The 72,089-nt window shown below is 45.9% G+C and overlaps 1 pseudogene across 1 annotated transcript; it reads left to right on the plus strand.

The window, feature by feature from the left end:
• Positions 1-9,711: 9,711 nt before the first annotated feature.
• On the plus strand, positions 9,712-51,919 carry LOC144826938 (killer cell lectin-like receptor subfamily F member 1; annotated as a pseudogene). The gene is made up of 6 exons (XR_013609977.1): positions 9,712-9,775; positions 14,249-14,344; positions 17,014-17,157; positions 21,180-21,331; positions 25,356-25,467; positions 51,713-51,919. The product of XR_013609977.1 is annotated as a killer cell lectin-like receptor subfamily F member 1 (transcript).
• Positions 51,920-72,089: the final 20,170 nt, after the last annotated feature.

Consider the following 72,089-nt stretch of genomic DNA (forward strand, 5'->3'; position numbering starts at 1 on the left):
GGAGACAGTGGTTAACCAGAGGGTGGCAGTGGTGAACCAGAGGTGCCCTGATGAACCAGAGGGTGGCAGTTGTGAACCAGAGGGTGGCAGTGCTGAACCAGAGGGTGGCAGTGGTGAACCAGAGGGTGGCAGGGGTGACCCAGAGGGTGGCAGGGGTGAATCAGAGGGTGACAGTGGTGAAGCAGAGGGTGGCAGTGCTGAACCAGAGGGTGGCAGTGGTGAACTAGAGGGTGGCAGGGGTGAACCAGAGGGTTGCAGGGGTGAACCAGAGGGTGGCAGTGGGGAACCAGAGGGTGGCATGGGTGAACCAGAGTGTGGCAGTGGTGAACCAGAGAATGGCAGTGGTAAACCAGAGGGTGGCAGTGCTGAACCAGAGGGTGACAGTGGTTAACCAGAGGGTGGCAGTGGTGAACCAGAGGTGCTGTGATGAACCAGAAGGTGGCAGTCGTGAACCAGAGGGTGGCAGTGGTGAACCAGAGGGTGACAGTGCTGAACCAGAGGGTGCTGTGATGAACCAGAGGGTGGCAGTGGTGAACCAGAGGGTGGCAGGGGTGAACCAGAGGGTGGCAGTGGTGAACCAGAGGGTGGCAGTGCTGAACCTTAGGGTGACAGTGGTTAACCAGAGGGTGGCAGTGGTGAACCAGAGGTGCTGTGATGAACCAGAGGGTGGCAGTCGTGAACCAGAGGGTGGCAGTGGTGAACCAGAGGGTGACAGTGTTGAACCAGAGGGTGGCAGGGTTGAACCAGAGAGTGGCAGTGCTGAACCAGAGGGTGGCAGTGGTGAACCAGAGGGTGGCAGTGGTGAACCAGGGGGTGGCAGGGGTGAACCAGAGGGTGGCAGGGGTGAACCAGAGGGTGGCAGTGGTGAACCAGAGAGTGGCAGTGATGAACCAGAGGGTGGCTGTGGTGAACCAGAGGGTGCTGTGCCCATACACGACTGCATGGGTAACTTTGCCATGCAAGCGGCCCGCGAACACGCAAAAAGCCCCGCGAATACGCAAAAAACCCTGCGAACATGCAAAAAACCCCGCGAACGCCCAAAAAACCCAAAAATCCGCAAATTCGCACGAATTCGCAGATTATGCGGATTGCGAATTCGTTTTCGCACGAATTCGCGTAACGCGAATTCGCAAATTTCGCCCATACCTAGACACTCTTACTGAGTAGCCGTGAGCTCTACATCTCCAGTTCATTCATTAAAGCACACTCTGGTAATCAGTCCTGAGGACTTGTTACATGCACACTCTGGTATTCAGTCCTTGGTGCCTGTTACTTAGTAATGTAAACTCTGGTATTCAGTGCTCAGTGCCTGTTACTTAGTGATGGACACTCTGATATTCAATCCTCAGGGCCTGTTACTTAGTAATGTATGTTCTGTTATTCAGTCCTCAGGGCCAGTTACTTAGTAATGTACACTCTGGTATTCAGTCCTCAGGGCCTGTTACTTAGTAATGTACACTCTGGTAGTCAGTCTTCAGGGCCTGTTACTTAGTAATGTACAATCTGGTATTCGGTCCTCAGTGCCTGTTAGGTAATGATGTGCACTCTGGCATTTAGTCCTCAGGGCCTGTTACTTAATGATGTACACTCTGGCATTCAGTCCTCTGAGCATGTTACTTAGTAATGTACGCTCTGGTATTCAGTCCTCAGGGCCTGTTACTTAGTAAAACACACTCTGGTATTCAGTACTCAGTGCCTGCTACTTAATGATGTACACTCTGGCATTCAGTCTTCAGGGCCTGTTACTTAGTAATGTACACTCTGGTATTCAGTCCTCGGGGCCTGTTACCTAGTAATGTACACTCTGGTATTCAGTCGTCAGTGCCTGTTACTTAATGATGTACACTCTGGCATTCAGTCCTCAGTGCCTATTACTTAGTGATGTACTCGCTGGTATTCAATCCTCAGGGCCTGTTACTTAGTAATGTACACTCAGGTATTCAGTCCTTAGGGCCTGGTATTTAGTAATATACATTTTGGTATTCAGTCTTCAGGGCCTGTTACTTAGTAATGTACGATCTGGTATTCAGTCCTCGGTGCCTGTTACTTAATGATATACACTCTGGCATTCAGTTCTCAGGGCATGTTACTTAGTAATGTATGCTCTGGTATTCAGTCCTCAGGGCTTGTTACCTAGTAATGTACACTCTGGTAATCAGTCCTCAGCGCCTGTTACCTAATGATGTACACTCTGGCATTCAGTCCTCAGGGCCTGTTACTTAGTAATGTACGTTCTGGTATTCAGTAATGTACACTTTGGTATTCTGTCCTCAGGGCCTTTTACTTAGTAATGTACACTATGGTAATCAAGTCTTCAGGGCATGTTACTTAGTAATGTACAATCTGGTATTAAGTCCTCAGTGCCTGTTACATAATGATGTACTCTCTGTCGTTCAGTCTTCAGGGCCTGTTACTTAGTAATGTAAGCTGTGGTATTCAGTCCTCAGGGCTTGGTACTTAGTAATGCACAATCTGGTATTTAGTTCTCATTACCTGTTACATAATGATGTTCACTCTGTCGTTCAGTCTTCAGGGCCTGTTACTTAGTAATGTATGCTCTGGTATTCAGTCCTCAGGGCCTGGTACATATTAATGTACACTCTGGTATTCAGTCTTCAGGCATGTTACTTAGTAATGTACAATCTGGTATTCAGTTCTCAGTACCTGTTACTTAATGATGTACACTCTGGCATTTAGTCCTCAGGGCCTGGTACTTAGTAATGTACGCTCTGGTATTCAGTCCTCAGGGCCTGTTACTTAGTAATGTACACTCTGGTATTCAGTCCTCAGGGCCTGTTACTTAGTAATGTACACTCTGGTATTCAGTCTTCAGGGTCTGTTACTTAGTAATGTACGATCTGGTATTCAATCCTCGGTGCCTGTTACTTAATGATGTACACTCTGGCATTCAGTCCTCTGAGCATGTTACTTAGTAATGTACACTCTGGTATTCAGTCCTCAGGGCCTGTTACTTAGTAAAACACACTCTGGTATTCTGTCCTCAGTGCCTGATGCTTAATGATGTACACTCTGGCATTCAGTTCTCAGGGCCTGTTACTTAGTAATGTACACTCTGGTATTCAGTCCTCAGTGCCTGTTACTTAATGATGTACACTCTGACATTCAGTCCTCAGTGCCCATTACTTAGTAAAGTACTCGCTGGTATTCAATCCTCAGGGCCTGTGACTTAGTAATGTACACTCTGGTATTTAGTTCTCAGGGGGCTGTCACTTAGTGATATACACTCTGGTAATCAGTCCTTAGGGCCCGTTACTCAGTAATGTGCTCTCTAATACTCAGACCTCAGAGTCTAGTACTTAATAATGTTCACCGTGGGCTGAACTGCTGCTGTAACACTGTGTGAGGCGTCGTCATTTGGTTTCCTCTTCCTTTTCATTTGTGGTTGTGTTGTGGCTAAAGACAGACTGACAGTGTCATGTTAGACACTTGTGAAATGCTCGTCGCTTGTTGAATTTTTATACTGTCTCACAAGCAAAAGTTTCAATAGTTTGTTCCCGAGGGTTTATTTCCACTGGTTGCTGCTGTGGTTTACATTTTTATTATACTTTATTGTAAGTTTGGGCTGAATCTTTAATTGTTTGGGTACTTTTCTTTTCCACTTCAGATTTCTCCCAATCCCTCTCTCGTAGTGTATCATTGGGTCTCACTTTTACTCTCTCTGTTCCTCTATCTACATTCATACCTTTGCATACCTTTGTCTTTCTCTGGCTCCCTTTGAAACTAAGGGCTAGATGTAGGTAATCTTATTTTACCGAATCCTAAATACCGAATTTTACCGATTCGGTATTTAGGAATCGGTAAATATGATGTAGGTGATAAATCAGTAAAATTTACTGATTCGGTAATATTTCTTATTACCGATTCGGTAATATTTCCTATTACCGATTCGGTAATAAGAAATACCTTCCCATTCATTCCTATGGGCCTGGAGGCCCATAGGAGTGAATGGAAAGCCATTCACTATTACCGATTCGGTATTTACCGAATCGGTAATAGCTGGAGCATATTCAAAGGTGGCAGGGTGTCACATTGACACCCTGTTGCACCCTTCAATCGTGCATGTGTGCACATGTGGCACACATACATGCCCTAAGGGCATGCATGTCAGCCATATGGCACCTTGAAAAAAGCAAACTATTGCTTTTTTAAAGGTATTCGGTATTTACCACCAACTCGTAGTAGGTGGTAAATAACGAATCCTTAACGCAAATATGCACTCACTTGAGTGCTACCTACATAGGTTTTAAGGATTTGGTAATTTAAGGTTTCCTTAAAATAAGGAATCGGTATTTTACCGAATCCTTAAAATAAGAAATCAGTATATTACCGAATCCTTAAAACCAGCCTCCTAGATTAGAAAGGGCTAAATACCGGTCGGTAACGGGAAAATCACAGATTTTCGGCCATTACCGACCGGTATTTAGCTACCTACATCTGGCCCTAAGTCTCTATTCCAAGATGACTCACAATGGCACTTTTTTTTTTTTTTTTTTAAATATGTTTTTATTGCAGAAATACAGACAAAACATCGGGAAAATCAACCATCAGCCCCTCCCCATACAAGGTACCACATGCTTCCTGAGTTGTACACAGCCCATCAGCCCACATCCCGGAGGCTGGGCGGCGCAAGTTCAATGTGCAGCAAGGTCTCCTAGTATGTTACATAGGGATATCCGGTCAACAATATAATCCTGTTTCCACATTTTATGTCCCCTCAACAACAACTCCCCCCCCCCCTAGAAACCCCCTGGAGGGCTCGTTCCTACCATACGAGCAACACTCAAGCTCACTGGGTCTACAGAGCATGATCCCGCCTGTACATCAGCGTGACAACCCACCCGGTTCTCACTCTCCGTCACCTGCATTCCAACTCTAACGGGCAGTCTACGAACTCCTCTGTTCCCCCCCTCCCCCTAACTGCTGCTGATGTGGGTGGTGATGATGTGTGTTGGACAGAGTGGTACGTCATTAATAACGATTAAATGTTCGTGCTTCTAGTCTCCTGGAACTCAGTCTCCGAAAGTCTCTCGTCTATATCGTTCGTCAGATAATCACACAAGGCTTGCACAATCGTCTCCCAAGCCCTAGCTGCCTCTATGCCCTTCTCATTCCCCAATTTGGTGGCCTGCCGCATCCTCAGTACACTCTCGCATCTTGACCACTTCAGCAACTCATTCGTCCATCTCCCCACCCCCGGGCCTTCCTTGGATTTCCAGCGCCACGTGATCTCCCTCTGTGCCAACATAAGCCCCAAATCAATGAACTTGCTCGTGACTTTCGTTTTCGCTGTGTGGGGAAACCATAGTAACAGGCACGTCGCCATGTCAAATTCCACTTCCCTATCCGTTACCGCGTTCAGAAGGGCGCCCACCTCGGTCCAATACGTAGCCAGCTTCGGGCAACCCCACAGCATGTGGTCCAGTTCAACCTCCAATGCTAAGCACCTCGGGCATGCCGCGTCTTGCACTTGAAAGTGCCGGCGGAGCTTCCCCGGGGTCAGATATGCTCTGTGCAAAAGGAAGAAATGGATTTGTTGGAACCTAGCATTCCTGCTGCCCTTCCATCTCCGTGTCAGAATGCGGCCCCACTCTGCATCCGGGATAGACTTGCCTGTACTGTCCTCCCATTTGGTTTTCAGTACTGTGAGCGGTTCCAGCCCGTCGTCAAGCATCCTCGAGTGGAGACAAGTCACCGCCTTGATTGTACCCGCGGCCATCATCACGTACTGACAGGCCTTGGTCGTAACCGGCTCCATCAGTCCCACCTTCCAGTATTTCTGCATTGCAGCAGAGATCGCCGCATGCAAGAGATAATCCCCGCCCGGGAGGCCAAATTGCTCCTGAAGCACCGCAAACGGGGCCATCACTCCCTCCACAAACAGATCACCCACAACATGCAGTATGACTCACAATGGCACTTGTCATGCTCTCTCCATGTCTTTGTATTACTCTGTCACCCAGTCTCTCTGTCACTCTCTCTCGTTCTCTTTTCTCTTTTTTTTAAGTCTTCTTTATGCTCTCACTGCAGCTATTCCTTGCTCTATATCTGATTCAGTATCTGTCTTTCTCTTCCTTTTTCTCTCACTCTGCCTCCACTTGTCTTACCCCCTCCGCCCCTCACTCTGTCTCTCCCCCTTTCCATGAAAGGTCAGTTTCACAGACAATGATACTGTACAGTACAGTGCATCTGCACTCACAGTAAGGAGCAGAAACAGGTGTCACCAGCAGACCTACCTTTACTGTACAGATGATGAACTGTCTCTCCAAGTTTCACTCTAAATCTTTCTCTGTATGAATCCCGCTGTCTTACACTGCCTCTGTCTTTCAGTTTCTGTCAATCTCAGTCTTACACTCTGTTTTTGTCGTTCTCACCCTAAGCCTGAATGTCTCACTTTTTCTTTATGTACACTTTCTCTCTTGCTCTCTCACCTTACGTCTGTCATTCACTCCCTCTGACTCACTGTCTGTCTCTCTCCTTCTGCCTTTCTCACTAACGTTTCTTCTCCTTCTCTTTAGCATATTCCACAATATCCCTGCTCCTCTATCATCTCCTGCTGTACCTTGACACCATGACAAATTGACCCAACAGGGTTTTTGTGGAGCCCTTGGTAAACGGGCTACTCAGCCATTCCACAGCACATGACTGCTGCTTCTTCTGTCTCTTTCCACCTGGGCAGCAATGGCCCGTCCGTGGTGTAGTGTCCTTGTTAATATTTACTGTTTAATGCCGGCACCACCCACAAACAGCTCAGGAAACTACAATATGTCCAAACGCTGCAGCCAGGCTGGTCGTCAACATCCTCCGCCAGAGCCACATAACATAGCTCCAATGGCTCCCAATCAACAAGAGAATCACCTTCAGGCTACAAGGCTCTCCACGACACAGGAGCAGAATATCTGAACCCCCGCCTCGCATTCCACATACTTGCCAGACAACTCCGCTCCACCCAACTTGCCCTCATCTCAGATCCACAAGACCAGAAAAGGAAGAGGATACTTCTCCTACCTTGCTGTCAAGACCTGGAACATCCTGGCCCCCCACCTCAGGCAATCTGCCTCTTTGACCCAATTCAGGAAGGACCTCAAGCCTGGCTCTTCAACTGATTCTCCACACCCAGATGGATCAGCAACCCCCTGGCACCTTGAGAAACTCACAGGTGAGTAGACACGCTATACAAACTCCTGTTTGATTGAATATTGTCCTTCAAATCTCAAAATCTCTATTATAGTCATTCTGACTGAGAGGGTTAATTGCAAGTGTAGGTATGTCTAGGGGTCTCTTAGCGCTAGGACGGGAATAAGTACAGAATAACCTGCTGTGAAAGAGGATCCAGCTAACAGATTTAATGTGATTTGAGCTCCTAGAAGATGTTTAATAGAGTAGGCTTACACTCCCATGGCTGACAAGCCGAAGGCTAGCTGTTTACTAGTTAACCTCATCGATGCGGTGCATTTTCCCGCTGTGTGCTGGAAAATGCAAAAAAACGCGTTACATGACGAGCTCAGCTCGTCATCAGCATACGAGCGCCGTAGCTGATGACGAGCTGAGCTCGTCATCAGCATCGAAGGGGTTAAGGGGTGATAATTGAAAGAGCCCCACTACCAACATTGGGACACTTGAAACAAGGGACAATTGCAGCAGGGATTATGCCAGTGGAGTCTTGGCCAAAAACCAAGGGGGCAAAATACACGTCCTGGTCTAAATGGATCCAAATCCTAAACTCAATGCAGCTTCAAAATCCTCCCCATGGGCCCCTAGATGACAAAAGCTGCTTCCATCGGATACTCAAGGTAGAATCCCTACTCCTGCCCCTTGAGCCCGCAGATCCTGAGGAATAGGAGGCCAGATCTTCCTCAATCATCTCATTCAGTGGAAACAAGAAGGACCTACCCCATTAACCCCCCCCCCCCCCATAGACAACTGAACATCTGATGTGGAGAGAGAGAAGGGTGGGATGTGGAGAGGAGGGTGAGATGTGGAGAGAGGGGCAGATGAGCTGTGGAGAGAGAAGAGGGTGAGATGTTGAGAGAATGGAGGTTGAGATGTGGAGAGAGTGGAGGTTGAGATGTAAAGAGAGAGGAGGGTGAGATGTAAAGAGAAAGGAGGGTGAGATATAGAGAGGAGGCTGATATGTAGAGTAGAGGGTGAGATGCGGTGAGGAGGGTGAAATGTGTAGAGAGGAGGGTGAGATTTGGAGATGAGGGTGAGATGTAAATGTAAATGTAGATTGTGCTTATATAGCGCACGGCTACCCGCAGTGGGTGTCCCGGCGCTTGCTTAGGGAACCCGTCCTGATATTCCCCTGTGAGATAGCAGGGTATCCACAAGGTGAAAGCCAGGCATCCCGCCGCGAGGGGCCGTTGTGGAGATTAAGCAAGCTATTGCCCAGAGTCGCAGAGTGTGAACTCGTGAGTCGAGGAGGCACCGGGGCGAGAATTATCGAGTCCGTGGAATTTTTAGTCCAAGACCCACCGAGGCGGGGAATTGAACCCTGGTCCAGGACCGATCTCAGCTTCCGGGTCTGCCGCCTCTAACCCCTGAGCCACACTTCTCCACATGCAGAGATGCAGAGAGGAGGGTCAGATGTGGAGATGAGTTTGAGATGTGGAGAGAGAGGAGGGTGGGTTGTGGAGAGAGAGGACGGTTAGATGTGGAGAGAAAGGAGGCTGAGATGTAGAGTAGAGGGTGAGATCTGGAGAGGAAGGTGAGATGTGTAGAGAGGGTGTGATGTAGAGAGGAGGGTGAGATGTAGAGAAAGAGGGCGAGATGTAGAGAGAGATGACGGTGAGATGTAGAGAGGAGGTGAGATGTGGAGAGAGAAGAGGGCGAGATGTAGAGAGAGATGACGGTGAGATGTAGAGAGGAGGTGAGATGTGGAGAGAGAAGAGGGCGAGATGTAGAGAGAGATGACGGTGAGATGTAGAGAGGAGGTGAGATGTGGAGAGAGAGGAGGGTGAGATGTAGAGAGGAGGTGAGATGTGGAGAGAGAGGAGGGTGAGATGTAGAGAGGTGAGTGAGATGTGGAGAGGAGGGTGAGATGTAGAGAGGTGAGTGAGATGTGGAGAGGAGGGTGACATGTAGAGGGAAAGAAGGGTGATGCAGAGAGAGAGGAGGGTGAGATGTGGAGATGAGGTTGAGATGCAGAGAGAGAGGAGGGTGAGATGTGGAGAGAGAGGAGGGTGAGATGTGGAGATGAGGTTGAGATGCAGAGAGAGAGGAGGGTGAGATGGGAAGAGAGTGGGATGTGGAGTGGAATCCTGGAGCTGGGCGTGCAGAGGGTCAGTGTAACCCTTAATGGCTTTGATGCTCTCATACATCAGTTGGGTTTTATGTTAAAAAGGGGAGTTTAAAGGTGACTGGGGGGTCATAGGGCATCAGTACCATGGTGTTATCCTCTACACATTGTAAATGTGAATCCCTTTGCTGATTATAGGGTCTGCATTACATAACTCAGCTGCTTGTGTTTCTGAGCCTTAGATGCTCATACAGGACATTTCAACCCCCGCCTCTCGCTTCTGGTCACTGTCGATGCTTGAAAGGAGAAGATGTTTGTGGTCACCTTTGGTCTGGCCACGTGGCTTCCTCTTCCTGTGCATGCGCAGCCCTCTGCAGACACTGAACCTGCTGAAGCAGCACAAGGGCCTGGTTTAATGACAGGCTCCCACCTGTGGGTCCAGCCAGGATTCACCAATGGAAGGCGAGGATAGATACACAGCGCTGCACTTCACGCGCAGGAAGACTCCTGGGGACAAAGGTAAGCAGTCACCAAGATACTGGAGGAGCCTGAGACACCGCAAGCTATTCGAATCATTAAAAGATGTTTGTCTCCGTGCTTTTTCAAGAAAAGATTCAGGGCTAGTTGTTCAATTTCCAGTGTGCTTGGGAGTTTCCTGAAAGTCAAGTGAGTATTCACTCAGGACATGGGTGTTCCCAAGCTAACACCTATGGTTTTTGATGCACAGCCCTAGCGACCAACATTGGTAGACAGAGCTTTATGCCAAATAATGACACCTCCTCAAGGCAGGGCAAAGTTGAAGAAATTGTTTATTTCTCCAAAGCTTTCTGCCTTTGTGTGCTCAGTGCTTAAATAGAGCTGGTGGTTGCAGGCGAGTCCCAAAGGGGAAAAAGGACTAACTTTTCATCACCAGAATTTGACTCAGAAGATTACAGGGAAAGGTAAAAAAGGTAGAAAGAAGGAGAATGGGAAAAAGAAAGAAAAAAAATTATTACAAAAGGAAGAAAGCAGGGATAAAGAAACTGCATATGTGAGATAAAGGGGCAGGAAGAGGATGGTGGTGGATAAAAGAAGCATAAAGTGTAATCAAGACCAGACAGCTTTGGTATTTTGCAAACCTTATGATCGGACGAGATATAGCTGGCTCTGAAAAAATAATTTTGGCATCAGAACTTATTCTTTTACAAATTAGAAACTCAGTTTGCTCATTGTATACCTCACATGCAAAGTTTGAAACGTTTTAAAGTATGTCTGGGCAGGGTATATGGTACTGTAAGGGTAAAGTTTCACTACACAACCTATGCTAGACAACACACACACCTTTGCACTATGGTGACTTATGTTAGACATCACACACACTTTTGCATGATGGTGATGTATGTTAGACATCACACACACCTTTGCATGATGGTGATTATGTTAGACATCACACACACCTTTGCATGATGGTGATGTATGCTAGACATCACACACACTTTTGCACTATGGTGATGTATGTTAGACATCACACACACCTTTGCATGATGGTGATGTATGCTAGACATCACACACACTTTTGCACTATTGTGATGTATGTTAGACATCACACACACCTTTGCATGATTGTGATGTATGCTAGACATCACACACACTTTTGCACTATGGTGATGTATGTTAGACATCACACACACCTTTGCATGATGGTGATGTATGCTAGACATCACACACCCTTTTGCACTATGGTGATGTATGTTAGACAACACACACACCTTTTCATGATGGTGATGTATGCTAGACATCACACACACTTTTGCACTATGGTGATGTATGTTAGACATCACACACACCTTTGCATGATGGTGATGTATGCTAGACATCACACACCCGTTTGCACTATGGTGATGTACGTTAGACAACACACACACCTTTTCATGATGGTGATGTATGCTAGACATCACACACACTTTTCCACTATGGTGATGTATGTTAGACATCACACACACCTTTACATGATGGTGATGTATGCTAGACATCACACACCCTTTTGCACTATGGTGATGTATGTTAGACATCACACACACCTTTACATGATGGTGATGTATGCTAGACATCACACACCCTTTTGCACTATGGTGATGTATGTTAGACATCACACACACCTTTACATGATGGTGATGTATGCTAGACATCACACACCCTTTTGCACTATGGTGATGTATGTTAGACATCACACACACCTTTACATGATGGTGATGGATGCTAGACATCACACACACCTTTGCATGATGGTGATGTATGCTAGACATCACACACACTTTTGCACTATGGTGATGTATGTTAGACATCACACACACCTTTACATGATGGTGATGGATGCTAGACATCACACACACTTTTGCACTATGGTGATGTATGTTAGACAACACACACACCTTTTCATGATGGTGATGTATGCTAGACATCACACACACCTTTGCATGATGGTGATGTATGCTAGACATCACACACACTTTTGCACTATGGTGATGTATGCTAGACATCACACACACTTTTGCACTATGGTGATGTATGTTAGACAACACACACACCTTTTCATGATGGTGATGTATGCTAGACATCACACACACCTTTGCATGATGGTGATGTATGCTAGACATCACACACACGTTTGCACTATGGTGATGTATGCTAGACATCACACACACCTTTGCATGATGGTGATGTATGCTAGACATCACACACACTTTTGCACTATGGTGATGTATGTTAGACAACACACACACCTTTACATGATGGTGATGTATGCTAGACATCACACACACTTTTGCACTACGCTGCAAAGTTGTGTGCATGGTGTCAAGCAGCCTGAAAGAGCACCAGCGCTGGGAAGTGATAAAGGTTCTTAGTGTCACTGCGCATGAGGTGAAATCCCACACCCGACACTACAAAAGTTAACTGCTCACCTTTTAGTAGTTAGCAAATATGTATTCATGCATGTATGTAGACAGTACAATCTTTCACAATAAAAGGACTGAGTACATTATATCTCTATTTAGTATCTAAAGGTATGGATTATAAAGAGTTTCTTAGTGAAACACTGCATGAGTGATTGTGAAATGTACTGTGTATGATTCTGCAGATGAACTACTTCCACAGGGCCCTGTAGTGTGAATGTAGGTAAACCCAAAACTGAAGGTAGGTTTGGACCACAGCAGCTCTGAGCTGAATACATGTGGCACGCCTTTTATTACAAAGAACATTTTACATGTTGATATTGTTTCTGTTGAATGCAACATTGAATGTTTTACTCAATGTATTTTTCTCTGGGAAGTAGAAAGGACAATGTTAATAAAAGGTCACTGCTTCGCTTTTTTGCTCGACAATATCATTAATTGTTGAATTAACATTTTTAAGCAAATCTATTGAATTTTTTTAAACACACATAGGGTTCCTTCTTTTGAATTGACATATGTTGAAATATTGAAATAGTGTTTCATTATTACTGGATGTTATTTAGAATTTGCCTTCGATCTACAAAATGACACATCATTTTCTTTCCCTTACTGCATAATTTGCTGCATAAGTAGTATGTGGTGCTGCATAATGTGGTGTATGTAAGCCAAAGGCAACTATTCTTATTAAAGTGAACTGAGTTCTAAAAATATATACAGGACCAAACAAATGATAGAGATGGAGTGTCACTTAAACATATATATTTATATATATATGTCAAACAAATTCCACAAGACAGACAAAGAAGAAGATAATAATTATTCCAAACAATAACACCCGCATTTCATTCATATTTACAATCACACTGTGTGCATCCAACCAGAAAAAGTAAGGAACAAAAAGGAAATCACATATTTCATGACACTACATACAATACAAAAGGTGTTTTTGTGGCTAAATGATAATGATACTCAATTATCTTCGTGCGTTTCGGCAAAAATACGCCTTCTTCAGGAAAGCCGCCATTCAATGATTGACCAGTACCTGCAAATACATATCAAAAGTTATGTGTACCAGACATAAAAAAAATCGCAAATAGTTAAGAACAGATTACCCACACAATTTGTGTCCATCGACCGACACCCATCACCAAGAAACTTGCATAATTTAGTCATCCCTGACACATATTTTCCTCTTTTGTTGTATGATTCCAGATGCCTGGGTCATGACCCTGCTGTCAGACAGAACTTGTTGATCTTTGAGAACACTTATTTGTACACTCTACCACAGGTGTACCCATAACTGACTAAAGTTCAGTACAATCCAAATGGTCTATTATGTAGCCTTAGAGCCCACTGCCAATCACTATACCGGTTGTTAAAGGCCCTGAACTGGAGTTATTGGCCTGAACTGTGGATCTCCAACATTGCAATGTTCTAAATCTGATTATTTACACAGCTATCATCTTCTTATAGGAAAAATAAAATGCAACATTAAGCATATGACTTTATGGTTTTCTAACGGTGGTATTTATGCAAACTCCTCCTTCCACAAGGACAGGCTTCCAATCATGCTACAAGGGAATATGCATCTCTTGGAAGGTCGTTTGGAGAATCGGAGTCATTCAGCCTCTAAATTCTCTTCTACTCCTGTCTTGACAGTAATGAGTTCACACAAATTCTTTACAATTTGTTTTACTGATCATAAAGTGAAGTTCTTTGGGGCTAGATGCAAGTTTTTCTTCATTGCTCTCAAGACATCACACTGATGAGAGATGAGAGATGTATATTTAGGACCTACAAAATGATACCTAGATTGATACAGTACAATATTTAGACACTTGTATTATTTTCAAATTTTATTCGGAATCCCCAAAGTTATGAAATTCTGTGATCCACAGGATATTTTCTAACTTGATTCTTGGGAATTAATCATTGATGAAGGACTGGCATGGTGCTTATACATTGTAATAAAGTCTTTTCCATAGCACAGTACAAAAACAATACATTCTCCAATAACATGAGTATTTCTCTCTATCCAATTACTTCTTGGTCTTTGCAGATACTTCTCCTTCTTGTGTTTGGAAATCTGTGGCTGTGGCTCTCGGGGGCGTTGCAGCGCTCCTTCTGGGGATTGTGTTAGGTCTTGCAAGTGTCAGTAAGTACCTTCGAGCTTAAATATACTGATAAAATGACTATACTCTTTTATTGTAAATATATAAATTCAGAAAAAAAGCAATATGTACAGCTGAAATTCTTAAATACCCAGTCCCATAGTTTATAGCACTATTCACCTCATACAGAGGTGGGCAATAACAGATCAGCTACCAACATGGCTGTCCTGACTGTGTATCCCACCCAGTAGGGTATCCAAGCACTAGAGCAATTTAAGGGAATGTGCTGGTCTGGGTTAAGAGCCATGTCTTCAGTTTCTCGCAGAGCTTAAGGGTTGAGAAAGTGGCACTGATGTGCAGGCGGTGGTCTTTCTAGGCTTTGGGGGCAATGTATGAGAAAGCACGATGGCTAGCTCTGGTTTAGATCCTGGGATGTGTGGGGCAGGAGGCCATTGAGCAGAGGTTTCTGGTCAGGGTTTGGGAAATAAAGCAGTGGTTCAGGGAGGAGGGCCCTAGATTGTGCAGGGCTATAACTGGATGTAAAGAGCTTGAGGACTGCGCATTTCGCAATTGGGAGCCAGTGATGGTCTCGGAGGTGCAAGGTGATGTGTTTGTGAGGTATGAATCTGAGGGTGAGTCCATATGTTCTGACGTCTTCTAATCAATTGGATGGTGATGCCGACATAGAGAGCGTTTTCATATTATAGAGCAGGAGGAGGCGACTGTGTTTACATGCATGGTCATCAAGAGTTTGTTATTGACTCCTATGTCTAGGTTCTTGGCTTGGATAACTGGGCAGGGTGTCAGCCCAAGCTCTGCTGGCCACCGGGTGGACATCCATAGTGAGGAGTCCTTGCCGAACAGTACCCCTTCCATTTTGTCAGTGTTGAGTTTTAGACAGATGATTTTTTTTCCAACTGGTGATTTCAGACATGTGGAGGGTGAAGGTGTGCTGGGTGCTGGGTGTTTCGTCAGGGAGGGGAAGGATGAGTCAGGTGTAGTCAGGGTAGCAGCCAATAGTGATTTGTGGGATTGGATGACACTGGTGAGAGGAACCATACTGGTAATTTTGTGTAAACTTTTTAAAATTTGTATTTTACTTTTGTATTGTTGATATTGTATGTACTATTAATTGATTCAGTTTTCACTTGTTTGAAAACCCGTGTATCGTTATGCATTTTTTGAAGTTTTAGTTTAGGTAATTTTGTATAATGTGTCTGTTTTTAATGTGAAGATTAATAAATGTAATAAACTGATTCCTGTGTAGTCCAACCTCTTTATTAGTTTTTTGGTTTGACAAGTTGCAACACCTTAGTGCCTAGGTTGTTTTATTTCATTCATTTCATTCATTTCTTCCCTGACCTAGGACTAGTTTCATTCATTCCTTCAGTGGGTCCTTGATACCTAATCATAAGCCATACTGGTGTTGAACAGAGTGGGATTGAGAGATGACCCTTGGGGTACTCCTTAGATGAGGATGGTGTCATCGAGGTGAGGTGAGCCAGGGTGCCCTACTGGGGACATCAGGTGCGGAATGAGATGAAGTGGAGAGCGGGTCCTTGTATGCTGGCTTTGAGAAAGAGTACAGCGTGGGGCTGAGCGATGATCCTTGGGCCACTCCTCAGAAGCCGATGGTGGTGATCGAGGTGTGGCGACCAGGCTGACCCAATAGGAGCATCAGGTGAGGAAGGAGTTCCAGTGGAGAGAGGGTCCTTGAAGCTGGCTTTGAATGAGACTCTGAACAGCATGAGGCTGAGAGATGATCCTTGGGGCACTCCTCAGATGAGGATGGTGGTGATCGAGGTGTAGCAACCGAGGCTGACCTTCTGGGGACATGTGGTGAGGAAGTAGATCCAGTGGAGAGTGGGTCCTTGTATGCCGGCTTCAAATGAGACTCTGTACAGCAACGAGCTGAGCGATGATCCTTAGGGCTCTCCTCAGATGAGGGTGTTGGTCATCGAAGTGTGCGACCAGGCCGACCTACTGGAGGCATCTGCTGAGGAAGGGGATCCAGTGGAAAGGGGTCCTTTTATGTCAGATTTGTGGAGGCATTGAATAAGGCTGGGGTGGAAGACGCTGCAGAAAACAGCAGATAGGTTGAGTAGAATGAGAGCTGCACTTTCATTGCTAGCAGAGTCTTTTTTAGTCCTGGGGTTATAGTGACTGACAAGAGTTCTGCCTCTGGGCCACACCTTTCTCTCCACCGGTGTATGGAGCTCCTTGAAGTCATATGGGAGACACTGGATGTGATATGTGGACGAGTTTTTTATCTACCCACTGGCGGTTGGCTCATATTCAACTGCCCATTCAGAGTCAACTTAACCCCAAACATTTGCATTTTTTTCTGCATATCATTGATCCATTGCAACCTGTTTCAGATGAAACTGTCATTATGAGTTTATATATTGCTTAACATATATTACTCAAGATACTTGGGAAAATAACTCCTATTATACATTTTTGGTGTTTTTATGGTCAAAAGGAAAAGCATGCAGAATCATTATTGTGTGATTCTACATTGTTACAAATATAGTGGTAGTCTGTGAGTAAGAGGAATTCTACTATTTCCTGTCAACTTGACTGTTCATACCTTCTTTTCTGTTCATCTCCTATTTTTACCTGCACTTTACCAATCCAAAAAGCATCGGCTATCTCATACTGACCCACTCACAGATATTTACATTATGTTTAGCTAATAAAATCTGTTTTTCAGTGTTCAAAGGTTACTTCTGGGCACACCTGAACTCTTGTGCAACGTGCCTCGAACCACAGACATTCACAAATTCCGGCTTTGTCTTTGAGGATGTCCAGCTGACGTCACAAGAGTTAAAGGACCAAGTGTGCGAAGATTCTAAAAGTAGGTACAATTATTGAATTCAATTCAAATCATGCATTGCTGTGTATTCCCTGATACAGATTCAAAATCAGTAATTCACTGCTATGACACATCAACTGCTGTTAACAAAAGCTAGTACCCACTGTTGCTGCATCATGAAGGAATTCCAAACTGCTCTGGCTGAGCTCTCTGAGAGCCTGTCAGAGCAGCACTGGAGAGGAGAGAGCACAGCTGTAGCAGGAGAGGGAGGGGTAAGGAAGGAAAGGGGAGGAGATGGGAGGGAAGGTAAAGGAAGGGAAGGGAAGGGAAGGGGAGGGGAGGGGAAGGGAGGGAAGGGGAGGGGAGGGAAGGGAAGGGGATGGGAGAGGAGAGGATGGAAGGGGGAGGGGAGGAAGTGCAGGGGATGGGGAGGGAAGCGAAGGAAAGTGGAGGTTAGGGCAAAGGGAATGGAAGGAAAGTGGAGGGGATGGCAAAGGGAAGGGAAGGTGAGGGGAGGGGATAAAGGGGAGGGGGCAGGGAGGGTGAGGGGAAAGGGGAGGGAAGAGGAGAGGGAGGGTAAGGAAAGAGAGGGTAGGGAAGGGAGGAGAAGGGGAGGGGTCGAAAGGGAAGGCGAGGGAAGGGAAAGGGAGGAAGGGGGAGGGGAAGGTGAAGAAAGGGAGGGGGGCAATGAATGGGAGACAAGGGAAGGGGTAGGGGAGACGGATGGAGAAGGAAAGGAATGAAAAGAAAGGGAAGGAAAATGCAGGGAAGTGAAGCAGAGGGAAGTGAAGGGAAGGTAAAGTACAGAAAAAAGGAAGGGAATGGAAGGGAAGAGAAGGGGAAGGAAGGGAAGGGAAAGAGAGGGAAGCGAAAGGAAGACAAATGGGGGAATGAAGGGGAGGGGAGGGGTGAAAAGGAAAAGGAGTAGGGGAGGGGGGGGAAGGAAAGGCAAGGAGAGGGGAGGGAGAGAGGGGAGAGGAGGGGAGGAGGAGAGGACAGGGACGATAACAGGCAGGAAGGGGGAGGGAATGGGAGAGGCAGGGGAGGGTAAGAGAAGGGAAAATAAGGGAAGAAAAGGAGGTGGAAGGAAAGTAGATGGGAGAGGAGGGGAGGTTAGGTGAGGTGAGGTAAGGGGATGGAAGGGTGGGTAAGGTAGGGGAATGGATGGTAGGGGATGTGAGGGGAAGAGAAGGGGAGAGGAGGGGGCGAAGGATGGGAAGGGAGGGAAAGGGGAGGGGAGGGGAAAGTTAAGAAAAGTAAGGGATGAGGATGGGGAGTGGTAGGGAAGGGGAGGAGAGGGCAGGGACGAGAAGAGGACAGGGGAGAGAAGGTGAGGTGAGGTGAGATGAGGTAAGGGGATGGAAGGGAAGGGTAGGGCAGGGGGCAAGGGTGGCCGTGAAGGTGAGGAGAGGGGAAGTAAAGGGCAGGGACACATAGAGGAGTGGAGGGGAGAGAAGGAAAGGTAGAGTGGGAGGGGAGGAAAGTGAAGGGACGAAGGGGAAGGAAGGGATGGGAGATGAGATTAGGGAAAAGAAGGGAAGGGAAAGGAAAATGAAGGGAGGGAAGGGACAGGAAGGGAGGGAAGAGTAGGGTGGTGGAGGGAAGAGTAGAGGAGGGAGGCAAGGGAAGGGAGGGGAAGGAAAGGGAATGTAAGGAAAAGTATGGGAAGAGGATGGGGAGGGAAAGGGAAGGAGAGGATAGGGGAAGGTTGGGGAGAGGAGGGGAGGGGAGGGGAGGAGAAGAGAAGATGAGTGCGTAGGGGATGGGAGGTGAGTTAAGGGGAGAAGAATAGGGAGGGGCAGGGGAAGGGACATTAAGGGAAGGGAACTGGAAGGGAAGGAGAGCGGAGGGGAGGAAAGGAGGAAGGGAAGGGAAAGGGAGGGGAGGTGAGGTGTGAGGTAAGGGGATGCAAGGGAAGGGTAGGGCAGGGGAAGGTGAGGGGAGGGGGAAGCTAAGTGAAGAGCGGGACAGAGTGGGGAGTGGAGGGTAGGGAGGGGATCGAAGGAAAGGGAGAATGTGAGGGCGGGGAAGGAAGGGATGGGAGATGAGGTGATGGAATGGAAGGGAAGGGGAACGGAAATGAGGGGAGGGAAGAGAAGTGGAGGGGAAGTGGAAGTGAAGTGGAGGGGAGGGGAGGTAAGGGGATGGAAGAGAAGGGTACGTTAGGGGAATGGATGGCAGGGGAGAGGAGGGGGCAAGGGTTGGGAAGGGAGCAGAAGGGGGAGGGGAAAGTAAAGAAAAGTTAGGGAAGGGGAGTGGAAGGGAAGGGAAAGAGAGGGGCGGGCAGGAGGAGAAAAGAAGAGGAGAGGGGAGGGAAAGTGAGGTGAGGTGAGTTAAGGGGATGGAAGGGCAGGGAGGTGAGGAGTGAGTAAGTGAAGGGCCGGGACAGAGAGGGGAGTGGAGGTGAGAGAAGGAAAGGGGGAATGGGAGGGGAGAGAGGGGACAAAGGGGACAAAGGGGACGGAAGCGAGAGGAGATGAGGTGAGGGAATGGAATGGAAGGGAAGGGGAAGGGAAATGAGGGGAGGGACATGAAGGGAGGGAAGAGTGGGGGATGGGAGGGAAGAGTAGAGGAGGGGGTGAGGGAAGGGAGGGGAAGGGGGCATGAGAGGGGAGGGAGAGTAAAGGGAAAGTAAGGAAAAGTAAGGAAAGAGGATGGGGAGTGGAAGGGAAGGGGAGGAGAGGGGAAGGGTGGGGATGGGAGGAGAAGAGCAGAGGAGTACAGAGGGTGGGGGAGGTTAGTTAAGGGGAAGGTGAAAAGGGAGGGGGAAGGGAAAGTAAGGGAAGGGAATGGGAAGGGGAGCGGAGGGGAGGAAAGGGGAAGGGAAGGTAAAGGAAAAGGAAGGGAGGGGAGGTGAGGTGTGAGGAGAGGCAATGCAAGGGAAGGGAGGGTAGGGGAGGTAAGGGGAGGGGGAATGAAGGGCAGGGCAGGGACAGAGAGAAGTGGAGGGAGAGAAGAGAAGGGAAGGGAAGGGAGAATGTGAGGGGAGGGAAGGGAAGAGAATGAATAGAGGGGAAGGAAGGGATGAGACATGAGGTGATGGAAACGAAGGGAAGGGGAAGGGAAATGAGGGGAGGGAAGGGATGGGAAGGGTAGGGTAGGGTAAGGTAGGGTAGAGTAGGGTAGGGGAGGGAAGGGGAGGAAAGTGAAGGCAAGGGAAGGGAAGAGGAGGGAAGGGAAGGAGAAAATGGGAGGGGAAGAGGAGAGGAGGCGGGGGGTGGGAAGGGAATGGGAAGGGGGCAGAAGAAAGGAACGGAGGGGAAGGGAGGGGAGCGGAAGAGAGCGTAAAGGAAGGAAGGGAAAGGGGAGGGGATGCAAGGGGGGGTGGAAGGCAGGGGAAACGAAGGGAGTAAAAGGGGAGGGGAGGTAAGGGGATGCAAAGACAAGGAGAAGGGGAGGGAAAGGAAGGGATAAAGAGTGCTGTGGTAGATGGCAGAAGACCCTTATCTGTTTTTTACATTTTGGATAAGGAAGCAATGTTATGTATGGCTTCTCCATTACTCCACCGCCCATGAGTAGCAGTTGAAAGCAGGGCAATTGATTTGTGGAGCCATACATAACAAATGAGTAAAAAGTGAATTACAAGAATCTTTTTTACTTTGAGATTTGCTGTTGGTTTCTATTTGATGTCACTTAGAACACCTCAGTGAAAGCAACCCCATTAATCACTGTTACCCATCTATATCTTTGCAAAGTTTGGTAAAACCACGATGATGAGGATAACAAACAAGGCGACAACGCAATGTACAAAAATAAAAACATGGAAACCAATATGACAAGTTTAAAGAGCAATATGAAATAATTGAAATCCTGTGGATACTCATAGGCAATTGATTAAACTTGTTTAGCATCTAAAAATGTGTGAATCACAAACATTCTTTTTATGCAACAGCTCAATTATTGAGAGTTTTCATGGCAATCAATCAACAAAATTAAATGCTGTTGGCAAATCCCTTTGCAAAGAATTATCCATCTCAAACATAACTATTTTAGGTACATATCATATATTTCAATGCAAATCCTTCTGACTTCAATTCACTAATACCCACTTTTCCTCCTTTCAGGTTCTCTGTGTGAGATCTGCCCCTACAATTGGATGCTATCAGGAGGCAGGTGTTATTTCTTCTCTGAGGAATTCAAATCCTGGAACTCGAGTCGGAAATACTGTATCTCCCGATTGTCAGACCTCATAACCATTGATGACGAGATTGAAATGGTAGAGTATGGGATTCATGGCGGGGTCTGCTGGCTTCACATATCTCACTGGACTGAGGTATTCCACAAAAGAAGGAAGACTGTTCAATTTGTGGTTGTGTTATTAAATGATCATAATGAATGAATAAATTAATGAAATATTTTAGAGAGCGCGCCATGAAATTAAAAGGAAACCTCCTGCCCGATGATGGACAAGTCTGGAATAGCTAATTGATCTATTGAGTAAACAACCAGGTATTCAGTTTCTTCCTATATTGCTGCATGGTAGGTTGAGGGCTCCTGTGGACAATAAGTGAAGCAATCTCTTTGTATAAATGCACAATGGCAATGGAAAGAGTTGAATACACCTTAGATTTGTATTAAATACAAACTCATTTATATAATCTTCAAAACAGTCTCAATACATGGAATACGATTAAGCACTTAGTATTCAGTGAGTGGTGTCCCAGTGAAAAAAATGGAACCTAGAAAATTAGGAAATTAGTGACATTTGTGTGATATTTATTTACTTTACTTACATATGTACAAGGGTTCCTATACTTTAAAAAAATGACCATTAGAAAGTGTATGCTCTGTGAACCGCACGTCATACAATGATAAGTTCTGCGATAGACTCTCTACCTTCTTGTGCACTAAGATATCAGACATATATGTCCAGTTGGAAGCCTTAAATCTGAATAAAGCCTTAGATGCCCAGCCTGAAACTCATCTAATGGACAGCACCAACAAGTCTACTTGCTTTTCCAAATCTGTCACTAGAAACTACAGATTATCTATTAGAAGGAGTTAAGTCGGGTTCGCCTACTGATCCCTGTCCTTTGAAGATCCTTAAGAGTGCTAAAGCTGCGATTATACCGCATCTTACCACAGTCCTAAATCTAGCCATCTTGAAGGGACAATATCCCCTGGCTTGGAAGGCAGCAGTGGTTAGGCCACTTTTTTAAAAAAACGTCACTGGACCCGATGGAACTTAAAAGTTTTCGTCCCATCTCCCTTCTGCCGGTCCCAGCCAAGATTTTAGAATCTCACCTGAACTCTCACCTGAGCACCTATTTGAGAAACCACCATTTTCTTGATGGTTCTTAACATGGTTTCAAAAGCTGTCACAGCACTGAGACTACCCTTATGGCGTTTTTTGACAACATTCAGACTCAGGTGGATGCAGGTCATTCCACCCTACTAATTTTACTTGATCTCACTACAGCGTTTGATACTCTCTCTCCACTGATACTTGTGAAGCGTGTCAGGGAGAGAGGTGTTGGGGGCTCGGCTTTGGGGCTTCTCGCTTCTTTCCTTAGCGAGCGGACCCAAACAGTAAAACTGGGAAATTTGTATTCAGATCCTACCTCCCTTGTATGTGGTGTGCCCCAGGGCCCTTCTATCTGCCCTACGTTGTTTAATATCTATGTGGCCCCGCTTGCAAGAGTGGTAAAATCTTTTGGTCTGGGTGTGCTGTCGTATGTGGATTACACGCAAATAATGGTGTATATCACTCATAATATCAGTGACTCCGCTCGCAACTTTAAAAATTGCATGCAAGCAGTCTTGTCATGGATGGTGCAAAACTATTTGAAACTTAATGGCAAGACGACGGAGGTCCTGATTTTTGGGGACAAGCTGGACATTTGGTCAGGGGAGTGGTGGCCCGACTCTTTGGGCACCTGCCCAATCCCCGTCTCCCATAAAGTCCACATTTGTAAAGTAAAGTCCACATTTGTAAAGCGCACAATCACCCGTAAGGGTCTCTAGGCGCTGGGGGCCGTCGGGAAGATTAAGCGAGCTATTGCCCAGAGTCACATGGTGCTGGGCTAACCTGCCGCCGGAGCCGGGGATCGAACCGTGGTCCCCAGATTCCAGCGTCAGTCGCCCTGGCCGCGGCGCCACACCTCTTCTCCCATGGGAAAAGTTTGGGAGTTTTAGTTGACAGCTCCCTTTCTCTGAATCTGCAGGTCTCCAGGACGGTGGCTACCTGCTTTGGGCTTATTAGGCTCATAATGAAAATCTTGTAATTCCTTTCATTTGCAGCACGCAAACAAGTTGTTGTTGTGCTAATACTGTCCAGATTGGACTATTGTAATGCCCTATATTTGGGCATTAACAAACGACAGCTGTGTCACCTGAAACTTGTGCAGAATACTGCTGCAAGGCTGGTGATGCACTTGCCTAAATATCACTCAGTCTCACCTTCTCTTCTCTCTCTGCATTGGCTCCCCATGGACTGCAGAATTATGTTTAAACCCCCTGCCTCAATCACAATGCCTACTATGGCCTGGGTCCGGAGGGCATTAAAGCTTTATTCAAACACTATGCTCCCACTAGGAAACTCAGGTCAGCAAGAAAACATCTTGTTATTGTTCCCAGGTTCAAAAGGATGAGATGGGGGCGGGAGAGCTTTTTCATTTGCTGCAGCTAAACTGTGGAATTCCCTCCCTGATGAAATTGCGGTGCAGAAATCATACTCGCTCTTTCAAAAAGTTTTAAAGACCTGGCTGTTCCCTTAGATGTTGTTCAGAGTGTGTCTTCTCCTGCCTGCACATTGCTCTGCAGCTAGCGCCTTGATGCCCTTGGGCTAAGTTAGCGCTTTAAAAGTCTTATATTCATTCATTCATAAGTGTTGGTTTTGAATGGTTCGCTTTTGAAAACTATTGACGGCGTTTCGACCCTGTGTGAAATATAGGGTCTCTTCAGGACCTAAAAATGTAGGGACACCTGAAGGGTGAGTTTGCACAGTCTCGCGTGGGAGGTGTGGCACCTTGGAAAAGGTACAGAAAAAGACACTCACATGGGACCCGGCCAGGCGCCCATGTGAGGTTTGTGGTGAGCTGGCAAAAAACGATTGGGCACTGTAGGAAATTCCACGTATAGGGTTTGGAACGCATGTTGATTGTGCTGTCCAAGCGTCTACTTGATTTAATGTAATGTACCTGATGAAAACAGTCTCCTTCTTCGTTACTTTAGGATCAATAAGAATGAGGGGCTCAGTGGCCCTATGTGCTTCTGTCTGTCTGCTTCGGTACTGCTGTTCTGCTGCCTGAGTATCCAGAAACAGGCTCATGAAGATCCATTCAGCCACTGAGCCCCTCATTCTTATTGATCAGATTGAGACAGTTTTGTTGAATCCAGCTTGCAACATGAGACTTACAACTACAGAAAATACTTGCCTTCTTTTTCACGTCCGATGAAATATACACCACTTTTTGCGTATCATCGGCATAGGATAATACCGCCAGACCTTAACTGAGAATGAGATTAACAAGGGTAGTGACATACACGTTAAAAAGTGTTTGGCTAAGAGCGGTCCTCTGGGGCACCCCACAGGGGAAAGAGAAAGGCCTGGAACTTGCGTCTCCCATTGAGTTGTTGTCTATCATTAAGGAACAAACTCAACAGTGTTAGTGCAGCATTCCTAAAACCAAACGATTGGAGGTGTTTGATGAGAAGTGTGTGGTGAACCATATCAAAGGCTGTAGAGAGGTCAAATAAAATCATTTCTGCTCTACCGCGCTTGTCAACCACCCTTTTTATCAACATCAATCAACATCCGAAACAGTGAGAGTCAGAGAGAGGGGTGAATAGTAGAGCAGTGTGACTCAGAGGGATATGTTGAAAAGGAGAATTTTGTGACGTCAGAGCATTAGTGATCTTGTATACGTCTAACTTTAAACTCAGATCCCTAATGAGAACTTGAACCCTATATCCAATATCAGCCTCTCTAGGATTATAAATGATTAAAAACCACACAAAGTGGCCCCAGGAGACAGAGGGGGAACCTGTAGGGATATATTAAAAACTCAAACAATACTGGGTAGAGTCTGTGCTCATATAAATGAGGTGGGAATAAGAATGGTAGTGAGACCCTTAAAAGTGCTTGCTTTGATAATATGGTGGTCTCATTAAGACTTTTGGGAGGCAGCCTATACACAAACAACTATAAATATACACTGGAGATGTAAGTATCAAAGACATACACAAGAAGGAAAACAGGGGCCACTGAAGACATCTCTCTATTGCTTCTTTGCATCTAGGATTTGGTTGAGACCGCGCGAAGAAGTCATTGTACACATGGATCGGCTTGAGGTACAGTGACGTCATGATGGACTGGAGGTGGCTGGATGGATCCAGACTGAAGACTGGGAGGTAGGGCTGGGACTGTATCTCTTCCATTCACTAACCCTTTGCTGTGCTAGTGAAGAACTCTGGTGAGTCCAGTTACTTACTGAATAACAACAGCAATTGAAGTGGTGATTTGTTGGAGTGAACAACAACCAAGAGGGGTATAAGGGGGTTTATTTTTGGCACTGCTGGAGAGGCCTAGCACTTGTACATAGACAGAGGGAGACTACACAGAGAGAACAGGATGACATGAACTGTGTATATGAGCTCTGTAAGAAGGCATGACATCTTTGAAGGCACAGGTGGCATTCTACAATAGCTAATTCAGTGCTGTGCATTGAACTCACGGGAAACAATTAGATAAAGCTGATATTTCAGGCAGCTTTTCTTAACTTTCTTCAAAGTCACTGCTGATGTCAATTAGTTTGGCTCTCAGTATCTGTATTCCATAGCCCCACCTTGTGCTTAAAGTCGCAACCAAACAATGCATCTCATCATTTCATTTTCTTAATAGCTCCAGAAAGTTACCAGAGTTTGATGCAAGGCTGGTGGGTGGTGGTGGGGCAGGGGCAGATCTTATACCATCAACAATTGGGTTGTGTTCCACTGATGGCATCCATTTGACAGTCTAGACAACTAGAGGAAAGCTACAAGAGGGTAAATAATACACCACTTTGTTCCATAAATCTACACTTTTGAAGTGCACAATCCATCTTCCATGCAAACCTACGGATCAATTTACTTTTCATATTTATTTATTTACTTCTGTATTTATTTGAGAGTTTTACTAAGCAAGATACCTGGATATTACAGCACAGGAGCCGGATTCTGTTTTACACCCAAATGAACCTCTGGTACGTACCACCATACTGCTATTCGAGTTACTCTACAAACCAGTACTACTTTGCACCATTTAGTTCTTAATTACATATTTCAGTGTGATGTAAAGCATAAATTATTTAAAGATAAGTACTTATATAAAATAGTTAGATTGTAGTCCACTATAAAATCATACCCCAACACTCTTGACAGAAATGGTGAAACCTCCACTGCACAAATGTATAGTGCGAGAATTGAATCAATTTGGTGCTTGAACCCCAGGGTCGATCTACCTTGCAACCAGTGTTTAATTTGAGCCGGTGGTTTCCGGTGCTCAGCACTTGCACTTAATTGTCAGCACCCCTGATTTAAAAGAATGGGTTCAGTCTTTATTTTTCATTTACACTCCTTTTAAATCACCTCCTACCATCCTAGGTGGGCCACGGTTCAGGCGGCCCATTTCTATATTTAGGGGAGGGGTCCCTATCCAAGCCTCCAGGAGGCCCGGGGTCCCCATTACCTCCCCCAGGTTGACATTAAATTAAATGGTAAGAGACACACAGCCTGAAAAATCGACAATTAAATGGAGAAGGGAGCATGCAGCATCCCTCCCAAGCCCCGTAAGGCCCTTTGGCCCCATCCTCCAAGAACGCTATTCTTAAAAAGGGGAGGGGGCGCTTGGCCTACCCTCCCCATGCCTCCAAAGACCACTGGGCCCCCATCCCACAGGTCAGCTCCCTTGTTGTTTTCTGTGGAGTTCGCTCCCGGACACAGTTTTCTTGGCCACAAAAGCACAAGCAGGTTAAGAAATGTGTACTCCCATCAGGCCAGAGCTGCACACATTCTCCAGCCATATCGGTGCAAAACATCTTTCCCAGTCCGTGCTCTTTCGGGCAGGGAAACAGAGATTGACCAATTTCAACAGGAGCAAAGTAAAAAATGCTTATGCCATGGAGGGTGAAATATGGCTCCCAATGTACTCAGGATGGGCGCAAGAGGGTAGAAGGCGGGCCGACTGCCCCCATGTTTTGAATTGTGGTTGCACAGGGGCACCCAAATTAGGCCTCGGTGGTGGGGCCTGTAAAGGCTCAGTGATGTGGGCGGAACGCCCAATCCCCTTAAAAGGGAATATGGTCCCAGGGTATAAGGTCACTGAGGCCAGTTAAGTCTCAGGTAAGGGAGACGTGTGCCTCCTCCATTAAAAATGAAAATGCCTCTGGCTGTTGGATTGACATGGGCAGCAAAAGCTTGAGGAGAGGATTGCATGCCCCCTCCCCTTCAAAATGCATACATCCCCAGGGTTTGGGGTTCCTAATGTTGTAAATGCTCACAGTGCGGGCTGCAAGCCCCACTCCATTAATTGTAGTTCAGCCAGCACCGAGAATGACTGTTGGAAGGGGAGCCGGTGGGACAGCTGGGGAGAGCTTACCATATTTGTTAGAACTGCTAGCTGGAACTCAAAGCTCTTCAGCTACAGTGCAAAGCCCTCTGGTGGTTGGTTCTATGGCTGCACTTTGTGGATTGAAAAATGTTGAGACTTAAAGACATGTTTATATTCTGTTTCAGAAAGCTTTCCTAATATTTTTTAATGAGAATTTCTTTTATTGAGCATTAAACTGTGTGAAACAATGTAATATACATTTCATGATAAATATTGGCCATCTTTTGTCAAAGAAAATACATATGCTCTGTATACCTTGATATCCTTACCCCTTCATAAAGCCAATAGCCTCCTTTTTATTTTGGTGTTCTGACCCTCTCACAAAGTCAGTAGTTCTGCCTTACTTAAGATGACACCCCTTATATTTAGCCATGTGCACCCACATATGTTTGGGCACCACATCCTGTGCCCAACTGCCCACGTGCATTGTAGCAGGGGGTTTAGGCACCAGCGGGGGTTTGGCCCAGGGCCTGGCATGTGGCCATTCCCACTTTGGACATGGTGGCTCGTGGTTGGCGCAGAGTGGTACTAAAATCTTATTTTACATTAAAAAAGAATCAGAGAAATTCACTGAAAAACCAAGATTACAGTGTTGTAATAGTTAGGTATAGTAATAATATCTGACTGAATTAAAAAACACTTGGAAATTCACTAAAAAGCACTCCAATTTAAGCAGCTGTTGTGAAATTGTTGACTTCCGAAGGGTTTAGATTTACTATTCCTACTACAATCTAAGCAACAATAGTAAATAGCTTGCTTAATCTCCACAACGGCCCCTCGCGGCGGGATGCCTGACTTTCACCTTGTGGATACCCTGCTATCTCACAGGGGAATACCAGGAAGGGTTCCCTAAGCAAGCGCCGGGACATCCACTGCGGGTAGCTGTGCGCTATATAAGCTCAACTACATTTACATTTACATTTACATTTACATTTAAAAGCGTTGTACTTGAGAGGGGTTACATTTACTATTCCTACTCCAGTCAAAGAAACAGGAGGGAATGTGTTGGACTCCAGAGGGAGTAAGATTTACTACCCTACAACAAACTAGATAATAGTAAGGAAAATGTTAGACTTTGAAGGAACTACAAATAGAATTATACCTCCAAATATTTTTTGTAAAAAAACGTATAAATAAATACCAGATAAAAAATGTGAAATCTTATCTTAAATACAAAATTTAACATACGTTTCCCACCCACAAAAATAAGTAAAACCTGAAAAAAACAACTAAAATAGAACTTTCTTTCCTAACTACACTGAAACAGTAAACCTTGAAAATGTTAACTTTCATAATACCTTAAAAAACAATAATTTTAATTTGGAAAAAAATGAACTCTTAAATGCAGTAAACCAAAAATGCATTTAAAGTGATTTAACAGTAACATATTTAACATCAACCCCTAAAAACAATCAACTATTCAAATTTCAATTATTTAAATATAATCACAATTTAAACATTTAACAATTAATTAATTAAACAATTAAATAATTAAAACTGTTATAAGTAAAAATGAAAATAAATATGTACTACTAATTACTTATTAAACACTTACTTGACAATCAAAAATGTATTCACAATAAAAAAAATTACTGTAATAAAAGTACCACCCTATTCCCCTACAATCCCAATCCTACTCTACTAAAAATAGCAAAAATATAAACATTTTAATATACAATAAAAATACAAAATAAACCTACATGTATTCTATAAATATTTAGTTTGTAAAACCATTTACACAATTTGCATAATAATTAAGACATACAAAATGAATTTACATTACACACTTAATTACCAATAAAATGTAATTGTTTATGATTTACTTTACTGTCCAACCTAATCCCTTATAAACCCCAAAATCTGCTTCATTATAAAATTGCAATTTAGCTTAAAAGTAAATAAAACATTTTAAATGTCAAAGATTGATTGAAAAAAATATAACAATGGAACTAACAATATTAAAAACTGAAATGAATATTTTAACTATTATTACATAAAAGAATGTAAAAACAATATTATTTACAAATATATTTAAATCAAATACGTAGTATAGCATCTAAACGGATATTAAATACCTAACAAAGAAATATTATTGACATCAGTAATCTGTGAAACTATATAAGTTTTTTTTAAATATACTTGACACATTATTAAGTAATTATGATATTTGCAACATTTTTTACAATCATCCCTGTTTCTTTCATTCTCAATGCATTCAACCAGAATAAAAGTCTGGGTGCAATCTCACCTGATATCTGTGAGGGGACATCAGTCTCAGCCTATAGAATTACCATACAGCTGTGCTGGTTATGTGTCGTACTGGGAGTATATCTGAATCTTGCAGGTCATATCACTTTGAGGCAATGGGACGCTCAGCACTGGTGTCACTGTCAGGTAATGGGAAGCCCAGTACTAATGTCACTATCACAGGATGGAAAACTCAGCAATGGTGTGTCATTGGTAAAAAGCTCAGCACTGGTGTCGCAGTTGTGCTGGTAAGCTCTGAGTTGGTGTCAACCAGCAGGGGTTGGGAAGCTCGGCACTGATGTCACTGTCAGGGATTGGGAAGCTCTGCACCAGTGTCACTGTTAGGGGATGGGAAGCTTGGCATTGGTGTCACTGTCAGGGATTGGGAAGCTTGGCACTAGTGTCACTGTTAGGGGATGGGAAGCTCGGCACTGGTGTCACTTTCATTGGATAGGTAGCTTGGCACCGGTGGTATAGAGATGGGATGAGAAGCTCGGCGCTGGTGGTGTAGAGATGAGATGGAATGCTCGGTGCTGGTATTATTTTTAGGGGATGAAAAGTTGGATTATGATGTTGGAGCGGATTGGAATCTCAACAGCGGTTTCATTGTGAGGGTACAAGAAGCTCAGTACTGGTGACTTTGTAAGACGGCAAACATATGACAGAGAAGAGAAACTCCACCTTTCAATCCACAGCCACACACCGTGTCACACACACACACTCACAACCAGAAATGCACATACTCACATGTCTATAGACATTCGCATTTGCACACACGTGTGACTAGACCCTTTTGCACATACTGTTGTGCCACTGTCAGATGATGGGATGCTTGGCACTGGTGGCGTTGGGATGAGAAGAGTGGTCAATACTAGTGTTACTTGTAGATGTTGATAAGCTTAGTTAGGATGTTGGTGTTACAAGATGTGAATCTCAAGGATGGTACCGCTGTTATGTGATGGAAAGCTCAGTACTGCTGTCACTGTCAGGGGATGGGAAGCTTGGCAGTGGCGCCATTGACATGAGAAGAGGTGGTCGATGCTGGTGTTACTTTTAGAGGTGAATATGCGCGGTTATGATGTTAGTGAGAAGATGGGGAATCTCAAGGATGGTAATACAGGGAGGTGATGTCAAGCTCGTACAGTTGTCATTGTAAGATGCAAACCTTGGTGTTAGTGACATGGAGAATGGAAACTTCACACTGTCATTGGTATGAGTAGCTGGGAAGCCTAGGATAATGGTTTTATGAGAAGAAACTCAGTGCTGAAATCACGGTGCAGGGAAGGGATGGGAGACCCGATGATTTGGATGCTGTAGGTGAAAGCCTGCAGTAAAGGCCATGTGAAAAAACACACATCTGCGTACTGTTACAAGACTGAATCAACACAATCTCCGGCCCTAAGAGCACCGAGGAGAGGCAAGAGACATCAGCCACTGTACACTAGCCCGAAGGAACTACCCCATAAGGAGAGTCAGAATAAGGGCAACGCCAAGAACATCAAAGCCTCCCGGATTACACCCTCATTAAAGTCCTACTTCAAGGTCCTGCCTCAGGTTCTTAACATATATCAAGAATCTCAAGAACCTCAAGGACTGTTTAATATGCAAAACACACACACCTCAGTTGAAGTTTCTGACTCAACTGCTGTACTTAGTAGCCTCGGGGAGACAGTAGGGGAGGCAACGGGAACAGCGGAGCAGGCAGAGGGCGCAAAGATGGGGGATCTAGCAAAGCAGGCTACAAATATGACGCCCCCAGCGGACCGCCCAGTCGTCAACCCAGGTGAGACAGGGAGCATAGCCAAAGTCCCAGATCTATGCTCAGGGGGGAATGAAGAAGATGATGGTGATGACACCCTTCAACATATACTTCTGAGTATGAGGAAGGAGATTAGGAACGGATTCGAGGAGTCAAAAAAAGGCTTTGAGGAATCAAGACAAAACCAGTCCGAGATTTGAACTATGTGTGAGAATCTGGAGACCAAAGTAGACGGGCTTTTTCTGAGAACTAGGAGCCTAGAGAGTACTGTTGGCGAGCTCAAAGCAAAACTAGATCACGCAGAAACTAAGATTTTGACTCTACGGAAGGAGGGAGAGGCAGTTAAAGAAAGGGTAGAGTCCCTTGAAAATTTCTCAAGAAGAAATAACCTGAGGTTGCTAAAAATTCCGGAGGGGAAAGAAGGAGGGGATATCAAGAACTTTGTGGCAACCATACTTAAGGACTCCCTCAATTTGGAGGAATCTGTGTCAGAACTGGAGTCTGATATACAGAGGATACACCGCGACCCCTTCCGTCTCAACCCTAACAGAGCCAAACCTAGAAAGATTCTGGTAAACTTCCTAACATATACATTGAAGGAGAAGATACTGAACCTAGCACTTAAAATCAAGACCCTGAAGACTTCAGACTTCCCCTTCGAAGTTAGATCGGACCTATCCAAAACTACATTGGACAGGCAATGGGAGCTCGGTCAGCGGATGGAGAAGTTTAGAGGACTGGGGGCTACCGTACAGATGTGATTCCCTGCCTTCCTAAGGATAATGTTCAATAACAGTATGTACAACATCAAGTCTCCTCTCGAGGCGGATGAGCTACTAATCTCCATCAGTGAATCTGTAAAAAACCCCTGAAAACTAGCAGTAGCTAGCAAGAAAAAAGGGAAAAAGAAAAAGAAAAGGGAAGAAAAGGGGGAGGAAAGGAGAAGGAAAGGGAAAGGAAGAAAGGGAGGGAAAAAAAAATATATATATATACAAATAAATATAGGGAAAACATATAAAGGATAGGAGGTCCAGTTAATGAAAGAAAGAACTCATGATCCGCGATTAAACAGAAGAGCAAAAAAAAAAAAGGGGGAAGCAAAGAAAAGGAAAGGGATAGGGGAAACAAATATATAAAATAGGGTAAATTTTGCTCAAAGAAAATATAATAAAACAAATAAAATATTAATCAAAGGATGGAAAGGAAAGAAAGAAAAAAAAAGAAAAAAAAATACCTCACTATAAAAAGGGAGAAGCAAATGAGCATTCGATAGGTAAAAAAGGGAAAAAAAAGTGGGAAAAAAAAATAGTGGGAAGGAAGGGAAAAAAAAAAGAAAGCTAACTGTCAAAGAAAAATGAAGGAAAAATGGAAAGGGAAAAAAAAGAAAGGGTAAAAGGGATTTTTTTTTTTTTAAAATCCCATTATTGGATCTCCCTCTCTCTTCTCTCTTAAGTCATCTTTGATAAGAAGACCCGATCATGTCCAATTCTTTTCACAACCTATCCCTCATCACTCAGCACTTTTTTTTTTTCTATTTATCCAAGGGAGATTAACAACAATAACATATTTAACATAAAGCAGAATTAAATTCTCATCACCTACATAACATTGAGTATATGGATTGATAAATGAGATAACGAGGGCACCACACAGGAGCACGTCGGGGGACGAAAAACTGGCAAGACATCTAGCCAGATTAAGTCGGGGGGGGGGGGGTTTCCAGGGGTGGGAGGGGGGAAAAGCACAAAAAAATAAAAATCCTCAAATGCTAAGTTTTAAACTCTTAAAAAACATTGATCCAAGGGTGTGACAAAGTAAATGTTTGGTTAAAACAGGAGATGACAGGCAGACAACCAGCAGGACAGCAGTAGAGCAGTTGGATAGTAAAATTAAATGATAGATATTAGATTTATATCCTGGAACGTCAATGGTCTGCGAGTAAGGGCTAGAAGACATAAAATCATGCAGTACCTTAGAGACTCACCCGCGCAGATCATGGCGATCCAGGAGACACACCTAAACAAACAGGAGATTACAGACGTAATTAAAAAATTGAAATGGGTGGATAAATTTATAAGCACAGACCACAACGCCAATATTCGTGGGACTGCCATCATTTTCAAAAAGGGAGCAAGGGCTCAGATCATGGACTGGAAAACGGATGAGAGCCGGAGATGGCTGATAGCTAATGTTAAACTAGACTCAAGATGTTTTACTCTTGTTAGTTATTACGGCCCTAATCAGGATGACTCTTCTTATCTAAACATATTGCAGAACCATCTGATTACCAGCTCGGACCCCATATTATGGATGGGAGATTTTAATCTAGTGTTAGATCCAAAATTGGATAAATCTCCCAGCTCCAGAGCTGTAGTGCGAAACAACATGAGGGAGACGCTCCGGAGCTGCATGTCAAACCTGGGGCTAAATGATCTTTGGAGGCAAAGAGCCGGGAAAACCATGGGAGTCTCCTTCCATAATTATAAGTATAAGCACAAATCACGAATTGATTATGCCTTGTTTAGCCTCTCTCTAAAAGACCATATTAAAAATTTAAAGTACTTACATCAGCATTTATCAGACCACTCAGCTATCCTCTTCGCGCTAACTCTAGAGCAGGAACCTATTCATGCATCATGGTCCTTTTGTGGTAAATAAATAAATAATACCCTATTTTTGACTAGACTTATAGCATAACAGATAGCTCAATGAATAAGAGTCAAGATTCGAGGTAGTAGGAGTTTCTGCAGGTTTATTACAGCATAAGGACAGGATCAGGACAACCTGCATAGGAACAGAATGACAGGGCCCAGTAGGACAACTGGGGCCCAGTAGGGGAAAAGAGGCCCAGCAGCTGCCGGGGCTTGGTCTGGGATGAGCGCGCTAACATTCAATAACAAAACATTGACTTATATACATAGCGCAAACACATAGCATTACATTGCAGTAGGCGTAACAGTAGGTGGAGTAGAAGGCGTGACGCGTAGCAGTCGCGAGAGATAACAGAAATAAGGGGTGTAACTGGGAGTTTACTTAGACATGTGATGCAAAAACGTAACAGAATATGTCCTGAATGGGCGGACACATAGGAGGGGGCTACCTAAGGAGCCGGGACCTCTAACCTAATGGTGCGCGGAAACTAGCAATGACGTGTTACTAGGAGAAGCTGGGGGCTACGAACTCTGGGCTAGGAGCAGAGACTAGAGTCTGGAGGGTCGGAGCGACATGTACCTAAACCCTATCTGGTATCTAATGTTTAGGGAACACGTTGATATAAACTAGAAGTCATGAGGGGAAAAGCTAACTTGATTCTAAGACTGGACCATGCATTATTCTACATGTAGTGCGTGAAGAATATTAAATGACCATTAAATACAGTATTTCTCTAACATGGAGACGAGAAGGCTAGACAATGACGGAAACTATTGATGCAGTTCAGTAGCTTAGGAATGCAAAGGAGGAGGACTGAACTGATAGCTGGAACTATAACATACTTTTGGCAGACTCAGAGGCAGAGCCGGGGTGCACCGGGCACTGCAAGGCAGGAAGTAAGTGAAGGGTCGAGGATACAGGTGGGGGCTGTATCGCTCCTCAGCGAGGCTTTCAGAAAACAGGAGCTGAATCTGTGGTCCGGGCCCTTTTGAGGCCTAGAAACGGAGACTTTATAATGGAATAACGTGCACACTGAGAAACGTGGCAACATTATTTACATAGGCCTGATATTCGTAGTATTCACGAGGACTGGAAACTAACATACTAGAGGTGGACACAACTGTAATTGCGTCTTTAATCAGAAATGGGGAATAACATATGCATATTGATCATGCACACATAACATATGATGGATGAGGCGTAGGGACACAGAACATGGCAAAATTTACTTTTCCACATTCCCTCCTTGTCACTACGTTTCCATCAGGAAACATCCATATTCATGATACCGTCTATCATTTCATACAGTACCATTTGCTCGTCTCGAATTGTCTTGGAACGAGATTTAGAACGGGGCTTGGGACTAGGAATACAAGAGGTAGCACACATGCTGCAAATCGCAGGGCCACATTGTATACAGAGGCAGCAGCTAAATATGATCGCTACTGCAATACCTAAGAAGGACAGGACTTTCCATCCCCATGCGGAAATTATATTCCAGAACCAACCGGACCATGTCCAGGTGCCTGGATCTTGGTGTAACAGATGGGCAATTTTATGGAGTCTGGTTATAGCTGAATAAACAGACGGCGCGTTATTTGGAATGAAAATACAACAACTGGATCCGAGAATTCTACAGGCCCCGCCCCTATCGGCCAGTATGACGTCAAGGACGAGACGATTCTGTAAAACGACAATTCTCATAAAGGATTGCTCTTCAGTTAAGTTACCTAGAGCGGAGGCAGTCTCATCTACTACTGCTTCAAGGGTTCTTGTTAACCTACGAATAAGCTTACTATTTACAACTGTACCTAAATAAGGGAAAACACCTTTATCTATATCAATGAATTGCTCTGCGGCAGTTTCAGTATAATCGACAATCGGGAGATTTCTCTTGTGTCTAGTGTGTACTAAGAAAGAATTCCTATGATAGTCAGGTGGGGCTAAAAAAACAGGTGGCAGTAGGAAAGCAATGTAACAGGTTCCCTCCCAATCGAGGGGCAGACGGACATATGCAGTTTGACCACAAACAAAATAAGAATGACGTGAAGCTTTGAAAATAGATTTCCCACTGTCACTATACTGGATAACAGTAGTACATTCACTATGACCTATATGTACAGAACCATAACTACGGACACATAATTCGCCTTTGACTGGTAGTACTGAAATAGCGGGTGAGTCTGGAGTAGTATCAGACTGAACATTCAGAACCATGAAATTCGACGAATAATTTCCTAAATTATATACTTCATTTTCTAAATCTAAACCTGTTCTGTGGGGGAAACCTTGCTTGTCTGGGAAACATGTACTGTTAAGAAAAGACATATCTGTTGAGGATGACGTTAACGTGGACCATGCTCCACACGAACCATTGTGTGAGAATGGATAAGGAAAGAGTGGCAGAACTCCCTTCGGTGTCTGGAAAGGGGGGAGTCGACCACACACCCAACAATTAGTGGCATTGCTGGTCTGGTGTGAATAATGTAACATACGGATAAATGTGTTATTACGCATAGCGAGGCGGTATGCATATTCGTGAGGAGGCAGATCACTAAACGTGTGCTCTACTGTAGCATGAGCAGACATATTTACATGAGGAACTGAAAAACACAGATAGAAAGCATAGCTGGTGCAGGAAATCATTATGCTGATGAATAATACGAAACTCAGAAAAACGATACATTTGATTGAGCTTTGACTGACTCTCTCACTATGGGGGTCTATTTTATACATGTCAGAAACAGTCTAACCGTTTCACCTAGGGGAGGACTTATACAATCAAACTGGCTGACTTATTAGACCTGAGCTTTAACTTATACTCCTGTTGCGGAGTTTTCTCTAACAAGGGAGGGAATGTAACAATGTCTTGTGCGGGACAGTCCTTTAAAACAATGTTCTGGCAATCCTTCGAATCCTGGGAAATGTTCTTGGGAATGTTTTTAAAGACTGGTTTCGGTCCTTTGAAAAGTTTTACATGAGAAAGGTGGACCCACCCCTTCCTGCCTTCCAACTTGACGGCAGTTCGGGTGGTCAAGAGGACCTGACGTGGCTCCTTCCAACGTGGTTCCAGCGGACTTGATCTGTCAAAATTTCTGATCATCACTAGGGAGCCTGGAACGATCTCGTGCGGTGCCACCTCAGTATTGTCTGGAAATGCGGCGGCAACCTGTGAACGACATGAGTTGAGGGCAGACATCAAGGAAGCTAGGTAATCTGTCAACATATTACATGAAACATCGGTAATACTTCGGGGTCTAGGAGTACCCCACATGTTAGGGGGGCGGCCGAAAACGACCTCATACGGGGACAGACCTGATCTGGAATGTGCGACCATACGCATGTAAAACAGAGCGACTGGCAAAGCTACTAACCAATCCACACCCTTGTCTTTACATACTTTTGCTATACGGATTTTCAGAGTCTGATTATGCCTTTCGACTAGTCCAGCTGCTTCTGGATGGCGTACACAATGGAACTTCCACTGGTACCCTAACAACAGGGAAACGTGTCTCATGAGTTCAGATGAGAATGGCTGGCCGTTATCAGAATATACGACTCTAGGGAGTCCATATCTAGGGAAGAATTCACGAACCAACTGCTTGGCAGTGGTCGCGGCTGTGTAATCTGGGACTGGATATGCTTCTGTCCATCTGGACAAGGCGCATACAACTACAAGGACATACTTGAAACCTCGACATCGCTTCATTTGAATATAATCCATCTGGAGGACCTCAAAAGGGTGGTCAGGGGGCTGGAAACCACCTTGTTCCACCGGAACACTTTTACCTGGATTAAACTGACAACATATCATACAGGTACGGACTTTCTGCTTGGCTGCAGCTCGTAAATGCTTGTTGAACCAAATGGTCTGGATACTGTCTAACATAGCTTTTTCTCCTAAATGTGCTGGACTATGTGCGGTATTGATAATGACTTGAACCATAGAATCGGGGAGAAACCATGTGGCTCTACCCTTCGTTAACCATCCTTGATCTGTCTGGACCCCTCCTTGTACAGACCATTTCTTGATTTCATCGGGAGTAGCATGTGACTGGATATCTATGACATCTTGTGTAGGGTCCTTAACTGTCATGCATGTAATCGGATCTGGAGTATGTGTCAGATTGACTGGAATGTCTGGAGTCTGTGCTGTAAGCTTGGCTGTGCGGTCTGCTAAATCATTACCTTGGGAAATAATGTCAGTAACTTTCGTATGTGCTTTGCACTTCATGATAGCAATAGATGTCGGTAAATGTATGGCATCTAACAGGGCTTGAATAAGGAGACCATGCTGAATCTTGGTTCCATGAGAAGTCATAAAACCTCTCTCCTGCCAGAGCACTCCGAAGTCGTGTACAACTCCGAATGCGTAACGTGAATCTGTGTAAACATTAACCTTCAGGTTCTTGGCATGTATACAGGCTTGTGTCAGAGCAACTAGCTCTGCTGCTTGAGCGGACAGAGTATCAATACGGTGTGTTTCAATAACTTCAGTGTCAGTAGTCACTGCATACGCGGCGACTAGTTCTCCTGTACTAGTTCTCATACATGAACCATCCACATAAAGTGTCAGGTCAGGATCTGGTAACGGAATGTCTGTCAGGTCTTGTCTTGGCTTTGTCGTAATGTTAACTACTTCCACACAATCATGTGTGTCTGGATTTGAACTAACTGATGGTAACAGTGTAGCAGGATTCAGGACGTTGCAGCGTCTAATTTCTATGTGTGGCTGGAACAGTGTCAATTCATAACCTGTTAAACGTGCAATTGTCAAGTGCTGAGTTTGTGTTCGGTTTAAAAGAACTTCTACTGAATGTGGAACTTGTACTGTCAGGGAATGTCCTAAAACTATAGAATCACTTTGTCTGATAGCTAGTGCTGTGGCTGCAACTGACTTGAGGCACGCAGGCAACGCCTGGGCGACTGGATCTAATGTGCTCGAAAAATAAGCACAGGGCTTGTATTGACCTGCTTGATCTTGTGTGAGGACAGATAATGCTGTACCTTCGCGTTCAGTAACGAAAAGTGTAAAAGGCTTACTGTAGTTCGGTGTAGCTAGAACTGGAGCTTGACATAGGGCTTTCTTTAACTCGTTGAAACTAAGTGTATGGTCAGATGTCCAAGGGAGGACAGTCGATACGGCTGCCTCCTGTGTCGTTAACTGTATCAGTGGCTTGGCTAGAAATGCATACTGGGGAATCCATTGTCTACAATAAGAAGTAAGGCCGATGAAGGCACGTACCTCCTTCTGGGTTCTTGGCTGGGGAAGACTCGCTATTAACTGGATACGGTCGGGTGTCAACTGCCTACCCCTCTTGGACAGCAAGTGTCCTAAGTATACCACTTGCTGGACACAGAATTGAAGCTTCGAAGGTGACACCTTGTGCCCCATCTCGGCTAGAAAATACAGAACTGTAAGTGATGCTCGCTCGCAGTCACGTTCAGAACGGGCTGTGATCAGTAGATCATCGACATACTGGAGCAGGGCAGTGTCAGTTGGCATGTGAATGTTGTCTAGTTGTCTCTTGAGTGCTTGACTGTAAATACTAGGGCTTTCTGTGAAACCTTGAGGAGCGCGTGTAAACATATAGCTCCTTCCATTTAAACAGAATCCGAAAAGAAACTGGCTATCTGGATGAATTGGAACACTAAAAAATGCATTCTTGAGGTCAATAACAGTGAAAAACATGGCTTCGGAATCAATGGCTGTTAACAGGGAAGAAATGTCTGGAACAACTGGGTACTGAGGAATAATACATTTGTTAAGCTCTCGTAAATCAATCACTAATCGATATACTGGGGGTGCATTTGGATCAGTACGTTTCATGACTGGAATGATCGGAGAATTACACACATTGGAGTCAGTTTCTACAACTACTCCTTGAGCCATGAGCTCGTCAATAATTTTGGATAAGGCTGCTACAGCCTCAGGTGGCAATCTGTACTGCCTGATTCGTGGTAACACTACACCTGGTTTGAGAGTCACACGATAGGGTGTGATTTGCATGTAACCTACATCAGTTGGACCTTGCGCCCATAAATGCTGCGGAACATTAGACAATCTTGAATCAAAATCTCGTAATACATAGTGACCCTTAAAGTCACATAGGAACAGACGTATTCCCTCTGGGGAACAGCAAATAACTGCACCTAATTCTTTCAATGTCTTAATGCCTAATAGATTTTCTGGACATGACTTAGTAAGTAACAGATCAGTAGTACGGGACAATGGACCTACTTCTAGAGTAACTGGCTTAGATATTTCATTAACTATGGGTTTTCCTGAAAATCCAAGGGAAACATTTCTTGAGCCTGAGAGCGGAGCCCCTGGAACTTCGGCATGACTAATTGTGGTCCTACTTGCCCCTGTATCGATCAAAAACTTTCTGTCTTTCCCTAATACTTGACTGTGAACATAGGGACCTTCTTGATCTACAGGTATCTCGATGAGAGGCAAGCCTACCTCCTTCTCTAGGCTGTTTCATGAATATGACTGGTACTCTGGATACTCGGACTGTGCATACTGGTACATCTGCGATGTAACGTGCTGTGTTGCAGCAATAGGCTGCGGTGCTGTAACCGTCTGTTGTGCATTCTGTGACTGAGGAGTCTGTGAAACTTGTTCTTGTCTTGGCGGACGTGGTCTTTCTTTAGTCTTACCAGTAGCTATGTTGTGTTTCAGAACTGCACACTCGTTTATAAAATGACCTGGCTGTTTACAATAATTGCAGTTCCCTTTAACGGGAGCCGCGGGATGACTGGCTTGATTCGGACCCCTCTTCTGACTGTCTTGAGGAATAGATTGTGCAACTAGCACTTTCATTTTCGTGTCTTTCATACGTTTTCTTTCGTGTTCTTGCTCTTCTCTGATTCTATTCTGGTGGTACTGGAGCATCTGGAGCATCTGGGACGGAGTATTTGCTTGCCAGGTGCTTTCGACTTTCAAAACTCGGTTTTTAATTTGTGGACTTGAATTCTCGACTAATTTGGTAACGAAAAGGTGAGGGTATGACTCACTACTTGTCTTGAGACCACTATTAATACTGAAACATTTCTCAAATCTAGAATAAAAATCACTAATATCCTCATCTTGTTTCTGTTTACAGGCTGAGATTGCATCCCAGTCTTCTTTCCTAGTTGTCAATAATCTGGGTAAAACTTGAATCAATAATTCTGGTAATTCTTTACATTTATCTCCAAGACCGGTACCTGGTACTCGTGCCTTGTCTTCAGCTTCTAGAGCTGCCCAATCGATCTTTTTCTCTCCCACCTCCCATTCTTTTTCCTTTAACTTTTCATACACCCCTGCGGGTAACAGGACCTTTAACATTTTAATGATATCTGGGTAAGTGTATTCTCCCATACGGAGCATGTCTTTTAATTCTCTATGGAACCCCGCTGGATCTTTGTCATGACAGGGGATTAATTTCTTCATTTCAAGAAGTTCCATCTTTGATATCGGAGTGTATACAAACACTCGTTGCATTACGCCACCCGCCCCTTGGACTGGGTGGACTTCTCGTAGCGGATTCTGTCTGTCTATGTAGAATGGTTTACTTTCTGGGGGTGAGACATGAACAAAATGCGGGTTCAGGAACGTTCTATACTTGTGGCGCTGTTCTAGAATGACACTTATTAAATCGGTACCTAGACCTCTCCATCTGTACTGGAGTAACTCGTTCAGGATATCATGTAACGGGCCTGGATCAGAATGTTGACCCTCATACAGGGTAATGAGGTGCTGGATCATATACATACCCACCAGTCGTTGCTCGGCTGGGGGCAGTTTCAGAAACATTTGTGCCACTATTTCGTCTGGAAAAGTGGTAGAATCAGTAATCCATCGGACTGCTGATCGGGCTAGTTCTTGTTCGTGCATGGTACTTAATTCGCTATAACCGACTCGTGATTTCAGAATGTGATCGGTAGCTTGAAATACTTGTTCTAAAGAGCTTTGTTCTGGTGCTAGATGTTGAAAAATAGACTTGGGTTCTAGACGTAAATGGCGATCTGGAAATCTGGATTTTCCTACATACGCTATTCTGGCGGGATTCTCGTCTTCCTCTTCAGGATCAGAGATACTTTCTTTCTCGCTTACTTGTGCTGCTTTACGCTGTTCGTGTAACCTTATTATTTCTTTACGAATTTTCTTGTACATACTTTCCATGGCACTAATGGTCTTGTGCTTACCCTCGGCTATATTATCACTCCACCTTGTTAAGATTCTCATTTCGGCGGGATCTTTAGACGGATAATCTTGTTCTCTTATTAGACAATTGATCAGGAACTTTAATATCATGAGCTGAATCTCGGCTTTCCTTTGAGACATAATCTCGCCAATACTTTCTGGATCATCCCCTGTACGGATGAAACGATATATTCTGTCTAGATCTTCTTTCATATTCGGTAAGGTGACTAGATACTCGGTCACCCTTCTTACGCGTACGGAATATAAAACCATATTATACTCGCCTGGGACTGTGTCATAGACACATTCGGCAAGGGCTTGTCTGATTTCTGTAACAGACTTATTACTTTTAGGAGTACGCTGTGATGCTTGGGCATGTAATTCGAGTGCTGATAGACGCTTGTGTGGCGGTGGGGTTTGAGGAGGACCTCCTCCTGCGGCCCCTAGACTGGAATCGTCGACTGACATTCTTCGTGCTTGCAGGGTCGGTAATTGTAACGTGGGCTGAACTTGTATGACAGGCTGACCCGGGGGTACCGTAACAGGTACTCCGGTGTCTGGAGAAACGGGAGGTGCCTGATTTACAGGGACAGGTGGAGCGCGAACTGGATTGGCATATTCTGGAACTGTGTCGTCCAAATAGGACGAAATAAAAATATCAGCTGCGGTCGGTTTGTGACGTAGCTTGGTCGGAACTAATGGTGGCGGGAAATTACTGGGTGCCTCTGGGATCGCTTTTGGCAAGCCTTCGGCAAGGAGAGGATACATACCCTTAATAAGGGCATGCCTCTGTCTGTCTGACTGTTCGACTTTGACTTGTTCACCTATCTCGATTAATTCTCTTTCTTGGGCTCGTTCTTGGGATTCTCTACTTAACTCTGACTTTCTGACTTCCTTTTCCGTTCTTCTATGCGCTTCCTTACGCCATAACTCGATGGCATCTTTCTGTGACTGTCTGGCTTTCTTTTTCCATAATGCTTCTTCTACTCGCATGATACATTCGGCATCCCATGTACCCGATACGGGCCATCTATACTTTTCTTCTAACTGTTTGGTATACTCTACCCATAAATCTAGATACAATATGGCGCTTATGCCATGTTTCTGATACATAAAATGACCTGGACTGTCCCTAGGCGGAACAGGAACTGCTGCTTCCAGCAGACCCTTTCTAGTTTTTAACTGACGTAACTTGGAAAAGAGCGGCATTCTAAACTTGAATCGGAACACAATACAATACACGAAAAACAATAACAATTGGGAAAACAATTCAGGCATACCACGACATTGGAAATACATTAAACAATATTATAAATAACAGTTCGAACAGAATACTACCTGAAAATACTGAAAACAGAACAGAATTCTCGAGAACGGAACAGACTAGAGTTACTGGATGCACTGCTGTAACAGTACGGAACATACCGGTCCCATAAAGGAACGCATCAAGACCCGTATCCACCTAGGTGAACACTTCGTTTGTGGGCTTGGGTACCACCAACCCACGGACCAGGAGTCAATTTAGACTGACCCTGTCTAGACACTACCCCAGCAATGGTACTCACCGGGCAGCACGGAACGGAAGGCCTCGAACGGGACTGGACTACGACGAACTTCGGACTTCGGACTTCAGTTACGGGTGGGCCTCCGGATACCTCGGACCTTGGACTCTCGGCTTGGGCTCTGGTCGGGACTCGCCGCGTTCCTCCACCGTCTCGTTCGGATGCTGGACCGCCTCCTCCGTCTCCTCCGTGGGCCTGAGGGATACTTGAAGCAGAAATATCTGCACTTGGCCAGTATGGTTCCGTCACGACTGCAGAGGGTCAGGGGGTCGGCGTGGCTTCACCGACGCGTGGGGAAAGGGCAAGTCCCTGTTCGGGCGCCATTATGTGGTAAATAAATAAATAATACCCTATTTTTGACTAGACTTATAGCATAACAGATAGCTCAATGAATAAGAGTCAAGATTCGAGGTAGTAGGAGTTTCTGCAGGTTTATTACAGCATAAGGACAGGATCAGGACAACCTGCATAGGAACAGAATGACAGGGCCCAGTAGGACAACTGGGGCCCAGTAGGGGAAAAGAGGCCCAGCAGCTGCCGGGGCTTGGTCTGGGATGAGCGCGCTAACATTCAATAACAAAACATTGACTTATATACATAGCGCAAACACATAGCATTACATTGCAGTAGGCGTAACAGTAGGTGGAGTAGAAGGCGTGACGCGTAGCAGTCGCGAGAGATAACAGAAATAAGGGGTGTAACTGGGAGTTTACTTAGACATGTGATGCAAAAACGTAACAGAATATGTCCTGAATGGGCGGACACATAGGAGGGGGCTACCTAAGGAGCCGGGACCTCTAACCTAATGGTGCGCGGAAACTAGCAATGACGTGTTACTAGGAGAAGCTGGGGGCTACGAACTCTGGGCTAGGAGCAGAGACTAGAGTCTGGAGGGTCGGAGCGACATGTACCTAAACCCTATCTGGTATCTAATGTTTAGGGAACACGTTGATATAAACTAGAAGTCATGAGGGGAAAAGCTAACTTGATTCTAAGACTGGACCATGCATTATTCTACATGTAGTGCGTGAAGAATATTAAATGACCATTAAATACAGTATTTCTCTAACATGGAGACGAGAAGGCTAGACAATGACGGAAACTATTGATGCAGTTCAGTAGCTTAGGAATGCAAAGGAGGAGGACTGAACTGATAGCTGGAACTATAACATACTTTTGGCAGACTCAGAGGCAGAGCCGGGGTGCACCGGGCACTGCAAGGCAGGAAGTAAGTGAAGGGTCGAGGATACAGGTGGGGGCTGTATCGCTCCTCAGCGAGGCTTTCAGAAAACAGGAGCTGAATCTGTGGTCCGGGCCCTTTTGAGGCCTAGAAACGGAGACTTTATAATGGAATAACGTGCACACTGAGAAACGTGGCAACATTATTTACATAGGCCTGATATTCGTAGTATTCACGAGGACTGGAAACTAACATACTAGAGGTGGACACAACTGTAATTGCGTCTTTAATCAGAAATGGGGAATAACATATGCATATTGATCATGCACACATAACATATGATGGATGAGGCGTAGGGACACAGAACATGGCAAAATTTACTTTTCCACATTTTGACCGAACTATATTATTAGAGGAAGAGGAAAGAGAACACCTCATATCTGAAACCGTCTCCTTTCTAGAGTGGAATATAGGCTCTGCCTCTCTGGTAAATGTATGGGAGGCCTGGAAAGCCTATATAAGGGGCAGCATCACTAACAGGGCTTCTTACAGGAAAAAGAGATACAGAGAGGAAATCCTAACAATAGAGCAAGATTTGACTCGCTTGGAGTCGGTAGATCAAGCTCCCTCAGCTAACCAAGAGGAGAAAAGAGAATTAAAAGCTAAATTAGAAACGCTACTGCAAGAGAGACCTAATAAAAGATGGCAGGCCAGTAAACTATCGCACTTTGAATACGGCGAATCCGCTGGGAAATTGCTAGCCTGGAAAATAAAAGCCGATCAAACCAGGAATCACATTAAAGAAGTAAGAGTGACAGGAGAAACGGTGAATAGGAAGACTGATTTTGCCATCGGGGAAGCCTTCAGTGACTTTTTTCGAAACATCTACACAGAAGACACCAATACTAACCCTGAGGAAAGTTCTGAATGGCTGGATAAGGTAACTCTTCCGAAGCTAAACAGGTCCCAAGGGGAAAATCTCGATAAAGAAATAGCAGAAACGGAAGTTGGAAATGTCATCAAACGGCTAAAACAGGTGAAGGCGACGGGACCGGATGGTCTTCCGGGAGAATTGCACCGGGTACTTAACTCTACCCTCACCCCGGTTCTAACAACCCTATTTAATAATATATTAATCAGAGGCGAGACACCACCTAGCTCCTGGGGAGATGCAAATATAGCCCTATTATTAAAAGCAGGTAAAGACCCAGCAGAGTGTGGATCATATCGTCCAATCTCGCTTCTTCAATAATGACTATAAAAATGACTATAAAATCTTTGCGTCAATTTTGGCCGCACGTTTGGGTAGCGAGATTGGATCAATCATCCACCACGATCAAAAGGGGTTTATTAGAGGCCGACAATTGGCTGATATAACATATGACTTGGTGGGAGCCATTGACATTGCCTCAACTTTCTCTCTACCCCTTGCAACCATGACACTCGATGCTACAAAAGCTTTTGATAGGGTCAATTGGTCCTATCTGAATACAACAATGGATACATTTCAACTTGGTCCTAAATTTTGCAGAGCGATAGACCTAATATATAAAAACCCTACAGCTTGTCTGTTAGTCAATGGCTCGCGAACTAATCCCTTTAAAATTAGCAGAGGGACAAGGCAGGGGTGCCCTCTCTCCCCCCCTTCTTTTCAATTTGTACGTAGAGCCATTTGCTCAGTCCATAAGAGAAGATATTAACATCCCGCACTTCTCTTTCTCTGGATGGGAGAAGAAAGTTGGACTATATGCCGACGATATCATCATCTACACAACGGACCCGGCTCTGGCATTTCCAACGATTATAAAAAAGGCGGAGGAATTTGGGAAACTCTCTGGATATGAAATAAACGCCGGTAAGACAGAAATAATGGTCTGGAATATCACAAATCTTCAACTTCCGGTAAAACCCTCAATGAGATACTTGGGAATAACAATCACCAAAGACTTAAATCTTCTGGCTCAAAACAACTTAGACCAGACCTCCCGTGAATCTAATACCTTGATGAAATCCTGGTCCTTTCTCCCGCTTACCATCTATGGGAGAACCAGTTTGGTTAAAATGAGCATTCTCCCCAAATACTCATTCATTTTCAATACCATCCCATTAACTTTTGAAACCAAACAACTTACAAAATGCCAACAAAATATTAATTCATTCATTTGGGGCTACAAGTCAAGCAGACTGGCGTGGAAGAAACTAAGAAGGAGAAGAGAAAAGGGGGGGCTCGCCTTGCCAGACCTGGAATGCTACGCGTGGGCGTTTCATCTGACTCATTCCAGGATGCTACTTAAGATTCCTTTGGACAATGCAAATGGCACTATGTTTAAGGCAATGCTATTGGGTTCGGACCTTCCACTGAGTGGCTTCCTATTCAAGTTCGGCCATCAGAAATTCTTTAAAAAAGTTAGGCTAAATTCACTACTGGGCCCCATAAAAGAATGGACACAAATTAAATCCAAGGCTGGGATTGGGTATTTCTCTAGGTATGCCCCGATTTGGGAACTGCCTGGGTTTTCACCACAATACATTGAGGCAGTTAAAACGGTCCTACTGGACGCTGGTATAACAAAGTGGGGGGAGTTAGTGGCAAAAGGATCCCTTATGAAATGGGAAATATTCAAGATCAGGGTAACAAAACCACTCTCCTGGCTTGTATATATACAACTGGCCAGCTGGATACGAACTCAAACTAAGGGAAAAAAGATAATGGGTGAACACAGCCCCCTAGAAAACAACTTAGTGGAGAAACCCGCGGGAGGCAAGGAAGTTGCACTCTACTATTGGAACATCATAGAGGATGGAGAGGGCGAGCCCAACCTTCCGATAAAACTGTGGGGAGGAGAGGGAGAACTCCAGGTAGAGGGCATATGGGTAGAATATTTTACTCTCCTCTACAAAATCATAAAGCCAGCATGGCTGAGGCGCAATCAGTTCTTTACATTACATCGGGCGTATTACGCCCTCAAGATACTCTCGAAATTCCAACCCGGCAAATGCTGTAGTAAATGCTCTCTCCCAGCAGCCTCAGATCTACATATGTCTTGGGAGTGTCCGAACATCACTACCTATTGGCAAGAAGTCAAGAAATCACTCGAATCAATTCTCAGAATCTCTATCCCACTTTCATGGTCTTTAATCATCTTTGGCCTGAACGACAATATTAAGGGATTAGAAAGGGAATTTCTATTCTATGCTATTCTACTAGCAAGAAGAGAAATCTGTAAAAACTGGGTCAGTACGAACTCCCCGACACACGCAGAGTGGCTGTCTTCATTATATTTCTGTGAGATTCTGGAACTTCTTGATTGAGTGGAGACGGAATAATTAGCCAACCCGGGTTTTTTTTTTTTTTTATCTCTTCCCCGGGTCCGATGATTAGGCCGAAATCTCCTTGCCCAATGGGTGGCACCCCATGCCATATTGCTGTCGGACTACCTGCCAATAAATGGCCCGAATGGAGATAGTTCGTGCAGGGTTCTTCATTGCCTGAGACATCGTGTCGGCCTCCTTGTGTCTTAGGAGATCATTTTTCGGTCTCTTGGTGATACAGGGGCCACCGGATCTCGTGGTTGGAGCGCCCCTGGATCGACTATGTGGCTAATGAGGACAAAAAAAAAAAAAGACTGAAAGTCACAGCACTGTGAAGAAGATTCACAAAAATCTTGGCAGCAAGGAATGGATAGTGAGAGAAACATGAAACTACCGAGCTCTCAAGTGTCCATTCATGACTAGCTCATCAAGTCCCGGGTTTTATTTTTTAATGCTGGAATTTTAAGGCCTGATTTCATTACGGGATAAAGAAAACTAAGTCCCAGAATACAAAGTAAGAGCCGGAACTGTATGAGTCTCTCGTGTTTAAGCGATATTGGGAAGAGAATGTTAGAAAGGTAAAGGGAAGACTAAGTGGGGTTGGAGTGGTAGAATATAGGATAATCAGTAAAGGATAGAGTGGTGAGAAACAATGGAACAGAAACAGGTATGAGATAAACAAAACTATTAGTACCAGAATACAAAGTAAAAAATGTAATTGTATGAGTCCCTCATGGTTGAGTGCTACTGGGAGGAGAGTGTTAGGAAGGGAAATCTAAGTAGGAGTGGAGTGGAAAAATATAGGATAATCAGTAAAGGTAAGAGTGGTGAAAAGCTACAGAACATAAACAGGTGGCAGAATAGTTAGAGGACTCGAAGGAGTGCGAAACGATGAAAGTAGCGATATACATAGGATGTGAAAGGGAGGAGGATAGAAATATAAAATCAAGGATGAAGAGGTGGATCACTGACAGAATATTGGAAGCAGAAATACTGTGTGGACAGAATAGGGTGTCAAAAATATCAAAGACCAAAATATCGACAACGTAAGTGCAAATAGGTAAGTATAGATTCAGTATTTATAACTCCACATCTATATATCATCAAGGTACATATATGTGGAGTTAAGTTTTAGTTAAACTTTGCTTACCTATAGAAAATTAGCTTCACAATCTTTTTGTTCTCAGCATTCTTGACTCAGGATTTTGTGCCGTAATATTTTTGTTTCTGATATTCCATCTAAACACCTGAAGAGATCCATGAAGACTGATAAGAGAGGAATAAGAGCCACGAGATTTGGGAAGCAGGTGCAACATTTAAAAGCAGAAGTTAACTAGATGCAAATGGATGCAAATGTGCAGGGACGAAATAGAAAATAGAAGGTGTGATGAAGGAGAACTAAGGGGCTCATTAAGATGGCGGAAGGCCTGCCACTGACAGTCTGTCAGTTGTGGGCCTTCCGCCATTGTACAGCGGTTCCCCCCCCCAAATCATGATGGCGGGGAGGTATGCGTGGTGGGCGTAAAGATCGTCCGCCACGGTTCTGACAGGCGGTCCTTTTCCGACAGCCTGTCAGAACTGTAATATAGCCCAACATCGCGGTGGTGCCTGTGATTAGGATATCCCTTTCATCCATTCATTTTGGAGTTCCCAAACCACAGCAAAACTAATGACAGAAATGGATCTGGGGGCCCTTAGCGGGTTCCCCTTGATCCCAGGACTGGGTTAGGGGCACTGGGGTACCCCCTACATATCCCAGCACCAAGTGACAGGCACCGCATGGTACCTGCCAAGTAGTGCAGGGAAATGCAAAATTTAGGTGATGCGACCGCCATGGTGGCGGTCGCATCATAATTTGGAGTGTGGGGAGGCCGCCTCATGGGCAGCCGGTCCCAAATCCGACATGGTCTGCCATCGTAATGAGCCCCTCAGAGAGGGGATGGGGTGAATGCAGCATAAAATGTGACAATCAGTGAAGAATAGAGGGGGAAAGGAGAGCACATGGGGATCATGGAAGGTGGCAAGTGGTGAGACAAAAAGGAAGCAAGTGGAGGGGGACGTGGATATATACAAGGAAAGACATAGTGGAAGAAGGGGGCAGAGTAACGGAAAGTAAATATATGCTGAGCAGGGGAGTGGACCTGAAAAAGACAAAGGGAGAAACGGGAAGGTAGGTAGAAGGAGATACAGTGGGGAAATGAAACCCCAAAATGGAATGGAGATAGGAGGTGAAGTGAAGAAATATAAGTAGTGTCACAAAGAGTAAAAGTTAGAAGACAGTCTGTTATGGAGGAAAAGCAAAAAGAAGGGGCTTAGGGAGGTCAGGAAAAATGAAGGGATATGGAAAATGAAGACTTACATACAAGTTTGGTCTTCGCTATCTTTAGTGCAACGAGTGCAGTAGCAATGGAGTGTGAAGGGCCTACTGCTTTCAAATTATGGATTTTTTTAGTATCCATCAAGGGCAGAAGGGGACCCATTTTTATTACTTGCATAAGGGCCCCCTGCTCCCTTCTTACATGAATGCACAATCCAGTGCAATTACATTTGAATTCAATAGAACTAAAAATGGCCGCCATATTTCACCAAGTGAAGCAATGACTCTGCTATTGGATGCTGAATAAAGAGTTTATTTACAGGGTTAATTCAGAGAGAAAGGGGAAAAGTGAATGTCTGGCTGATGCGCTGCTTTTCGTACTGAGGGAAGGAGAGCAATCCCCAGCTGGAAATTCAAAAGGTTGGAGGCACATCCTCTAGGCCCCACAGAAGTTGAGATCTGAAATAATTTTGGGTACTTTGGGATAAAGTCCTCAGTGGAAACTTTCCCTTCACTCTGATGTGATTTGTGTCCTATGCCTGGATGTTCTGTTCATCTTACATTGACACACAAGTGCTGACCCCTTTTTCATTGACACACAAGGGATGATCCCTCTTACATCATTGATTTTAGCGTTGCCATGCTCCTCACGGCGCTATTGATTAGCTTAATCCATGGGAATGTTTGCAGAATCCATAGACTAGTCACCGGCATCACACAACAGAGAAACATCATTCCATTAATTCATTACGGTACATACCTATATCTCCTAATTTGTTTTTTTACTAGTCTTGCCCTGAAAGACCAGGGACGTGGAGGCAGCTGTGGGACCTTCAGAAGCAAAGAGATCCAACCCGAAGACTGCATCGCCAAGAACAGCTGGATCTGTGAAAAGCAGGCAATCCGGAACACATCCTGAGTATTGGATGATAAATAAAATCAATATAGTTCCAGATATCCAATGTGAAATCCACATTTTATTATGTGTAATCAAAATGTAATCCATTCTCATTATCAATAAATATGATTTTACAGTTTATTAAAAACTGATCGATCTATTTTCTCAGATATTTTCTCTTTGTATATCGGACGGAAAGATGGAAAAATATCTTCTTGCTATTAAGTGAGCCTTTAACCCCTTCGCTGCGGCAGCTATTCTGCCGCAGCGCTAAGGGGGCGGAGGGCCGCGCGCCCATGCTGGAGACGGAACCGCTCCGTCATCAGCCGCGGTCGTGCTGTGCTCATGACGGAGCGGTTCCGTCATGGCCCCGCCCGCTCAACAGAACGTCCAGCGCAGGCGCGCCAAGCGGGCCGTGACGGAACCGCTCCGTCATCAGCACAGCGCGACCGCGGCTGATGACGGAGTGGTTCCTTCACCAGCAGGGGAGGGGTTAAAGAGTGGAGAAATGTTTTACTCAGAGCCCAATTCTAGCACTACTGTCCCCACAGCCATAAAAATATTCAAGTCCCCCAACAGGCTGAATATCGGAATAGTGGACAAGCCCGCTGAGCATTCTTTTTTCAACAATTACATTATTTTCTAACCTACATTTCTGACACAGAAATGCTGTCACTGATTCTCTATCTAGGTGATATCATAAATCATGGAATTCTTGGACAGTTGAAAGGATCATTGCGCTACAGCCATTCATCTACATCATTGCTTACACCTTTTTTTTTTATTCCTTCCCAAAAATCACTAAAAACAATACAGCTTTGTCATGATTCATTGATCTCAGTGCACAGAGGAAGAAGCGTTACCAAAGACTTAGAGCCTCATTATGATGTCGGTCGGAAAGGCTCTGACTGGCATTCCGATTTACCTAACCAGAGTTGGAACCCATGTTTACAAAAAACTCAGAAACATTTCCCACTGACTGATTACGATGGAAAGGTAACCATGCTGCCCTTCTGATTTGGAGACTCTGAGTTGGTCGAAGCCGAATCGTCTATGGAGCGTTTTTCCAGCTGACGTATTAAGATGTCAGATTGGGACAGCCTTTCCAAATCTGACTTTGGGGGTCCATAGCAGGGCCCCCTTCACCTGGAGGACTCCAGTTGGAGCCAGTGGGGGTAGCTTGAGACCCCTCTTCATAACCATGCACAGTGAGGCAGGCACCATGGGGTGCTCACCACATGGTGTTGTGGAAAAGTCAGCCCATAACGCACCTGATGCCCAGGCTGCTGGCGCAGGATACCTCTTAGTTCCCATCTTGAACAATTACCAAATAAAGAGACGGGCGCTGGAAGCAGGAAAACAAGAACAAAGTTTTATTTCTCATGAGGAGAGCCTGTCATTTTGGACACTCGCATAGTGTCTTCAGGAGGTGCTCTAACAAGTTTCTCTTCGTCTTTTATACACATGTTTATGATGCACAAACATTCCTTATTACAATAAAGACATTGTGAAGTAAGGAAAAAAGACATCCCCGGTACCCCCCCAGTTCCGGCTCATTCCAACACGTGGCTACAGTAGAGGTCCTCACCCCCCATACAATAGGAGGGGGCTATCACGCAGCTGAGTGTTCCGCTGATTCCTTTGGAATGTGTGCGCCTGATCGAATCTCAGAGGTGGGGAGGTCATGATCAATAGTAGCTCCTTTGTAGAGGGGCGAGTGCTTACAGTAGCGGGCAATAAACTGTATCCTCAGGCTAAGGGGTGACCAGCGGTCCGTGCAGACAATCGGGCTCAGAGGAAGGGGTCATCAAAGGAGAGATATTCATGAAAGGAAGGATCGGTGTGGACAATCGAGCGTAGAGGAAGGGTTTATCAAAAGAGGGGTATTCATGGAAGGAAAGGAGGTGTTGGTCAGGCGCGGGGTGTGATTCCCAGAGACAGAGTCATGCGGAAGGGGAGGGTTCATGACTTGTGCATGTGAGAGCGGGGGCAGCCAGGGTGCATGGGGGATGCTTGCAGGGTCAGGGAAGTGCGCTGACGAGCGATCGTGAACAGGGAGACCATGGTACCTAAAATGGCTGTTGTGTATGTTCATACGTGAGTCTGAGGAATGGGCAAGATGGCGCAGATGATGTTCAGTACACAAACTAAAATTCCACAGTCCTCCCTTTTAACATGTCTCGCCAGCTTGTCAATTCGGATCTATCCCCATAAGACCACGTATTTCTATCTCATAGAGGGGACTCATGTGCTCAGTTCTAAAGTCCAAAGTCTTAGGGCACATACAGTTAGAAATGAGCGAACACAAAGGTGGCAAACATTGAATACCTAGGCAACACCCACACAGTACCACGACTGGTATCAGTATAAATGTACATCAACATACAGTAAAAAGTGCTCTGATACCTTCGGGTCTTGTCAGTGCTATATGAGACTTTTGGAAAACTAAATACATGAGTGACCGATGTAACATTTTTGAAAGCAATACAAAAATGGTTGAGGGAGGAATTCAGTTCGATACAAGCAATTAGTCAAGGGGTGGGTAGAAAGTTCAGGAAGGGGGGTCTTCGTCACAATGTCTTTTTAACAGAGTCCGTCTTCTTTTGTTGGCGCTGTTGAGCACCGGCGGTGGAGCTATAGGTCCAGCTCGTATTCATCCTTACGCGTTGCAGGGTGCGATCAGTCCTCTGCTGTTAGATCACAGTCCTGTTTCCTAACTGATCTTCTTAGGGGTGCCTCATGCTGGGCACCTGCGTGTCTTTCTTCTTCCGTGGCAAAACCTTATTCTATCTAAATGCTGCTCTTATTTTCTGAGTCAAAAGTTATGCGAAAAGGGTGATGTTGTTGAATAATCGAGGGAAGAGAGGGCGGAGTGGGATCAGATCTTTGAACACACCAAGGGACCAAAGGAGCAAAGGATGACGAGCAGGCAGGCCCATCAGTCGGGCTCAAAAGGGACGGGGACTTCAGGCACGAGTGGGTCAGCAAATCGAGGGCTTCAAGGCAGCCCTTCATTCCTTCATCTGCCGAGTTTGAGAGTGGTGCCTCGTCCCGCGTCTCGTTGCTCTGCGACTCCACCTTTGGTCGAGGTCACACGTGCTTCATGATCTGTGGCCAGGCTGTGCGTCACGTCCAGCTCCTCTCCTCCGGTGATTGTATCTTTGAATGAGTACAAAACAAGTTTTAGAAAAACTGGCAGGAGAAGACATTTATACATCTCAATTCCGTCCCCAATCCTAAGTAGGTGGGGGATATGTTCATCGATCACAGTCAGAAGTCATCACTTATGGAGTATGTAGGAGGGCATTCCCACTGAATTCGTAAGCCTATTTGGCGTCCATTTGTGACGTACGTGGAGAGAAATCGGACTCCTATCAACAGTGTATTATATCAAATTCGAAATCGAGTCCTTAGGTAGAGACTCGCCCTTTTTCTTTTTAACCCAAGTACTGACAATCTTACATTTCCCTTCGGGTCGGCTAACTCTTGCAAGCAGGGGCGTTATCATCATGAGAGGGGGGCAGAGGTTAAACATGCTTTTCTTGGGGAGTGACCGTTAATCAAAGTCATCAATTATGCTTCGGGGGTAGCTGATATGGAGCTGGGGTCAATCGGGAGAAGCGAGGACGCTTTAGACAGGGAGCTGGGGTCAATCGGGAGAAGTGAGGACGCTTTGGACATCCGCACGTAAGTGCAGAGGGGTGAGGAAATCTGGGCATTTGGGAATTGCACTTCTAACGAACTAAAAAACAGAAGACCATTAACGTTATAGTCCCCCTATAAAAAGGCCAGATTAGGGGACATCAGTCGTCTTACCTGTCCTTTCTTTCATTACCAACTCGGGTTCTATCGTTTTGCAGAAAGGAGAGGTAGTAATATGGCAAGTTACAATCGTTTTAGTTCCTGTCAATTTTGCCGAACACCTTTGTGTTCGAAGAGACCCAATTAGGTGTGCGCCTGTGGGGCACAACGTTACCACACAAGGGAGGAGGGAACAGGGGGACCCTCAGAGAGAGAGAGAGAGAGTCGCCCGCACTCTAAACGAACCATTTGGTACACGTATGACATGGAGAGAGAGAGAGAGAGAGAGAGAGAGAGAGAGAGAGAGAGAGAGAGAGAGAGAGAGAGAGAGAGAGAAACGTGTACAATAATGGGCCATTCAGTGCGCACACAACACAGAACAGCAGGGGTTAAGTAATACGGAAACACAGGCAGAGGGATGACGTAGATCCATACATTACGTACACACATACTCAGGTGAGGGAGACAGTACATGTATTATATACAAAAATCCAAGACAAAACATAGAACAGTTATTGGCCATAATGATCTCTTCCTGTATGCTGTGCATCCTTAGCATCCTAAGCTCTTTTTACCTTTTTCTTCTCTTTTATCGTCTGCTGCCTTTACTGGTGGCTTCAGTTGTACACACACTTACGCCTTTAGTAATTGGTCAAGAACAAACCTGATCGGGCTAATGTGTTTCCAGGCTGAGGCAACAGTGGGTGTCAGTTGGGAGAACAATGGGGTAGCTTTGAATTTCATGTCTATGAGGGTGCGAAAAAGGATGTAGTGTATTTTAAATGTAAACCTCACCTCAAAATATTCCTTAAACTTTCCCTATTTAGTTAAATGTAGGATGCTTATTCATTAGTGCACGTCATTTTTGGCTGTACTATTCGGGGTGCCAAGCGAAGTCATATTTTGTAGTTTCCGCTTGCTGTCCCCCCAAGCGCTAAATTTAGGGAGAGAATTAGTCATTGCTTGCATGTCATGTGTAGGCACCATAATCAAACCCCTTTTTCCCATCTCTTCGTCCGCTAGATCATCATTTTTTCGTACTTTTAATCGATGTTCCGATGTGACCTGCAGAAAGAAGGAGAAAAGAAAAGGGGGGGGGGGCAGCATTTAAAAACACATTAGTGCGCATAAACCCGAAAAGGCTTTTACTTACTACATACTCGGCCTATCTCCACGGAATGCAGTCCCTGCCAACTCGGCATTTAAGCCCAGGTGGACCGCTTAGTGTGGGAGAGATAATTATCGGAAGCCTGTGGATAGCATAGGTCGCCCAAGTGTGGTATTACGGATCGTGTGCAGGGGGGTGGTCAGAACAAAGGGCAGTCAGTGCAAATTGGGGGGGGCGAGCTCGTGCTCTCCTTTGAGGAAAAGGGATAACCTACAGCGGTACGGAGTCGTTGTCGTTCGTACTAGGGGGGTCAGGTGGCACTTCTTCGGGGCGACTTAGGGGCATTTTTAAAACAATTTTCCTGATACAGGTAGCATATAAAGTATAGGCTAAATACCAGGATCTTTTAGCGGTTGCTTTAGGCTGTACAAAAATGCAAACCACATACAACAAAAACCTGGACCGTTCAAATTTGCAACATTTCTGCGTACTATACTTTTCAACCCTTAACTAATTGAGCTGAGCCATTCCACCTGTAATTTAGTTACATCGGAAATAGTAGTCATTTATTCGAAACTTACCAATTTACGCGTGACCACAACGTTTACTTTTTGTTTTTCAAAAATCTTTAATAAAAATGTCGGTGTACAAATACGAGCCTACAACCTCGTGGGCCGGCCACGGAGCAGGCTGGAACTGTACATGTGGGGATACTTAGTAGTGGAAAACTTAATGGAGTCGGTGGTCGTTGATTTCATAATAAAAAGTGCAACAAGTGCAACAAAATCATATCGAAACTTCAGTGTGAGCGAGTATCATAAGTGTTGAAATTCGAACTTTCAATAATCATGATGCGCCAAACCTTAACAACAATTCATTGTCCGAATGTTCAATCGGTACCCATCTCATGTCAATTCATTGTCCTTCATTGTCCGAACACATAATCAGTACCCATCCCATATCAATTCATTGTCCGAACTGACAGTACACATCCCATATCAATTCATTGTTCGAACATATAATCAGTACACATCCTATATCAATCCATGTGTTTAAAAAAACTACATACATATCTCATGACACCAAGGCTGAGCAATCGGGGTATAACAAGGAGTTGAAAGTTTCATTTGTACCGGCGCCATTTTGGGTGCAGCCAAGCAGATCCAGGCATAGTCAAAATCTCCACCAACTCGTGGTTGGCCCAGAGCCCCTGTCAGCAGTCCAAAAGTTCCGTTAAAGGCAACAGAAAGGATCGGTGGTATGAACCATCAGTCAAAAGGGGGAGGGAGGCAACAATTTTTCTACCGGGTCATACTGGGTTTTCACCGGAACTGATCCGAACTGTAGTCTGCAGTATGTTAGTCATTCAAACTGAGGCTGGCATCAGCATGGGAGCGCCGACGTCTCGCGGCTACCTTTTCATCGTTCCGTGGGCAATCATGGCAGTCATTCCCCATCGAGGGTGTCCGCGGGGGTCGGGGGCCCCCGTGGCTCTTATAGAATCTTCAAAGTCAAGGAGAACACTTATGATGGTGGGACTCACTTCTTAATCAACAAGCAACCGGGCCATCCCTTCACGCCGGGCCCGCTCCTGTAGGGTGGATCGCCATTTTACGAGTGGGCGAACCCTTGTCGGGTGAGTGGAGCGTTGGGGGTGCCACTGGGGACCTCCACCTGGGGAGGTGGGAGAGGCTCGTTCGCGCCGCCTCTCCCTCCCAGTGCATCCTACGGCGTCTCGCTTGACATTTGTTATGGCCGGACCAGGCGATGAAGAAGAGGGGGGGTCAGAGGCATGTGCAAGACGTCCCCCCCCGTGTTGTCGCAGCCATTATTTAAGCAAGAAGAGGAAGGGGCGCCCAGTACGTTTCGGGCCGGGCCTCCGGTTGATGGCGGCCGGACGCTCTTTGCCACGGCCCCAGGGACGGGTTCCTTGGTTCATCCTGGGGACAGACCTTGGCGCGTTGTGCCGCCTCCGGGCTATTCGCGTAGTGGTCCCTCCACCCCAGGCCTCTTGTGGAAGCCGGACCAGGTGATTAAGAGGGGGGGGGTCGGTGGCATGAGCAAGACACCCCCCTCCGTGTTGTCGTAGCCATTATTGAAGAAAGAAGAGGGGACGCCCGGATCCCGTCGGCCTCGGCTCCTCTTCTGACCCACCTTACGCGACGACCTCCGGCCGATGGCTGGTAGCAGGACCCGCCCTACACATGTCGAAGCTCTCGTCTTCCGGATGGGCGTAGCCGCGAACCTGTTGCACTTCAGGAGTTTCCAGAAAGGGGGTAGGTATCTGCTTATTTGTATCTATCTCATGTTACCGTTGTTAGGGCGTGGCAGGCGGTGGGGCAGACATGTTTGGAGCAGTGAGGGGTGGCGAAGCCTGGTTGCCTCGTGGCTGCCGTGATGTCAAGCTTGGCTTCTCTCACCATTTTCATGTTTCTTATTACGGGCTTATTTCTAACGTTTCTTATTTCTAGCGAAATCATGTGTTTTATCGTGAGCTAATTCTAACGTTTTCCTATTTGTAGCGAAATCCGAGCCAGATGACCTACCTCTAATAAATGGTCCGGGTGGAACTAGTTTACCAATCAGTGGGGAGTAGATAGGCCCGAGAGATTACAACGGGGGACAAAGGTCCGCCTTACCTACCCTTCACTACTTGCAAAGATTAGACAGAATATTTCTTTTCTACGTTATTTGCAAACAGAGAATACCTCAAAAGAACTATTCCTTGGACAATAAATGTCCAGACAATCAATCAATCAGTGGGGAGAAAAACAGGCATGACGGATTACAACGGGGACAAAAATCTGCATTACCTATCCTTCACTATCTGCAAAGGGGGCAGAATATTTCTATTCTTCCCTGTTTGTAGACAGGGAATATCTCAAAGAGCAATAATCAATAAAAATCGATAACAAACAATCAGTGGGGAGAAAGATAGGCATGGTGGATTACAATGGGGGACAAACGTCTGCATTACCTATCCTTAACTATTTGCAAAGAGAGAGGAACGTTCCTATTCATCGCTGTTTGCAAATAGAAAATGTCTCAAAGAGAACCAATACTTCAAGTACAATCAATCAATCAATCAGATGGATAAAGCCATCCTACCAATCGGACGTAAAGATGTCCTACTTAACCTTACCCGGACCGGACCGTGTGGGCAATTCTTCGCCTTCCCTTTTCCAGCGCCCGATCGTTCTCTTCCTTCATGTTTTTACCGCAGCATTCCTGTGGGATTCCAGTCAGGACAGTAGGTCACTTGAGAGAGGTCCGTTCAGAATCGGTGAAGTTCATTCAATCGGCAGCCGGACGAGGGCCCTCTCAAGGCAGGTATACTCCAATCGTTTAGATGTTCACCCCATCGTCTGGACCTCTCTTACCGGACCTTACGTCGCTGATGGACCCCGCGTTGGGACGCCAATTGTGGAAAAGTCAGCCCATAAAGCACCTGATGCCCAGGATGCTGGCGCAGGATACCTCTTAGTTCCCATCTTGAACAATTACCAAATAAAGAGACGGGCGCTGGAAGCGGGAAAACAAGAACAGAGTTTTATTTCTCATGAGGAGAGCCTGTCATTTCGGACACTCGCATAGTGTCTTCAGGAGGTGCTCTAACAAGTTTCTCTGAGGCTTCGTCTTTTATACACATGTTTATGATGCACAAACATTCCTTATAACAATAAAGACATTGTGCAGTAAGGAAAAAAGACATCCCCGGTACCCCCCCAGTTCCGGCTCATTCCAACACGTGGCTACAGTAGAGGTCCTCACCCCCCATACAATAGGAGGGGGCTATCACGCAGCTGAGTGTTCCGCTGATTCCTTTGGAATGTGTGCGCCTGATCCAATCTCAGGGGTGGGGAGGTCATGATCAATAGTAGCTCCTTTGAAGAGGGGCGAGTGCATACAGTAGCGGGCAATAAACTGTATCCTCAGGCTAAGGGATGACCAGCGGTCCGTGCAGACAATCGGGCTCAGAGGAAGGGGTCATCAAAGGAGAGATATTCATGAAAGGAAGGATCGGTGTGGACAATCGAGCGTAGAGGAAGGGTTTATCAAAAGAGGGGTATTCATGGAAGGAAAGGAGGTGTTGGTCAGGCGCGGGGTGTGATTCCCAGAGACAGAGTCGTGCGGAAGGGGAGGGTTCATGACTTGTGCATGTGAGAGCGGGGGCAGCCAGGGTGCATGGGGGATGCTTGCAGGGTCAGGGAAGTGCGCTGACGAGCGATCGTGAACAGGGAGACCATGGTACCTAAAATGGCTGTCGTGTATGTTCATACGTGAGTCTGAGGAATGGGCAAGATGGCGCAGATGATGTTCAGTACACGAACTAAAATTCCACAGTGTAACGTTTTCCGCAACCCCCCCTTTCTTCAATGGAAGCCTGTGTTGTCAGTCAGAGCACAGGCTCTCACTGAAGTCAATGGGAGTCTGACCGAACGGTGTTCGGATCCATCGTATTTGGTCGGCCCCAAGTGTAAAGGGGGGTGTCTGAAGGGTCTGGTGGTCTCTGAATCATGATGTTACAAGCGTTGACAAATCTGGTGAAGTATGAGCCCAAAATCAATAACTGAACTAAAGAAAAGCAGGATTCATAATGGCGCCTAAAATGTTCTCCGTCCTTTGGGAAACAATGTTTACAGATTTATTGTAGCTATACCCATCTCCTAATTTCACCACAATAAGGGTAACTGTGGATTAGTACACTAAACTGTTCATGTCTCTGCTCTTACCAAACTACCCACAGTGTTCGAAAGGACTGTGATCCTCTGTTATGACGGTTTCAGACCTCATGGATTAGTCTTGAAAATTATCTCTGAATGTGGTCTTGAGCAGTCTCTGAATTTTGGAAATCCCTTTGTAATAGACTTGGCATACAAAGAGTACTGACTTCTAGTTTGCATTCTGAAGCTAATGACTGAACTGACAGATTAAAATCATCATCAAATAGCTTGATTTCACATTTAAGTAAAATGCAAAAAAATACATATGACAAATAAGATTTCAATAAATTACACTAAAAACCTCATAGGCATATGATCTTTCTCGAAATCCTGAAAAGATACTAAACATAACATAACATTGATTTCTATTAAAAAGATTTACATTTGATCAGTGATTAGCTAGACTGCGAGTTTTTACAGCTGCGCATAAAAAAGGAGGCCATTGCTAAGCACACATATGGTGTCTCTAGCTGTTGCACAATGGACAATGTTGTAATATGACTGCGAAAATTACATTTCTTTAAAAAGGGGATAATGAATCTCTTTCTTTCCTTTACATAAAATTGGCAACAGAATACAATATTTACAATAGATTGTTTTGATATTTTGTCACAAGGGCAGAATTCTAATTGATTCAGATAAAAAAACATTTGAAGGATAGCCCAACATTATTGTCACACAATTGAAGCGAAATCTTGTCAAAATGAATCAGTGATGATTATTTTCTACAAAGGTGAGATATTGAGATGTACCATGTAATGTAGGGGGAATAGCACTATATAGAATTACTGAGGCTATTTCTTTATATCTATTCCATCTCTCTTGAGCACATTTCTCTAAAAAAAGATTTTTTTTGTCTCATCCTACTCAAGGTTTCACAGAGTTCAGGTTGGGCATAAAGATCCCCAGCCCCAAAGACTCAAGAACGCGCCTTACATATTGTCACCACATCATTTTTGAGGCATGCTACATTTTCATGATGTCCATCAGAGTAGATTGATCTGGCTTGCCGACCTTCCGTTTCCAAGTGGACAGCCATAATAACAGAGGGGAAGTTTAATTGTATCATAATATATGGCAATGCTAACGCTCTATGAACAATGCAATTTGAACAAGACTTTGGGACAGATAATAATCTTTTAGCAAACCCATCCTCTACCTTTTGTAGGCTATCCACATGGGTTGTACCCCAGATTGCTGCTCCATACATTGCCACAGAAACTGTTTTAGCCAAGTAAATTTTAACCATCTCATGTATTGATTTGTTACCCATGTTTGCCGTTAACCTATAAATTGCAGCTATGCTTTTGCTCATAATGTGTGGTTTTTGAGGTCATCAATTTCCAGTCTAATTTGGTGTCATGTCTGTTCTTCCCAAACTACCCGCAGTGTCAGAAATGACTTTAATCCTCTGTTTATCATGGTTTCAGACCTCATGGATTAGTCTTGAAAATTATCTCTGAACGTGGTCCTCAGAAGTCTCTGAATTTTGGAAATCCCTTTGTAATAGACTTGGCATCCAAAGAGTATTGGCTTCTGGTTTCATTCTCAAGCTAATGAACAAACTGAAAGATTAAATTGAAATCTTGAAGAGATCGGAATTTGCTACATCTTGGCCGCCCAATTGAACTGGAGATGCCCAGAGAGCGCTTCATTGCTCTCTGTGCCACTGGAAATAAGCAATACATGGCTGATAAGCCCAAATAAAGGTTCCTTGTGTTCCAGTTTAGGGAGGCATGGCCTGACAGTTTGGGCTGAACTACTCCCAGTAGAGAAGGGTCAAGAATGAGTTGCAAGTGGCTGGGTACAAACTGAGGAGGCATTGTGGGTGAAAGATGATGGATTTGGATGAGGATCAAAGGACTTGCCAGTGGCTGAGTTTAATTCAAGAATTCCACCCATCACTTTGTTTTTGATGCCCTAAGTCTGACAGGTATGCCCAGATGTGGGTCCCATGTTTACTATGTCATTGGGACCAAGCAATACCTGGCTGATGAGCCCTTTTCAGGGGTAAACTGACCCTGGGTTGCTTGTTTTCTGGTTCAAAGAAGACCTGGACTGGCAGTTTCCTATTGGGGCAAGTCAAGACTGCTTTGCATATGGCTGGGTCCAAACTGAGTAGATGCAGTGAGCAAAAAACAAGGGATTCGGACAGGACCTCAAGAAATTGCTCTGACTTGGTGTCTCTATCTTTTCATGAAGCAGCAGTCACCATGAGGGCTAGGAGTGTTCATACTGCTTCCGGCTGCGGGGGACATTATTGGGCTCAGTAGGTGTGAGCTGAGTCTTTTTGTAGGCGGTTGTTTTTAAATAATACAAAGCACATACCTAGTGGCTTTTTAAACTTGAATTTAAAACTGAAATTTCTGTGATATAATCTTTTGTACGGGGAATATCCTCACTGGGCGCACCAGGGAAAGTGGAGGTTTGGGCTGTGTGTGTGCTGCTGATCTCTTGTCTTTCTTGTCCAGCGCGCCTTGAAATTGAGGAAGCAGCGCAGATGTGCCGCTGGTGCGCTGAAGTCGGGCCTAAGGCAAGCATGTCTGTGCCCATCAGCGGCCAGGGATTCTGCCCCTTTTTCTCGAGGTAGGATACAATACACCCCAAACCATTTACGTATGCTCTGCAGCTCACCAATGAACACCTGCACACAATGTGTGGACCCTAGCAGGGGATTCTGGGTGTGTCCGATCTGTGGGTGGTCCCTACCGCAGGGCTCTAATCAGGGCTAGCCTGACAGCTCTCCAACTTTCGAATGGTGTCGGGACGGCCTGATTAACTGTCACTTTCTAGTCATCAATAAATATGTGATTTTTGGTCTTTTCACTGACTACTGCCTAGATGTATCTGGTTGTCAGAATACTCTAGGCCTGATGTTATCCAGGCGCTACCCTCTGACTTCCGTATAACAAGTCTAGATTGGCAGGATAAAAGCGGGGGAGGGCTAGCAATCATCTATAGGGAGGCACTGAACTGTCACACTGCGCAACTCAAGATCGCTAACTGTGAGAGCATGGCCTTCAAACTAACACAACTGTCCACCTTTCCCCTCTCTGGAATTCTTGTTGATAGACTCCCGGGTACCTAAACTCAGTTCCTTTGAGCTATGCCAGAAGAGGTGGCAGAGCTATCTCTATACAAAACTAAATTCACTGTACTAGGTGATTTCAATCTACACGTGATTGTCAAACGATGGTGCCACTAAAACCATGTTACAAGATATGGCCTCACTCCAGCTTATACAGCTGGTGGACTGTCCCACACCAAGAAGGACCATACCATTGATCTGGGGTTCAGTAACATGAATGCACTTCAGCTCAAAACCCCTCTCCCCCCGTAATCTAATCAGACCACTTTATGATTCCCTTTAGGGTCCTGTTACCCCCCTCAATTACATCTGCTATCTCTGTCAGATTATTAGATTGCACCTGGCATAATCCAAATGAAGAAGGGTGGGAATTGGCCTTGGAAAGCCTATCACCAGACCTTTCAGAGGATGCCACAAGGGCAGCTCTGCAATTCCATTGTTGGGTTACTCCATCGCTGGTCAGTGATTCCATCGTTGGATCATTGAATCACTTGATAAAGTAGACTGAGAAAAGTTGCTTGAATCTCCTTAGTTCAATGGCCACTTACCTTCTCTGAAAAAAGAATGCAAACAGATGGAGGGGAAATGGAGAAAGACTTTTGAGGATTTAAGTAAAGCGAACTATAGGAAAGCCATCAGGTTATACCACTCGGAAGTTGAGAAGACTCAAACCTTCTTTTTTTACACCAAAATTGCTCACTTTTCTAACTCCCCCAAAGGAATCTTTAGAATCCTCAAAGACATTACGGTACCGCCCACAGCTTGCCCCAAGGAAAATGCCTCAGTCAAGCAAAGTAATTATCTGGCACTCTCTCTCTCTCTCAGAGAAAAATAGTGGACGTCTATTCATCTTTCCCGGAGAAGGCTGGTTCCCCTTACTCTGAAAAGATCGACACGAGGGACTCCTCTCTCAATGTACATGGAAAATTTGAGCATGTACTCCTCCTTAGTTAATACATGTTTTAAATATCAAGCAAGCAAAGAATCCCATTAGATGATACAACATCCGGCACATGTTTCGCCCTAGGTGGTCAGTAGGACTAGGGCTTTCTCAAGGCTTCTAAATAGGTCAGAAGATCAAAAATTCGTTTCCTTTGGGCGTAATCAGTCTTCAAACAAACATATTAAATGCTGCAAATTGTGTTAAGTGGTGGAACAGGTATCACAGGTCAATCCCTCATATAAACGTCGCGGCGATCTAGCTCGAGGAGGGATTGACCACCACTTAACGCAAATTGCAGCATTTGATATGTTTGTAGGTGTCAAGGGCGGAGCCCTGAAATGGCATCCCTCCTTTCTGAAGTGTCGAACCTTTCAGGGTCTAAATCAATCATACTATTTGTCTAGTCTTACCCTCAGTTCTGGTGTGCCTCTGGGTTTTATTTCATTTGAGACACTGTTTCTTTGCATTTTGCGGTTTTGTTGTTGCAAAGCAGAACCTTTCTCTTCTTTTAGAATGGAATGGACCCCAGATGTGCTGGATGAGAGGTGAAGGGGGGGGGGGGGGGGGAACTAGGAGGGGATTGTTTTCGCATTTTCGGTTGTTATAACATGAGCTCCAGCAAACATATCAGGTATGTGTCTAAACCCCACTTTCTGTTGGTTGTGTCTCCGACGAGCAGTATCGGATCCCACCAGCGGAGGGAGATAAAAGGAACGATTGGCAGCAGTGTGAGAGTGTGTGGATGTGAGTTTCATTTCCATTTCGTTTTAGCAATGCTTATTAAACACAGTTTTACTTTTTCCGGCCACTACAACTAATTATTCCTGCAGCCTCACTGAATATTCCTTAATTTACTAATCTAAGGAACCTCTGACCTGCGGGTCACAGAAGATGCCAGCAGCGAGTGTTTAACCCACAGCAGTGACATGTATGGCCTGCTTGAGGCAACTTATTACACCTGTCAGGTTACCATAATATCACTCGAACCCCCGTGCAATAACACCAGAAGAGCCCCCGGGGGAGTCTGGCTGCTGTCAAAGGTCGCAGGAGGAGCAAAGCTCGGTTGAGATGTGAGAGCCCTTTACAGGTGAGCTGAGGATGCCCAGAGGTGGCGTCACGTGCACACGAGTAAGAGCTGTCAATCATTCAGATTGACAGCTCACATTCAGGAGTTTGTAAAGGGCAGATAGGCACCAGTGAGGGGCGCTCTCTGGGGCTTCCACGTCACCCCTTGAGGCCCGCCCCGGTGAATATGAACATGTCTTTAATTAGAGTCAATATCTGGGAAACGGTCTTTCTGGAGGAGCTGTTTGTTGCTGCACCCTAGCAGGGCAGGGTCACAATCCGTACGTCATCAGAGGCAGCGCAACCTGCACCTGCCTGCACAAGCCCCGCCTCCTACCTGCACAAGCCCCGCCTCCTACCGGCGCAAGCCCCGCCTCCTACCGGCGCAAGCCCCGCCTCCTACCTGCACAAGCCCCGCCTCCTACCTGCACAAACCCCGCCTCCTGCCGCAGGTGTCTTGTCCGCGGCTGCCCATAGGCCGGTAGCATCTGTCCCCGCCCGCTGATCCCACAGAGTCTATAAATCCCCGGCTTCGGCCGCTCTTTGGTTGATGGAGGTTGTGTTGGGAGTGGGTGTGTTGATGGGAGTGGGTGTAAAGGGTTTGCAAAAAAGTGGGTGTTAAGGATTTGTGTTTTGTTTAGTGATTTACGTGTGTTAGGGTTTTCAGAAAAAGTTATCGGGGTTTTTCTTTTCATACTTTGACTTTCGTTTAAAAAAAAAAGAATTCGAATCTGCTGCCAATTCTGTGGGGAACAAACCGCAAACTGAGGGCAGGAGGCGTCTGGAAGGGGTTCGAGGGGATGAACCTGTGGGGAGGGGGGCGCGTTCCTGTAGAAATGTGCGTGAGTGGGGCTGAGTGCGCCCCCAAACTGGAGCCCACTGCAAACCTCGCTGCAGGCCGGCTCCGTTCAATGTTGGTTCCCGAAGTGAACCCCGTTCCTGGTTTAGTTTGAGGGGGGAGGACGGAGGGGGACTCCACGGACGCCTGTCCCCCTCTGTGCCTGGACGCGCCTCGCTCTGCCCTCGGCGCTTTCCACAGAGCGTTGGTCGTGAGTGTTTTGTGGCTGAAATTTACTTCGGTTTCTCCTCGCCTAAAATGTTCATTTTCTATGCTTTGTGTTCATTATTTCGCCTCGTTTATTGGGTCACTTAGAACCGACCAGAACTACAGCCCCCAGAATGCACTTTTTTGTTATAAATTGAACCGTGGCAGATTTGCAAACCCTCCAGATTCAGGCGGGAGACGCCGGTTTGAAGGCTCGTCTCCCGTCTCCCGATTCACGCACACCCGATGCCAGCACTGATGAGGTCACCTGCTGCTCCAGGCTGCAAAATATCGAAAACGCATTTTAATGGCTGTTTCAAAGATGGACTGGAGTTTCTGTACATGCTGTAGTGTCCTGCCAGGACACAGTCTAGTTGTTGCAGTGTAACCCTACACTAAACACCCACCCACCACAGACGTCACTGGGTCAGGTGACGCTGTTAATAAAAGAGCCTGAGCGCACGTGCTCGAGGCCAGATCTGCTATCCCCTAACTGGTGTCCGGGTGTCTCATTTCCTATACCATGTGGGCCTAAGGCCCAACACTACATTGGCGACGAGGCCGGTAGTGAAGCCATGCGTGCCACTGCCATTCATCCCGAAAAAAGGGGAGAGAGCTGCCCGCCTGCAGGGCACCCCCTGTAGCAGGGCGCAGCAGCGCCGAGAAGCCGGTGAGCACGTCGGAGCCCCACAGCCTGCAGCGACCGTGAGGCCCACCGCACCAGCCCTCAAGGACGAGCCGACCGGAGCCCACCCGCGTCGGCCGCCACCAACAAGCACCTCCAGGGAAGAGCGGACCGCCCAGTGCCCACCTGAGACGGCCGCGAAGCAGAAACCCCCACCGGAGAGGTGCACCGGTCGGACGGAGCCTACCCGCCACGACCGCAGCCCAGGACCTGGCCCGTCGGCCGAAGGTGAGCCGGCTCCCCCGGAAGACTGTGTACCAAAGCGGAGCCCACCCGCTATAGACACTAACATTACAGCAGAGCCGGCGGAGCCCACCCGCGGCCTGCTAGGAGCGTCCCCAGCCCCCGCCGCGCAGCGTGTGTAGTGTAAAGCTGCGGCGGCGGGAGAACAATGAAAGCGGAGCCCACCCGCTGCAACGAGGAAGGCGGCCCGGCCTGGCGAGGAGAAGCACTGCCCGGCACTGTCGCTCCAGGCGGAGCCTACCCGCCACCACAAGAACTCTGCCCCCAGCTCCCCTGCCCGCGCTAGGACTGTGTGAGGCTGGCGGGCAGGGAGAGCAAAGACAATGTCAGGAGTTCGCCGCAGCTAGCGAAATACACAATACCCTCATTTCACAGCAGAAGCATGTAATGCCGGCCAGCAGCCAGCGCTGGGGGGAGAAACGTGCCCCCACCTCCTGTGCCTTCACCTCCTGTGCCTCCAACATGCATCCGGCTGACAGCCAAAGCAAACACCACAGCTGCAAGCTACATACAGCCCCCAACTGGCCCAAGTTACAGAAGGACATGAAAGGACTTACCTGCAGTGGCTCCAGCCCCCTTCTGCATACTCCTGGCATCACCAGGTCCTGCAAGCAAGCTCGGGACTCCAAGCCCAACCAACATGGGAAGGAAAGTCACCAAGAGGAGGCAAGCTGTTGCTGAAGGGAATCCAGCCCACACTGCCATCTAGTGGTCACTAGGTGGTATTGCACCCAAAAGAAGCCACAAGAACAAACAAGCACAAGTAAGCAACAAGAGACTGCCCACCCCACAGCGATCAGAGTCACCCCCTTCCCCCCAGAGCCTGTGAACATTTTGCCTGGGACAGGGAGTGGGGGGGGGGAAAGAGAAGACTGGCGGAAAGGGAAGAGGAAGCCTTCCAGAGGCCAGGGGAGCCCCAAGCACATTACCACAAACGCAGGGAAGCTGGTACCGGCACATACTTACAAATGAAATAAAGAGGACCTACCTGTCCTCCACGTTAGCCCAGCACCGACGGCTCAGATCCATCTGGAAAATCTGAACGAAGCTCCAAAGCAGCACACCAAGACGCAGCCTGCCAACAGGATCTATCCAGCACTGCCACCTAGTGGCGAAATCGCAGCACTGCATCCGCTACACAAAATACTTTGTCATGTCCCTAACACGAGATTCTGCCACAGAAGTAATCTCAGGCTGCTGTGACCCACATCAAGAAAACCAAGGCACCTCTACACAAGCACGACAGTGCGCAAAGGAAAAGCACGCCTGCCACAGGAGAAATAACACAAGCATTGCACAACACAATTCAAATCAACAGCAGCAAGGGGCAACAGACTGAGTAACGCCCCAAGGAACCAAGCAGCAAGTAAATGCACAACGCAACACAACGCAACCACAACTAGGATCTACTACCACGCAGCAAGTAAGTGCGCAACCACGCAGAAGACACCCGCACACCCCGGCAAAGGGTCTGCCGATATCACTTCCAGCGCGACGTGGGAAAGAGGCACGAACGCCTCACCAAGCATCCAAGCACTGACAGAACGTCTGGAGGGAAACGCCTGCCAAGCACTGGAAGAATGTCCAGGGGAAACGACTGCCGAGAGCAAACGACGGAGAGAGCAGCGACGCCTTGTGGCCACAGGTGTTCACCGCAGCATCAACCACTCCCGCCAACGGTCCAAAGCAGCAAGTCCCTGACACCAGCCAAAGCAGCAAGTACCCAACGACTCGCAACAAGCGTCCAAGAATTCCACACCCGCACGACAGGACTGCGCAGCACTGCGCCGGAACGTGCCAGGAATCAAGGGCGCCAAAGTGACGCTACACAGCGACACGCCAATGCCACGGGACAGCACACAAAGGTCCCCAACAGAGACAGCCATGTCTCGCAGCAACCGGAGCGCCATCGTCAGCACACATGGCAGCATGCCCCAGAGTTGCACCAGGAGCGGTGACGCAACCCTCCCCCGCGCAGACAAAGCGCGCCAACGCCAAAACACCGTGACGGTGAATAGCAACCAAAAAGAAAATAGCACAGCATGACAACTCATGCCCAAGATGAAAACTGACCAACATGGAAAGGGAGGGCGCGACGCCATGAAGAAAAGGAAGATACGACGACAGGTCTAGTTACCAAGCCAAGTGAAGACAGTGTCCTAGCACATGGACAAGACCACGGGGACGACATGTAGAGGGCCCGCTACATGGAGAATCCTGGTTAGCATGAGAAAGCAAGAAAGAAGACCGGACCGCGTCGAGGAAGTGAACGAAGAGGAAATGGAGAATCACATCACTCCACAGAGGAGGAGAGAGAACTACAGCACACAGGAACATCGGTGCTGTCCAAGGAGCATCGTAACAATCAGCACACAGGAACATCGGTGCTGTCCAAGGAACATCGCAACATCCGTGTGGATCCCGGTAATCCCTACAACCTGCATTCGAAGAGACCAACCACTGATGAACTGCATGGGTGCCCCGTGAACCTGAAGCTTACCGAAGCAGAGCATACCCGAGCACTAGACAATCCACCCTTGTGGACTACACAAGACTCGACTGTGGCCATGTCCGAAGTTCGGCAGCGACCCGTACAGCCCACGCGATCAAGTGGCGGTCCAGGGGACAAGGGCCTCGGCCGCATATCCTGTGAGAGAGGAATCCGGATGGGAGAGGTGCAGCAGCGGCAGCTCCACGACAGGCAACAGGAAGCATGAAGGCCCCAGGTAATCACCTGGCACCGAGAAACGGTCGGTTGAAGACACTGAACCCATGTCCCAACGGCAAGACCATCCTGGCGGATGACATCAACACCCCCGAGGACATCATGAGAGACTTGGCGGTGAGTCCGTTGGCAGTTCGGCAGCGACGCCTTTGCGCGGCTCATGCGAAGCCCGCACGGCCCACCCGGTCCCGTCGTGTCCTGCAAGAGGGTCCTCCCAGCGTCTCTAGTGAGAGAAGAGTCCAAGCAGGAGAGGCCAGTCTTCAAGGCTCCCGTGAGAGAGGAGTCCAGCAAGAAAGGCAAGTCGGAAGTTACCTGGCCGGACGGAGATGTGAAGGCATCAAGATCAGCAAATCCAAAGAAAGACCTCTCGTGCCATGATCGTCTCCTACAACCAACAAGCGTGGTCATCCACTGGACTAGGAACACCTGCGAGACCCCTCAAGGGTCACACCCTTTCTGCTCCCAAAGTGAGAACACTGTACATAAGCGTCAACACAGCAAGACAAGGATGATCTGAAGTACACCGCCGAGGTGAAGCTCATCTGACTGACTTTGTAGTCCTGGAACTTTCAACATTCTCCCAGCTGATCGCCTGAAGAAGATCTGTTGGGGCTATCAACTGTTATTGTTCTGTTTTCTTACAGGTCGGACATTCGCTTTTCCTTTCATTAAAGTTGGGGAGGAATGTAGTGTCCTGCCAGGACACAGTCTAGTTGTTGCAGTGTAACCCTACACTAAACACCCACCCACCACAGACGTCACTGGGTCAGGTGACGCTGTTAATAAAAGAGCCTGAGCGCACGTGCTCGAGGCCAGATCTGCTATCCCCTAACTGGTGTCC

Source organism: Lissotriton helveticus, chromosome 4_1 (assembly GCF_964261635.1).
Source record: "Lissotriton helveticus chromosome 4_1, aLisHel1.1, whole genome shotgun sequence".
Classification (NCBI taxonomy): domain Eukaryota; kingdom Metazoa; phylum Chordata; class Amphibia; order Caudata; family Salamandridae; genus Lissotriton; species Lissotriton helveticus.